Below are 72,089 nucleotides of genomic sequence, written 5' to 3'. Positions count from 1 at the left end.
GTGTGGACAATACACAGGCTTTAATCTTCTAAATATCCTCAGCAGCCCCTCCAGGGCTCTCACATCCCCCCTCATGTGTGGTGATCAGAGCTGGATGTATTAATCTAGCTGCGATCTAACCTGGGATTTATAATTGTTCAGAATAAGTTCCCCTGATTTTTCACTCAGTACCTGTAGTTTTGAGTGTCAGGTAATGACCATCCCCAACAAGAGAGAATCTAAGCATCGCCCCTTGACGTTCAATGGCATTACCATCACTGAATCGTCCACTATTAACATCCTGGTTGTTGCCATTGACCAGAAACTGAACTGGAGCAGCCATATAAACACTGTGGTTACAAGAGCTCGTCAGAGGCTGGGAATGCTGTGGAGAGTAACTCACCTCCTGAGTCCCCAAAAGCCTGTCCACCATCGACAAGGCACAAGTCAGGATTTTATTGGAATACTCCCCACGTTCCTGGATGAGTGCAGCTCCCACAACACTCAAGAAGCTCAACACCATCTGGGACAAAGCAGCCCCGCTTGATTGGCACCCCATCCAGTAACATTCACTCCCTCCACCATCGACGCACAGTAGCAGCAGTGTGTACCATCTACAAGATGCACTGCAGCAACTCACCAAGGCTCCTTCAATAGCGCTGCCCAAATCCATGACTTCTTCCATCTAGAAGGACAAGGGCATCAGACACATGGGAACACCATCACCTGGTAGTTACCCTCTTAGCGGCCCACAACCCTGACTTGGAAATATATCGGCCGTTCCTTCACTGTCGCTGGGTCAAAATCCTGGAACTCCCTCCCGAACAGCTCTATGGAATAACCTACACCACAGGGACTGCAGCGGCTCACCACCACCTTCTCAAGTGGCAATTTGGGAGGGGCAGTAAATGCTGGCCTAGTCAGCGATGCCCACATCCCATGAATGAATTTTAAGCAATGGAGCCCAATACCCTCCACGCTTCACTAACTGCTCTCTCATCCTGCCCTGCCCAATGTCAAAGATAAAATTTCGGAACACCCCATATCCATCTGTCTCTGAACGCTCTTTAAAATTGTGTCATGTAGCCCATAATGCCTCTCCCTATTCCTTCTGACAAAGTGCATCACCTCATACCCCTCTCTACAAAATTCCATCTGCCACTTTTCTGCCCATTCTGCCCTCCTATCTATGTCCTGTTTCCATCGATATCTATCGTCCTCACTGGTTGCCATGACTTCAAGTATTGTTTCATCGACAAGTTTTGGAAAGTCACCCTATTCCTGATGTCAGTAATTGGGGGAACAGCACTGTCTACATGCTCCAATCTGACAAACAGCCCTTTACTCCAAGAGCACTTGTGGTGGATCATCGGCTGAGGGAGGGCAGTAGACGAGAATCAGAAGGAGCCATTTTCTTGACCATGTTTGACCTGATGTCATGAGTCAATATTGAGGTGTCCAATGGAAACTCCCTCCCGCCTGCAGAGCACTGAGTCACTGCCGGTGGGACAGGGACATACCCAGGGATGGTGATGGACACGTCTGGGACAATGGCTCTGAGGCATGACTCTGTGAAAATGATTATGCTGGAGCTACAGGACCTGAATGTGGCCCTGCCATTGTCTGACCTCCCCCTTCCCTCCCTGTCAATGTGGAGACTCACCGATCCGAGTGAGAAATGAGACACGGACAAGAGGCGGTGACCAACGCAGCCAGTTTTATTCACATGATCCAGGAACCAGTGGGTCAGGGGGCACGGGCCCTACACAGTCCGTGGAGCCTCAAGGCGGTGCTGGGGTCACTGGCCTTGTAATTGGAGCTGGAGTCACTGGCCTTGGTTTCCCATCCCTGTTTCATCCGTATCTCCTATGCTTCAACACGCAGCATCTAGACGTTGAAAAGCACTTTCTGGTTACAAACATCTCGTTTCTGCGGCAGTTTCCCTTTCGACAGGTGGCCCCTGATACTCTGTCACATTCAGTGGACTTTCCTGAAATACAGAAAGGAATCCGCTGTTGATGCCACCAGTAAGGACCTCGACTCTCACTCAAACATTTATTATGTGTCACCCTAAATGGTTAACTCGCCCTTTCACTGCCACATCCCGATATTGCACTATCATCAGTTTGGTCTGTGAGGCCTAGACAAAGGACATGGAAAACAGAACAGCGCACAGGGCTCTATGGGATGTCTAACCAAGGGGTATGGAGAGCAGAACTGTACCCAGTGGATCAATTGTTGTCTCACCGAGGGATATGGTGTCCAGAACTGTGCACAGTGCTCCAGATGTGGTCTAACCAAGGGACATAGAGACCAGAACTGGGCACAGTGCTCCAGATGTGGTCCAACTGAGGGATAAGGAGACCATAAAAGTGCACAGTGCTCCAAGTGTGGCCTGACCAAGGGATATATAGGCCATAATTGTGCGCAGTGCTCTAAGTGTGGTCTAACCGAGGGGTATAAAGACCAGCACTGTGCACAGTGCTCCATATGCTGTCTAACCAAGGGATATGGAGACCAAAACTGTGCACAGTACTCCAGATGTGTTCTAACTGAATGATACAGAGAGCAGAACTGTGCGCAGTGCTCCAAGTGCGGTCTAACCGAATGATATAGAGATCAGTACTGTACACAGTGCTCCAAATGTGGTCTCGCTGAGGGACATGGAGACCTCAACTATAAATAAAACCTACAATGTCATAGAATTTTGTTGCAATTTTCAGATTCCGTGGGGTCAATTGTGGAGGTTGGAGCTCAAATAAACAAAAATATATATAATTTACAAACTTTTCAACCATTCCCACGCTGGGATTGAAGGGTTTTGGTACCAAGGTACGGTTCATGTTCCAGAACCAAGCTGCAGAAATGGATTTAAATACAGATCAACAATGATCCAATCGAATGGCAGCACATGTTTGAGTGGGTGAATGGCCTATTCCTGTTCCTGTGAATGGTTTCATAGATTGGCGACTGAGAGATTCACTGACCTGCGTAAATATAGTTTTCAGCGATGATGTGTCCCAGCACCAGGAGCACCAGCACCAAGAGCAGTGCTTTCCTCATCTTCCACTGAGCTCCTCAGAGCCACACTGAACTGCCTGGGCTACAGGAGCTCTTTATATGAACCCAGAGTATAATCTGTAGTTAATAATCACACACACACACCCACACAGACACGGTGAAGATTGGCTCCACCTGGGGCACGTTGAAGGGAAAGGTCACTCACTGAGAGCAACAGTAACTGGAATCAGTGATTCAATGTGTCTCGCTGGGCGATTATGTGTTAATCAACAGAGACGGCCCTGTGTAAGGATTGAACTGGGGAAGGTTTGTTGAAATATCTTTCTGCTATTAAGGGAAGAATAATAGAGCAGAGAAGAGGGCCATTCGGCCCATCGATCCCGTGTCGTCTCTCTGAAGCAACTATCCAATTATACCCACGCTGCTTTCCTCTGTCAATATCCCGGCTGTTTTGATTGGCCCTCATGATCCACCCAATAGCGTCAGGTGTCCCCACACCCGCCCCTTTCAGTTCCCCTTCACTTACACTGAATCTACTTTCCAATGTACAGGTCGCCAGAGAATAACTGGCAATGGCTTCTCTTTCTGTTCCCCCGCCCGAACCTCTGGTGTCCCCCAAGTGTCTACCCCTTCCTCCCCACCCCCGCACAGCCACACACCCACCCCCACCACCCCCACACCCCCACCCCCACACACACCCCCTACCACCCCCACACCGCCAGCACCCCCACCCCCACATCCCCACCCCCACACCCCCACCACAACCCAACCATCGCTTGGACCCCAGATTTACAATTCTTCACCAATGGGAGGAGAGCTTCTCCATCCCCCAACAACAAACTGAGCTTCAGGTAAAAGCTAAACACTGCCAATGCTGGGAATGCGAAATCAAAGCGGAAAATGCTGGAGAGAAACTCAGCAGCTGTGAGAGCGTCTGTGGAGAGAGAGACAGGGTTAACCTTTCCCGTCCCTATCACCCTTCTTCAAATGTTAGAAGCTTACTAACTCACCTTAGCTTGTCCCCGATATTTACAATTCTCTCCAGCACTGGAAGGCAATCGAGGACCCATTAAAGGGAGGCTCATAGAGTCATCACGGCTCAGGAAGCCATTCGGCCCATCCAGTCCATGCAGGTAGACGGCAGTGAGGGATAAACTAAGTCAGGGCCTCTGGGAAGAGGGACTAATGTCTCTCTCACACCAGCTTTCTTGCCCTGTCTCTCTCTCTCTCTCTCTCTCTCACCAGCTTTCTTGCCCTGTCTCTCTCTCTCTCTCACCAGCTTTCTTTGATCATTTAAACTTTGCAGTCTAACCAGCTCTAGTTTAGTTAGATTAGCCACACACCCAGAAAAATATATACACACACACACAGTCTCTCTCACCAGCTTTCTTGCCCTGTCTCTCTCTCTCTCTCTCTCACCAGCTTTCCTGCCCTGTCTCTCTCTCTCTCTCTCTCTCTCACTAGCTTTCTTGCCCTGTCTCTCTCTCTCTCTCACCATCTTTCTTGCCCTGTCTCGTTCTCTCTATCTCCCCAGCTTTCTTGCCCTGCCTCACTCTCTCTCTCACCAGCTTTCTTGCCCTGTCTCTCTCTCTCTCTCTCTCTCTGTCACCAGCTTTCTTGCCCTGTCTCTCTCTCTCTCTCTCTCACCAGCTTTCTTGCCCTTTCTCTCTCACTCTCTCTCTCTATCTCAGCATCTTTCTTGCCCTGTCTCGCTCTCTCTATCTCCCCAGCTTTCTTGCCCTGTCTCTCTCTCTCTCTCTCTCTCTCTCAGCAGCTTTCTTGCCCTGTCTCTCTCTCTCTCTCTCTCTCACCAGCTATAGTGTCCTGTCCCTCTCTCTCTCTCTCACCAGCTTCCTTGCCCTGTCTCTCTCTCTCTCTCAACAGCTTTCTTGCACTGTCTCTCTCTCTCTCACCATTTTTCTTGCCCTGCCTCTCTCTCTCTCTCTCACCATCTTTCTTGCCCTGTCTCTCACTCTCTCTCTCACGAGCTTTCTTGCCCTGTCTCTCTCTCTCTCTCTCACACCAGCTTGCTTGCCCTGTCTCGCTCTCACTTTCTCCCCAGGTTTCTTGCCCTGTCTCTCTCTCTCTCTCACCATCTTTCTAGCCCTGTCTCGCTCTCTCTATCTCCCCAGCTTTCTTGCCCTGTCTCTCTCTCTCTCTCACCATCTTTCTTGCCTTGTCTCGATCTCTCTATCTCCCCAGCTTTCTTGCCGTGTCTCTCTCTCCCTCTCACCAGCATTCTTGCCCAGTTTCTCTCTCTCTCTCACCATCTTTCTTGCCCTGTCTCGCTCTCTCTATTTCCCCAGCTTTCTTGCCCTGTCTCTCTCTCTCTCTCACCATCTTTCTTGCCCTGTCTCGCTCTCTCTATCTCCCCAGCTTTCTTGCCCTGCCTCACTCTTTCTCTCACCAGCTTTCTTGCCCTGTCTCTCTCTCCCTCTCTCTCTGTCACCAGCTTTCTTGCCCTGTCTCTCTCTCTCTCTCTCTCTCACCAGCTTTCTTGCCCTGTCTCTCTCACTCTCTCTCTCTATCTCGGCATCGTTCTTGCCCTGTCTCGCTCTCTCTTACTCCCCAGCTTTCTTGCCCAGTCTCTCTCTCTCTCTCTCTCTCTCATCAGCTTTCTTGCCCTGTCTCTCTCTCTCTCTCTCTCTCACCAGCTTTCTTGCCCTGTCTCTCTCCCTCTCTCTCACACCAGCATTCTTGCCCTGTCTCTCTCTCTCTCTCTCTCTCTCACCATCTTTCTTGCCCTGTCTCGCTCTCTCTATCTCCCCAGCTTTCTTGCCCTGTCTCTCTCTCTCACCAGCTTTCTTGCCCTGTCTCTCTCTCTCACAAGTTTTCTTGCCCTGTCTCTCTCTCTCTCTCACCAGCAATATTGCCCTGTCTCTCTCTCTCTATCTCTCTCTCACCAGCTTTCTTGCCATGTCTCTCTCTCTCACCAGCTTCCTTGACCTGTCTCTCTCTATCTCACCAGCGATACTGCCCTGTCTCGCTCTCTCTATCTCCCCAGCTTTATTGCCCTGTCTCTCTCTCTCACCAGCTTTCTTGCCCTGTCTCTCTCTCACCAGCTTTCTTGCCCTGTCTCTCTCTCTCTCTCTCACCAGCTTTCTTGCCCTGTCTCTCTCTCTCTCACCAGCTTTCTTGCCGTCTCTGTCTCACCAGCTATCTTGCGCTGTCTCGCGCTCTCTATCTCCCCAGCTTTCTTGACCTGTCTCGCTCTCTCTCTCACCAGCTTTCTTGCCCTGTCTCTCTCTCACACCAGTTTTCTTGCCCTGTCTCTCTCTCTCCCTCTCACCAGATTTCTTGCCCTGTCTCTCCCTGTCTCTCTCTCTCTCACCAGCTTGCTTGCCCTGTCTCTCTCTCTCTATCTCTCGCTCACCAGCTATATTGCCCTGTCTCTCTCTCTCTATCTCTCTCTCACCAGCTTACTTGCCCTGTCTCTCTCTCTCTCTCTCACCATCTTTCTTGCCCTGTCTCTCTCTCTCTCTCTCACCAGCTTTCTTGCCCTGTCTCTCTCTCTCTCTCTCACCAGCTTTCTTGCCCTGTCTCTCTCTCTCTCTCTCTCTCAACTGCTTTCTTCCCCTGTCTCTCTCTCTCTCTCTCACCAGCTCTCTTGCCCTCTCTCTCTCTCTCGCTCTCTCACCAGTTTTCTTGCCCTGTCTCTCTCTCACCAGCTTTCTTGCCCTGTCTCTCTCTCTCTCACCAGCTTTCTTGCCCTGTCTCTCTCTCTCTCTCTCTCTCACCAGCTTTCTTGCCCTGTCTCTCTCGCTCTCTCACCAGCTTTCTTGCCCTGTCTCTCTCTCTCTCGCTCTCTCTCCATCTCACAAGCTTTTTTGTCCAGACTTTCTCTCTCTCACCAGCTTTCTTGCCCTGTCTCTCTCTCTCACCAGCTTTTTTGCCCTGTCTCTCTCTCTCTCTCACCAGCTTTCTTGCACTGTCTCTCTCTCTCTCTCTCTCTCACCAGCTATATTGCCCTGTCTCTCTCCCTCTCTCTCTCTCTCACCAACTTCCTTGCCCTGTTTCTCTCTCTCTCACCTGCTTTCTTGCCCTGTCTCTCTCTCTCTCACCAGCTTTCTTGCCCTGTCTCTCTCTCTCTCTCAGCAGCTTTCTTGCCCTATCTCTCTCTCTCTCCCTCTCACCAGCTTTCTTGCCCTGTCTCTCTCTCTCTCTCTCTCTCACCATCTTTCTTGCCCTGTCTCTCTCTCTCTCTCTCTCATCACCACCTATCTTGCCCTGTCTCGCTCTCTCTATCTCCCCAGCTTTCTTGCCCTGTCTCTCTCTCTCTCTCACCAGCTTTCTTGCCCTGTCTCTCTCTCTCCCTCTCACCAGCTTTCTTGCCCTGTCTCTCTCTCTCTCTTTCTCTCTCTCTCTCTCATCAGCTTGCTTGCCCTGTCTCTCTCTCTCTATCTCTCTCTCACCAGCTATATTGCCCTGTCTCTCTCTCTCTATCTCTCTCTCACCAGCTATATTGCCCTCTCTCTCTCTCTCTCTCTCTCTCACCAGCTTTCTTGCACTGTCCCTCTCTCTCTCTCTCACCTGCTTTCTTGCCCTGTCTCTCTCTCTCTCTCACCTGCTTTCTTGCCCTGTCTCTCTCTCTCTCTCACCATCTTTCTTGCCCTGTCTCTCTCTCTCTCACCAGCTTTCTTGCCCTGTCTCTCTCTCTCTCTCTCTCACCAGCTTTCTTGCCCTGTCTCTCTCTCTCTCACCAGATTTTTGCCCTGTCTCTCGCACTCTCTCACCAGCTTTCTTGCCCTGTCCCTCTCGCTCTCTCTCACCAGCTTTCTTGCCCTGTCTCTCTCTCTCTCTCTCACCAGCTTCCTTACCCAGTCTCTCTCACTCTCTCTCTCACCAGCTTTCTTGCCATGTCTCTCTCTTCTCTCTCTCAACAGCTTTCTTGCCCTGTCTCTCTCTCTCACAAGTTTTCTTGCCCTGTCTCTCTCTCTCTCTCACCAGCAATATTGCCCTGTCTCTCTCTCTCTATCTCTCTCTCACCAGCTTTCTTGCCATGTCTCTCTCTCTCACCAGCTTCCTTGACCTGTCTCTCTCTATCTCACCAGCGATACTGCCCTGTCTCGCTCTCTCTATCTCCCCAGCTTTATTGCCCTGTCTCTCTCTCTCACCAGCTTTCTTGCCCTGTCTCTCTCTCACCAGCTTTCTTGCCCTGTCTCTCTCTCTCTCTCTCACCAGCTTTCTTGCCCTGTCTCTCTCTCTCTCACCAGCTTTCTTGCCGTCTCTGTCTCACCAGCTATCTTGCGCTGTCTCGCGCTCTCTATCTCCCCAGCTTTCTTGACCTGTCTCGCTCTCTCTCTCACCAGCTTTCTTGCCCTGTCTCTCTCTCACACCAGTTTTCTTGCCCTGTCTCTCTCTCTCCCTCTCACCAGATTTCTTGCCCTGTCTCTCCCTGTCTCTCTCTCTCTCACCAGCTTGCTTGCCCTGTCTCTCTCTCTCTATCTCTCGCTCACCAGCTATATTGCCCTGTCTCTCTCTCTCTATCTCTCTCTCACCAGCTTACTTGCCCTGTCTCTCTCTCTCTCTCTCACCATCTTTCTTGCCCTGTCTCTCTCTCTCTCTCTCACCAGCTTTCTTGCCCTGTCTCTCTCTCTCTCTCTCACCAGCTTTCTTGCCCTGTCTCTCTCTCTCTCTCTCTCTCAACTGCTTTCTTCCCCTGTCTCTCTCTCTCTCTCTCACCAGCTCTCTTGCCCTCTCTCTCTCTCTCGCTCTCTCACCAGTTTTCTTGCCCTGTCTCTCTCTCACCAGCTTTCTTGCCCTGTCTCTCTCTCTCTCACCAGCTTTCTTGCCCTGTCTCTCTCTCTCTCTCTCTCTCACCAGCTTTCTTGCCCTGTCTCTCTCGCTCTCTCACCAGCTTTCTTGCCCTGTCTCTCTCTCTCTCGCTCTCTCTCCATCTCACAAGCTTTTTTGTCCAGACTTTCTCTCTCTCACCAGCTTTCTTGCCCTGTCTCTCTCTCTCACCAGCTTTTTTGCCCTGTCTCTCTCTCTCTCTCACCAGCTTTCTTGCCCTGTCTCTCTCTCTCTCTCTCTCTCACCAGCTATATTGCCCAGTCTCTCTCCCTCTCTCTCTCTCTCACCAACTTCCTTGCCCTGTTTCTCTCTCTCTCACCTGCTTTCTTGCCCTGTCTCTCTCTCTCTCACCAGCTTTCTTGCCCTGTCTCTCTCTCTCTCTCAGCAGCTTTCTTGCCCTATCTCTCTCTCTCTCCCTCTCACCAGCTTTCTTGCCCTGTCTCTCTCTCTCTCTCTCTCTCACCATCTTTCTTGCCCTGTCTCTCTCTCTCTCTCTCTCATCACCACCTATCTTGCCCTGTCTCGCTCTCTCTATCTCCCCAGCTTTCTTGCCCTGTCTCTCTCTCTCTCTCACCAGCTTTCTTGCCCTGTCTCTCTCTCTCCCTCTCACCAGCTTTCTTGCCCTGTCTCTCTCTCTCTCTTTCTCTCTCTCTCTCTCATCAGCTTGCTTGCCCTGTCTCTCTCTCTCTATCTCTCTCTCACCAGCTATATTGCCCTGTCTCTCTCTCTCTATCTCTCTCTCACCAGCTATATTGCCCTCTCTCTCTCTCTCTCTCTCTCTCACCAGCTTTCTTGCACTGCCCCTCTCTCTCTCTCTCACCTGCTTTCTTGCCCTGTCTCTCTCTCTCTCTCACCTGCTTTCTTGCCCTGTCTCTCTCTCTCTCTCACCATCTTTCTTGCCCTGTCTCTCTCTCTCTCACCAGCTTTCTTGCCCTGTCTCTCTCTCTCTCTCTCTCACCAGCTTTCTTGCCCTGTCTCTCTCTCTCTCACCAGATTTTTGCCCTGTCTCTCGCACTCTCTCACCAGCTTTCTTGCCCTGTCCCTCTCGCTCTCTCTCACCAGCTTTCTTGCCCTGTCTCTCTCTCTCTCTCTCACCAGCTTCCTTACCCAGTCTCTCTCACTCTCTCTCTCACCAGCTTTCTTGCCATGTCTCTCTCTTCTCTCTCTCAACAGCTTTCTTGCCCTGACTCTCTCTCTCTCACCAGCTTTCTTGCCCTTTCTCTCTGTCTCTCTCTCTCTCTCCAGCATTCTTGCCCTGTCTCTCTCTCTATCTCTCTCAACAGCTTTCTTGCCCTGTCTCACTCTCTTTCTGATGGGCATTAGCTGGAGACTAAACTGCCCTCCGGGATCCAGGATTGGGATGAAAGGTTGGAGATGTCTGGAATGCAATGTGTGTATAAAGAGTTCCATGTCGGCCATCAGAGCTGAAGCGCAAATCAGTCACTTTGAGCAGTTTACCGGCCTGTTAAATATTTGCCTGGAACACGGAACTGACCGGACACCAGGTGCCATCCTGTCTGACAGCCTTGAACAAGGTGTGAGGATCTGACAGGAATGAATCAGCACAGGATAGGGTCCAGCAGCTCACTGCCCGTCTGTGTGGACAATACACAGGTTTTAATCTTCTAAATATCCTCAGCAGCCCCTCCAGGGCTCTCACATCCTCCCTCATGTGTGGTGATCAGAGCTGGATGTATTAATCTAGCTGCGGCCTAACAATTGCTCAGGACAACTTCTCCTGTTTTTTGTCCCAAATCTGTGTCTATGATTGTCAGGCAGTCACCATCACCAACAAGAGAGGATATAACAATCGCCCCTTGACATTCAATGCCATTACCATCACTGAATCCCTCACTATCAACATCCTGGGGGTTACCATTGACCAGAAACTGAACTGGACCAGCCATATAAATACTGTGGCTACAAAAGCAGGTCAGAGGCTGCGGAGACTAGCTCACCTCCTGACTCTGATTTACCTTGATGTACATTGATGTACCTGCACCACATAAACTATAGCGGCTCACTACCACATTCACAGGGTAGGGAAAGAAAGCTGGTGAGAGAATGAGAGAGAGAGAGAGACAGGGCAAGAAAGCTGGTGAGAGAGAGCGAGACAGGGCAAGAAATCTGGTGAGTGAGAGAGAGAGAGTGAGACAGGGGAAGAAAGCTGGTGAGAGAGAGAGAGAGAGAGACAGGGCAAGAAAGCTGGAGAGAGAGAGAGAGACAGGGCAAGAAAGCTGGTGAGAGAGAGAGAGAGAGAGAGAGACGGGGCAAGAAAGCTGGAGAGAGAGAGAGAGAGAGAGACAGGTCAGGAAAGGTGTTGAAAGAGAGAGAGAGAGAGACTGGTCAAGAAAGCTGGAGAGAGAGAGAGAGAGAGAGAGACAGGGCAAAAAAGCTGGTGAGAGAGAGAGAGAGAGAGACAGGGCAAGAAAGCTGGTGGGAGGTAGATGGAGAGAGCTAGGGCAAGAAAGCTGGTGAGAGAGAGAGAGAGAGAGACAGGGCAAGAAAGCTGGTGAGAGAGAGAGAGAGAGACAGGGCACGAAAGCTGGTGAGAGAGAGAGAGAGAGAGAGACAGGGCAAGAAAGCTGGTGAGAGAGAGAGAGAGAGAGACAGGGCAAGAAAGCTGGTGAGAGAGAGAGAGAGAGTCAGGGCAAGAAAGCTGGAGAGAGAGAGAGAGAGAGAGAGACAGGGCAAAAAAGCTGGTGAGAGAGAGAGACTGGGCAAGAAAGCTGGTGAGAGATAGAGAGAGAGACACGGCAAGAAAGGTGGTGAGAGAGAGAGTGAGACAGGGCAAGAAAGCTGGTGAGAGAGAGAGACAGGGCAAGAAAGCTGGTGAGAGAGAGAGACATGGCAAGAAAGCTGGTGAGAGAGAGAGAGAGACATGGCAAGAAAGCTGGTAAGAGAGAGAGAGAGGGCAAGAAAGCTGGTGAGAGAGAGAGAGAGATAGACATGGCAAGAAAGCTGGTGAGAGAGAGAGTGAGACCGGGCAAGAAAGCTGGACAGAGAGAGAGGGAGAGAGAGAGAGAGACAGGGCAACAAAGCTGGTGAGAGAGAGAGTGAGACAGGGCAAGAAAGCTGGTGAGAGAGAGAGAGAGAGAGACAGGGCAAGAAAGCTGGTGAGAGAGAGAGACATGGCAAGAAAGCTGGTGAGAGATAGAGAGAGAGACATGGCAAGAAAGCTGGTGAGAGAGAGAGAGAGAGAGGGCAAGAAAGCTGGTGAGAGATAGAGAGAGAGAGACATGGCAAGAAAGATGGTGAGAGAGAGAGAGAGAGACAGGGCAAGAAAGCTTTTGAGAGATAGAGAGAGAGAGACAGGGCAAGAAAGCTGGTGAGACAGAGAGAGAGAGAGACAGGGCAAGACAGCTGGTGAGAGAGAAATAGAGAGACAGGGCTAGACAGCTGGTGAGAGAGCAAGAGAGAGATAGGGCAAGAAAGCTGGTGAGACAGAGAGAGAGAGAGACAGGGCAAGAAAGCTGGTGAGAGAGAGAGACTGGGCAAGAAAGCTGGTGAGAGATAGAGAGAGAGACACGGCAAGAAAGCTGGTGAGAGAGAGAGAGAGACAGGGCAAGAAAGCTGGTGAGAGAAAGAGAGAGACATGGCAAGAAAGCTGGTGAGAGAGAGAGAGAGAGAGAGAGACAGGGCAAGAAATCTGGAGAGAGAGAGAGAGAGACAGGGCAAGATAGCTGCTGAGAGAGCGAGAGAGCGAGAGAAAGGTCAAGAAATCTGGTGAGAGAGAGAGAGGCAGGGCAAGAAAGCCCCTGTGAGAGAGAGAGAGAGGACAGGGAAGAAAGCTGGTGAGATAGAGAGAGAGAGAGAGACAGGGTAAGGAAGCTGGTGAGAGAGAGAGAGAGAGAGAGACAGGGTAAGGAAGCTGGTGAGAGAGAGAGAGAGAGAGAGAGACAGGGTAAGAAAGCTGGTGAGAGAGAGAGAGAGAGAGACAGGGTAAGGAAGCTGGTGAGAGAGAGAGAGAGAGGAGACAGGGTAAGGAAACTGGTGAGAGAGAGAGAGAGAGAGAGACAGGGTAAGGAAGCTGGTGAGAGAGAGAGAGAGAGAGAGACAGGGTAAGGAAGCTGGTGAGAGAGAGAGAGAGAGAGAGACAGGGTAAGGGAGATGAACATATACATAGAGAGAGAAGGAGGCAAAGAGAGAGAGGCAGACAGATAGTTTGGTAGACAGATAGAGTGATAGGTAGACAGGTAGAGTGATAGATAGTTAGACAGACAGACAGACAGACAGACAGACAGACAGACAGACAGATAGATAGATAGATAGACAGACAGACAGACAGACAGACAGACAGACAGACAGACAGACAGACAGACAGACAGACAGATGTCATGTGGAAAGGCATGGACTAAGTCAGGGATGGTCAGCATGGATTTGTTAAAGGAAGGTCTTGCCTCGCAAATGTGATTGAATTCTTTGAGCAAGTGACAGGAAGGGTTGATGAAGGTAGTGCAGTGGATGTTGTGTACATGGACTTTAGCAACGCTTTTTTGACAAGGTCCCACATGGCAGATTGGTCAGGAAGGTAAAAGCCCATGGGATTCAGGGTAACGTGGTAAACTGGATAAAAAGTTGGCTTTGTATCAGTGAACAAAGGGTAATGGTCGATGGGTGTCCTTGCGAATGGAAAGTTGTCTCAAGTGGTGTTCCACAGGGCTCGGTGTTGGGACCCTTGCTGTTTGCGTTATATATTAACAATTTGGATGTGAACGTGGGGGGAACGATTGGGAGATTTGCAGATGACACAAACATTGTCCGAGTGTTGGATAGTGTAGAGGATAGCCATAATCTCCAAAACGATATCGATGGGTTGGTGGAGTGGGCGGTAAAGCGGCAGATGGATTTTAACATAGAGAAGTGTGAGGTCATACATTTAGGGAGGTCAAACAGTTACAGGGATAACACAATAAATGGGGATATACTAAGAGGGGTAGATGAAGTGAGAGATCTTGGCATACAAGTACACAGGTCCCTGAAGGCAGCAGTTTAAGTAGACAAGGTTGTAAAGAAGGCATATGGAATGCTCTCCTTCATTGGCAGAGGTATAGATTATAAAAGTAAGGATATAATGTTGGAATGGTATAAAACACTGGAGAGGCCACAACTGGAGTATTGTGTGCAGCTCTGGTCACCACATTACAGGAAGGGCGGATTAGCTCTGGAGAGAGTGCAGAGGAGGTTTACAAGAACGTTGCCAGGGTTAGAGAAGTGTAGCTACGAGGAGAGATTGGAGAGGTTAGGGTTATTTTCCTCAGGATGAAGAAGGCTGAGACGATTGAGGTTTACAAAATGATGAGGGGAATAGATAGAGTGGACAGGATCAAATTGTTTCCCTTGGTGGAGAATTCTAGAACCAGGGGACATAGATTCAAGATAAGTGTCAGAAGGTGTAGGGAGGACATGAGGAAGAACTTTTTTACAAAGAGGGTAGTGGGTGTCTGGAATTCGTTGCCCAAGTTGGTGGTAAAGGCAGAAACTCTAAACTCTTTTAAAAAGTACCTGGATCTTCACCTTAAGTGCTGTAAACTGCAGGGCGATGGGCCGGGTGCAGGGAGGTGGGATTAGAAAGGGCACCTGGGTGTCCTCGGGCTGGCATTGGACAAGATGGGCCGAAGGGCCTCCTTCTGTGCTGTAACTTTTCTACGGTGACCAGACCTACACACGACACCCTTAAGCGTAGCCCAACCTAGGCCCCACACCACTTCGGCCTATCTTCCCTCCTTTATCAACTCGATCCCTCTTGTGGTCTGACTCACCTCCTGACCCAACTTCTGGTGATCGATTTATTGGCCCTCTGAGGTCCCCTCGCTCCTCTACCCTCTGCAAATTTGCCCCTTCCAAGGGAGAGAGAGAGAGAGAGACAGGAGAGGAAGGAGCTGAGAGGCAGCTGCAAGCGAGTGCGGGAGGTGCTGGAGAGGTTAAGTAGAGGGCGGAGGTCCGGTAGGGTCAGACACGGCACCAAGAGACTCCAACCTCCAGGAATCTCGCTTCCCTACTCCGAGCCCTTGTCTAATAGACACATATTTCCGTGTTCGTTCCCAGGATGTGGGCTGTCGCTGGCTGGGCCCAGCATTTATTGCCCATCCCTAATTGCCCCCTTGAGAAGGTGGTGGGTGAGCCGCTGCAGTCCCCGTGTAGTGTAGGTACACCCACGGCGCTGTTAGGGAGGGAGTTCCAGGATTTTGTCCGTGTGGTGTAGGTACACCCACGGCGCTGTTAGGGAGGGAGTTCCAGGATTTTGTCCCCGTGTGGTGTAGGTACACCCACGGCGCTGTTAGGGAGGGAGTTCCAGGATTTTGTCCCGTGTGTGGTGTAGGTACACCCACGGCGCTGTTAGGGAGGGAGTTCCAGGATTTTGTCCCGTGTGTGGTGTAGGTACACCCACGGCGCTGGTAGGGAGGGAGTTCCAGGATTTTGGCCCGTGTGGTGTAGGTACACCCACGGCGCTGTTAGGGAGGGAGTTCCAGGATTTTGTCCCGTGTGTGGTGTAGGTACACCCACGGCGCTGGTAGGGAGGGAGTTCCAGGATTTTGGCCCGTGTGGTGTAGGTACACCCACGGCGCTGTTAGGGAGGGAGTTCCAGGATTTTGTCCCGTGTGTGGTGTAGGTACACCCACAGCGCTGTTAGGGAGGGAGTTCCAGGATATTGTCCCCGTGTAGTGTAGGTACACCAATGGCGCTGTTGGGGAGGGAAGGACAAGGGCACCAGAGACATGGGAACAACACCACCTGGAAGTTCCCCACCAAATGTGGAGGGTATTGGGCTCCATTGTTTAAAATTCATTCGTGGAATGTGGGCATCGGTGGCTAGGCCAGCATTTAATGCCCCTCACAAATTGCCCCTTGAGAAGGTGGTGGTGAGCCGCTGCAGTCCCTGTGGTGTAGGTACATCCACAGCGCTGTTAGGGAGGGAGATCCAGGATTTTCACTCAGCGACATTGAAGGAACGGCCAATATATTTCCAAGTCAGAATGGTGAGTGGCTCAGAGGGGAACTTCCAGGTAGTGGTGTTCCCATGTGTCTGCTGCCCTTGTCTTTCTAGATGGCAGAGATCGTGGGTTTGCAAGATGTTGTCGAAGAGGCCTTGGTGAGTTACTGCAGTGCATCTTGTAGATGGTACACACTGCAGCTACTGTGCGTCGTTGGTGGAGGGAGTGAATGTTTGTGGATGGGGTGCTGGTCAACCGGGGCTGCTTTGTCCTGGATGGTGTCGAGCTTCTTGAGTGTTGTGGGAGCTGCACTCATCCAGGCAAGTGGAGAGTATTCCAACAAAAGCCTGACTTGTGCCTTGTAGATGTTCGACAGGCTTTGGAGAGTCAGGAGATGAGTTACTCACCACAGCATCCCCTGCCTCTGAACTGCTCTTGTAACCACAGTATTTATATGGCTGGTCCAGTTCAGTTTCTGGTGAATGGTAACCCCCAGGATGTTGATAGTGGAGGATTCAGTGATGGCAATGGCATTGAACGTGAAGGGGCGATGGATAGATTCTCTTTTGTTGGAAATGGTCATTGCCTGACACTCATAAGTACAGGTACTGAGTGCAAAATCAGGGGAACTGATTCTGAACAATTATAAAGCCCTGGTTAGGCCGCAGCTAGATTAATACATCCAGCTCTGATCACCACACATGAGGGAGGATGTGAGAGCCCTGGAGGGGCTGTTGAGGATATTTAGAAGATTAAAGCCAGTGTATTGTCCACACAGACGGGCAGTGAGCTGCTGGGCCCTATCCTGTGCTGATTCATTCTTGTCAGATCCTCACACCTTGTTCAAGGCTGTCAGACAGGATGGCACCTGGTGTCCGGTCAGTTCCGTGTTCCAGGGAAATATTTAACAGGCCGGACCACTGCTCAAAGTGACTGATTTGAGCTTCAACTCTGAAGGCCGACATGGAACTCTTTAAACACACATTGCATTCCCGACACCTCCAAACTTCCTTCCCACTCCTGGGTACAGGAGAGTAGTTTAGTCTCCAGCTAATGCCCATCACTGGGAGACAATTGAAGACCCATTAAAGGGAGGTTCATAGAGTCATCACAGCTCAGGAAGCCATTCAGCCCATCCAGTCCATGCAGATAGACGGCAGTGAGGGCTCAATGAGGTGAGCACACTTGGGAAGAGGGAATAGATAGAGGGTTGTGGGAATGAGGTAGTAGAGAGCAGATTTTCCAGGGTTGGAGGAACCGAGTGGGGAGAGAAATAAGATGTGAGGGGGTGGGTGGGAGAGGAGATAGGGGTTTTGGAATGAGGGGTGGAGACTGTATCTCTGGGTGAGCTCAGTCACACCAGAGAAGGATCAGGGTCTCATTGGGAGCAGTGAGTGATACACTGACCTACAAAGGATAGGCCACACTTGGTGCACTGTGCACAGTTCTGGTCTCCATAGCCATTAGCCTGGCCAAACCTGGAGCATTGTGCACTGTTCTGGTCTCCATAATCCTCCATTAAACCACACTTTGAACACTGTGCACAGTTCTGCTCTCCACATCCATTGGCCTGGCCACACTTGGTGCACTGTGCACAGAGCTGGTCTCCAAATCCCTCAATTAGACTACACTTGGAGCTCTGTGCACAGTTGTGGCCTCCACATCCCACAGTTGATAACACTGGGAGCACTGTGAAATAGATCTGGCCTCCATATCCTTCTGTTCGCCCACACTTGGAGCACTGAACTCAGTTTTGGACTCCATAACCCTCTGCTAGACCGCACTTGGTGCACTGGACACAGCTATGGTCTCAATATCGCTTGGCCTGGCCACACTTGGAGCACCGCGCACAGTTCAGTTTTCCATACCCATCGGGCAGACATCACTTGGAGCACTCTGCACAGTTGTCGTCTCCCAATCCCTCAGTTAGAACGTATTCCTCATCTTGGCCACACTTGGAGCAATATCAGGATGTGGCAGTGAAAGGGGGCCTTCAACATTTAGGGTGATACATAATAAATGTTTGAGCGAGAGTCGAGGGTCCTTACTGGTGGCATCAATAGCGAATTCCTTTCTGCATTTCAGGTGTTGTCTCTGCATGTGACAGAATTAAAGGGGGCACCTGTCAATGGGGACAGTGCTGCAGAAACGAGGGTTTGACACGCCACAAGTGCTATTGGTTGTATGAATGCTGCGTGGTGAAGCGAATCATAAAAGGAGGAATCACATTTGGGTCAGCAAGGCCCGTGACTCCAGCACCGTCTAGAGGCTCCACGGACTGTGTAGGGCCCGTGCCCCCTGACCCACTGGTTCCTGGATCATGTGAATAAAACTGGCTGCGTTGGTCACCGCCTCTTGTCCGTGTCTCATTTCTGACTCAGATCGGTGAGTCTCCACATTGACAGGGAGGGAAGGGGGAGGTCAGACAATGTCAGGGCCACATTCAGGTCCTGTAGCTCCAGCATAATCATTTTCACAGAGTCATGCCTCAGAGCCATTGTCCCAGACGTGTCCATCACCATCCCTGGGTATGTCCCTGTCCCACCGGCAGTGACTCAGTGCTATGCAGGCGGGAGGGAGTTTCCATTGGAGTCCTCAATATTGACTCATGACATCAGGTCAAACATGGGCAAGAAAATGGATCCTTCTGATTCTCGTCTACTGCCCTCCCTCAGACGATGATCCAGCACAAGTGCTCTTGGAGTAAAGGGCTGTTTGTCAGATTGGAGCATGTAGACAGTGCTGTTCCCCCAATTACTGACATCAGGAATACGGGGACATTCCAAAACTTGTCGATGAAACAATACTTGAAGTCATGGCAACCAGTGAGGACGATAGATATCGATGGAAACAGGACGTAGATAGGAGGGCAGAATGGGCAGAAAAGTGGCAGATGGAATTTTGTAGAGAGGGCTATGAGGTGATGCATTTAGACAGAAGGAATAGGGAGAGGCATTATGGGCTACATGACACAATTTTGAAGAGCGTTCCGAGATAGAGGGATATGGGGTGTTCCGAAATTTTATCTTTGACATTGGGCAGGGCAGGATGTGAGAGCAGTTAGTGAAGTGTGGTGGGTATTGGGCTCCATTGCTTAAAATTCATTCATGGAATGTGGGCATCGCTGTCTAGTCCAGCATTTAATGCCCCTCCAAAATTACCACTTGAGAAGGTGATGGTGAGCCGCTCCATTCCCTGTGGTGTAGGTACATCCACAGCGTTGTTAGAGAGGGAGTTCCAGGATTTTGACCCAGCGACAGTGAAGGAACGGCCAATATATTTCCAAGTCAGAATAGTGAGTGGCTCAGAGGGAACATCCAGGTGGCGGTGTTCCCATGTGTCTGCTGCCCTTGTCCGTCTAGATGTCAGAGGTCGTGGGTTTGCAAGATGTTGTCGAAGGAGCCTTAGTGAGTTCCTGCAGTGAATCTTGTTGGTGGTACACACTGCTGCTACTGTGCGACGGTGGTGGAGGGAGTGAATGTTTCTGGATGGGTTGCTGATCAAGTGGGGCTGCTTTGTCCTGGATGGTGTCGAGCTTCTTGAGTGTTGTGGGAGCTGCACTCATCCAGGAAAGTGGAGGGTATTCCAACAAAAGCCTGACTTGTGCCTTGTCGATGGTGGACAGGCTTTTGGGGAGCCAGGAGTTGAGTTACTCTCCACAGCATCCCCAGCCTCTGAACTGCTCTAGTAACCATAGTATTTATATGGCTGGTCCAGTTCAGTTTCTGGTCAATGGTAACCCCCAGGATGTTGATAGTGGGGGATTCAGTGATGGTAATGCCATTGAACGTCAAGGGGCGATGGATAGATTCTCTCTTGTCGGAGATGGTCATTGCCTGACACTCATAAGTACAGGGACTGAGTCAGGGGAACTTATTCTGAACAATTATAAAGCCCTGGTTAGGCCGCAGCTAGATTAATACATCCAGCTCTGATCACCACACATGAGGGAGGATGTGGGAGCCCTGGAGGTGCTGCTGAGGATATTTAGAAGATTAATGCCTGTGTATTGTCCGCACAGACGGGCAGTGAGCTGCTGGACCCTATCCTGTGCTGATTCATTCCTGTCAGATCCTCACACCTTGTTCAAGGCTGTCAGACAGGATGGCACCTGGTGTCCGGTCTGTTCCGTGTTCCAGGGAAATATTTAACAGGCCGGTAAACTGCTCAAAGTGACTGATTTGCGCTTCAACTCTGATGGCCGACATGGAACTCTTTATACACACATTGCATTCCCGACATCTCCAACCTTTCATCCCAATCCTGGATACAGGAGAGTAGTTTAGTCTCCAGCTAACACCCATCACTGGGAGACTATTAAATACCCAATAAAGGGAGGTTCATCTAGTCATCACAGCTCAGGAAGCCATTCGGCCCATCCAGTCCATGCAGATAGACGGCAGTGAGGGATAAATGAAGACAGGACCCCTGGGAAGAGGGAATGGATAGGGGATTGTGGGAATGAGCTAATCGAGATCAGAATTTCCAGGGTTGGAGGTGTCGAGTGGGGCAGCAATTAAGATGTGAGGGCGCGGTTGGGAGAGGAGCTAGTTACTCGAGAGGGGGAGGGTAGAGGCTGTACCTGTGGGTGAGCTCAGTCACACCAGAGAAGGATCATGGTTTCATTGGGAGAAGAGAGTGATACACTGGCCCTACAAAGGATAGACCACACTCGGGGCATTGTGTACAGTTCTGGTCTCCATAATCCTCAGTTAGACCAAACTTGGAACACTGTGGACAGTTCCGGCCTCCATAACCCTTGGCCTTACCCACTTGGTACACTGTGGACAGTTCTGGTCTCAATATCCCTCATTTGGACCACATCTGGAGCACAGTGCAGAGACATGATCTCCCTATTCCTCGGTTAGAGCGTGCTTGGAGCACTGTGCACAGTTCTGGCCGCCATATCCATTGTTCATATCAAACCTGGAGCACTGTGCACAGTTCTGGTTTTGTTTACCCTCGGGCAGACCATGCGTGGAGCACTGTGGACAGTCCTGGTCTTCATATCCGTCATTCAGACTCCACTCAGATCATTGTGCACAGTTTCCGTCTCCTTTTCACTTGGTCCACCAACACTCGAAGCACAGTGCACAATATTGGCCTCTATATCCCTCGGTTGACCGCACTTGGACACTGTTCACAGTTCTGGTCTCCAAACCCTCGATTGGACCACATCTGGGGCATTGTGCACAGTTCTCGTCTTCATATCCCATGGTTAGACCACACTTGCTGCACTGTGGACAGTTCGGTCTCCATATCCCGTGGCCTGGTTACACTTGGAGCACTGTGCACAGTTCTGGTTACCTTATTCCTCGAATGGATTACAGCTGGAGCAATGTGCACAAATCTGGTCTTCATATCCATTGGTTAGGCCAAGTTTGGTGCACTGTGTGCAGTTCTGCTCTCCATATCACTTGGCCTGGCCAAACTTGGAGCACTGTGCACAATTCCGGACTCCATAATCCATGGTTAGGCCACACTTGATGCACTGTGCACCGGTCTGGTCTCCATATCCCTCTGTCCGGCCAACCTGTAGAACTGTCCACAGTTTTGGACTCCATATCCCTCAGTTCAGCACACTCGGAGCACTTTGCACTGTTTTGTCCTCAGTATCACTCGGATGATGACACTTGAAGCACTTGCACAGTTCTGGACACCTATATCCCTCTGGCCAGCCACACCTGGAGCACTGTGCAAAGTTCTAGTCTCCATATCCCCCAGTTGGACCACACTTGGAGCACTGTGCACAGTTCTGCTCTCCATTATGCTTGGTTAGTCCACCCATCGAACGCTGTGAGTAGTCCTGTTCTCCATGTCCTTTGTCTAGGCCTCACAGACCAAACAGGCAATAGTGCAATATCGGGATGTGGTAGTTAAAGGGAGACTTCAATATTTAGGGTGATACATAATAAATGTTTGAGTGAGAGTCGAGGGTCCTTACTGGTGGCATCAACAGCGGATTCATTTCTGCATTTCAGGTTTTTTCTCTGCATGTGACAGAATTAAAGGGGGCACCTGTCAATGGGGACAGTGCTGCAGAAACGAGGGTTTGACACGCCACAAGTGCTATTGGTTGTATGAAAGCTGCGTGGTGAAGCGAATCATAAAAGGAGGAATCACGTTTGGGTCAGCAAGGCCCGTGACTCCAGCACCGTCTAGAGGCTCCACGGACTGTGTAGGGCCCGTGCCCCCTGACCCACTGGTTCCTGGATCATGTGAATAAAACTGGCTGCGTTGGTCACCGCCTCTTGTCCGTGTCTCATTTCTCACTCGGATCGGTGAGTCTACACATTGACAGGGAGGGAAGGGGGAGGTCAGACAATGGCAGGGCCACATTCAGGTCCTGTAGCTCCAGCATAATCATTTTCACAGAGTCATGCCTCAGAGCCATTGTCCCAGACGTGTCCATCACCATCCCTGGGTATGTCCCTGTCCCACCGGCAGTGACTCAGTGCTCTGCAGGCGGGAGGGAGTTTCCATTGGAGTCCTCAATATTGACTCATGACATCAGGTCAAACATGGGCAAGAAAATGGCTCCTTCTGATTCTCGTCTACTGCCCTCCCTCAGACGATGATCCAGCACAAGTGCTCTTGGAGTAAAGGGCTGTTTGTCAGATTGGAGCATGTAGACAGTGCTGTTCCCCCAATTACTGACATCAGGAATACGGGGACATTCCAAAACTTGTCGATGAAACAATACTTGAAGTCATGGCAACCAGTGAGGACGATAGATATCGATGGAAACAGGACGTAGATAGGAGGGCAGAATGGGCAGAAAAGGGACAGATGGAAATTTATTGAGAGGGGTATGAGGTGATGCATTTTGACAGAAGGAATAGGGAGAGGCATTATGGGCTACATGACACAATTTTAAAGAGCGTTCAGAGACAGAGGGATATGGGGTGTTCCGAAATGTTATCTTTGACATTGGGCAGGGCAGGATGAGAGAGCAGTTAGTGATGCGTGGAGGGTATTGGGCTTCATTGTTTAAAATTCATTCATGGAATGTGGGCATCACTAGCTAGGCCAGCATTTAATGCCCCTCACAAATTGCCCCTTGAGAAGGTGGTGGTGAGCCGCTGCAGTCCCTGTGGTGTAAGTAAACCCTCAGCGCTGTTAGAGTGTGAGTTCCATGAATTTGACCCAGCGACAGTGATGGAACGGCCGATATATTTCCAAGTCAGAATGGTGAGTGGCTCAGAGGGCAACTTCCAGGTGGTGGTGTTCCCATGTGTCTGCTGCCCTTGTCCTTCTAGATGGTAGTGGTGGTGGGTTTGCAAAATGTTGTCGAAGGAGCTTGGTGAGTTGCTGCAGTGCATCTTGTAGATGGTACACACTGCAGCCACTGTGCGTCCTTGGTGGAGGGAGTGAATGTTTCTGGATTGGGTGATGATCAAGCGAGGCTGCTTTGTCCCCAATGCTGTCGAGCTTCTTGAGTGTTTTGGGAGCTGCACTCATCCAGGCAAGTGGATAATACTGAAACAAAATACTGACTGGTGCCTTGTCGATGGTGGACAGGTATTTGGGGAGTCAGGAGGTGAGTTACTCGCCACAGCATCCCCAGCCTCTGACCTGCTCTTGTAACTGATGGTTAGATTCCCTCTTGTTGGAGATGCTCATTGTCTGACACTCAAGAGTACAGGTACTGAGTGCAAAATCAGGGGAACTTATTCAAACAATTATAAAGCCCTGTTTCGGCGGTAGCTAGATTAATACATCCAGCTCTGATCACCACACATGAGGGGGGATGTGAGAGCCCTGGAGGGGCTGCTGAGGATATTTAGAAGATTAAAGCCTGTGTATTGTCCACACTGACGGGCAGTGAGCTGCTGGACCCTATCCTGTGCTGATTCATTCCTGTCAGATCCTCACACCTTGTTCAAGGCTGTCAGACAGGATGGCACCTGGTGTCCGGTCAGTTCCGTGTTCCAGGGAAATATTTAACAGGCCGGTAAACTGCTCAAAGTCACTGATGTGCGCTTCAACTCTGATGGCCGACATGGAACTCTTTATACACACATTGCTTTCCAGACATCTCCAACCTTTCATCCCAATCCTGGATACAGGAGAGTAGTTTAGTCTCCAGCTAATGCCCATCAAAGGGAGGCAATTGAAGACCCATTAAAGGGAGGATCACAGAGTCATCACGGATCAGGAAGCCATTCAGCCCATCCAGTCCAGTTAGATAGACGGCAGTGAGGGATAAACGAAGACAGGACCCCTGGGAAGATGGAATGGATATGGGCTTGTGGGAATGAGGTAATTGAGAGCAGAATTTCCAAGGTTGGAGGTACTGAGTGGGGCGGCAATAAAGATGTGAGTGGGTGGGTTGTAGAGGAACTAAGTTCTCTAGAAGGGGAGGGTAGAGGCTGTACCTGTGGGTGAGCTCAGTCACACCAGAGAAGGAACACAGCCTCATTGGGAGAAGAGAGTGATACACTGCCCCTACAAAGGATAGATCACACTCGGAGAACTGTGTACAGTTCTGGTCTCCATATCCATTGGCCTGGACACACCTGGAGCTCTGTGCACAGTTCTGGTTTCGTTTACCCTCGGGTAGACCACGCGTGGAGCACTGTGGACAGTCCTGGTCTCCATATCCGTCATTCAGACTCCACTCAGATCATTGTGCTCAGTTTCTGTCTCCATATCACTCGGTTCACCAACACTCGGAGCACAGTGCACAATATTGGCCTCTATATCCCTCGGTTGACCACACTTGGACACTGTTCACAGTTCTGGTCTCCAAACCCTCGATTGGACCACATCAGGGGCATTGCGCACAGTTCTCGTCTTCATATCCCATGGTTAGACCTCACTTGCTGCGCTGTGGACAGTTCTGGTCTCCATATCCCATGGCCTGGCTACACTTGGAGCACTGTGCACAGTTCTGGTTTCCTTATTCCTCGAATGGATTACAGCTGGAGCACTGTGCACAAATCTGGTCTTCATATCCATTGGTTAGACCACATTTGGTGCACTGTGTGCAGTTCTGCTCTCCATATCCCTAGGCCTGGCCACACTTGGAGCACTGTGCACAATTCCGGACTCAATAATCCATGGTTAGGTCACACTTGATACACTGTGCACCGGTCTGGTCTCCATATCCCTCTGTCCGGCCAACCTGTCGAACTGACCACAGTTTTGGACTCCATATCCCTCAGTTCAGCACACTCGGAGCACTTTGCACTGTTTTGTCCTCAGTATCCCTCGGATGATGACGCTTGAAGCACTTGCACAATTTTGGACACCTATATCCCTCCTGCCGGCCACACCTGGAGCACTGTGCACAGTTCTGGTCTCCATATCCCCCGGTTGGACCACACTTGGAGCACTGTGCACAGTTCTGGTCTCCATATCACCCAGTTGGAACACACTTGGAGCCCTGTGCACAGTTCTGCTCTCCATTATGGTTGGTTAGTCCACCCATCGAGCGCTGTGAGTAGTCCTGTTCTCCATGTCCTTTGTCTAGGCCTCACAGACCAAACAGGCAATAGTGCAATATCGGTATGTGGTAGTTAAAGTGGGACTTCAACATTTATAGTGATACATAATAAATGTTTGAGTGAGAGTCGAGATCCTTACTGGTGGCATCAACAGCGGATCCCTTTCTGCATTTCAGGTGTTGTCTCTGCATGTGACAGAATTAAACGGGGCACCTGTCAATGGGGACTGAGTGCAAAATCAGGGGAACTTATTCTGAACAATTATAAATCCCTGGTTAGGCCGCAGCTAGATTAATACATCCAGCTCTGATCACCACACATGAGGGGAGATGTGAGAGCCCTGGAGGGGCTGCTGAGGATATTTCGAAGATTAAAGCCTGTGTATTGTCCACACAGACGGGCAGTGAGCTGCTGGACCCTATCCTATGCTGATTCATTCCTGTCAGATCCTCACACCTTGTTCAAGGCTGTCAGACAGGATGGCACCTGGTTTCCGGTCAGTTCCGTCTTCCAGGGAAATATTTAACAGGCCGGTAAACTGCTCAAAGTGACTGATGTGCGCTTCAACTCTGATGGCCGACATGGAACTGTTTATACACACATTGCATTCCCAACATCTCCAACCATCCATCCCACTCCTGGATACAGGAGAGTAGTTTAGTCTCCAGTTAATGCCCATCACTGGGAGACCATAGAAGACCCATTAAAGGGAGGTTCATAGAGTCATCACGGCTCAGGAAGCCATTCGGCCCATCCAGTCCATGGAGATAGACGGCAGTGAGGGGAAAACAAAGACAGGACCATTGGGAAGTGGGAATGGATAGAAGGTTGTGGGAATGAGGTAAAAGGGAGGGAATCTTGCAGGGCTGGAGTTGCCAAGTGGGGAGACAATTGAGATGTGGGGTGTTGGGGTGTAGGGGTGTTTGGGGGATAGGAGGGGGTGGGAGAGATGATAGTGGCTCTAGAAGGAGGGGTGGAGGCTGTATCTCTGGGTGAGCTCAGTCACACCGGAGAAGGACCATGGTCTCACTGGGCACAGTGAGTGATATACACTGACCCTACACAGGATAGAGTTCACGATGCTGAACACAGCCCCCGGAAATGCCGACTGGATGAGTGTCCGGGCCCCTGACTGCAGAATCACTGTAGGGTGTGGGGTTGGGGAAATTATAGTCCCGGATTTAAAATAAAACACAAATAGCGGTGATGGTGAGAGTGAAACTAGTGGATTGTGGTGAAGACCCAACTGGTTGACTCATGTCCCTTAGGGAAGGGAATCTGCCATCTCAGGAATCCATTCAGCCCATCTAGTCCATGCTGATAGACGGCAGTCAGGGACCAATGAGGTGAGCACACTTGGGAAGAGGGAATAGATAGAGGGTTGTGGGAATGAGGTAGTAGAGAGCAGATTTTCCAGGGTTGGAGGAACCGAGTGGGGAGAGAAATAAGATGTGAGGGGGCGGGTGGGAGAGGAGATAGGGGTTTTGGAATGAGGGATGGAGACTTTATCTCTGGGTGAGCTCAGTCACACAAGAGAAGGATCAGGGTCTCATTGGGAGCAGTGAGTGATACACTGACCCTACAAAGGATAGGCCACACGTGGAGCACTGTGCACAGTTCTTGTCTCTGTATCGCTCGGTTAGACCACACTTAGAGCACTGTGCACCGTTCGGGCCTCTATATCCCTTGGCCTGACACACCTGGAGCACTGTGCACAGTTCTGCTCTCCATATCCCTCGTTTGGACCACATCTGCAGCACTGGGCACAGTTTTGTCCTCCATATCCCTCGGTTGTCCACACTCAGAGCATTTTGCAAAGTTTTGGCCACCATATGGATCGCTTGATGACACTTGGAGTCCTGTGCACAGTTCTGGTCTCCATATCCGTCTGTTAGACCACACTTGAAGCACTGTGCTCAGTTCTGTTCTCCATTTCGCTTGTTTAGGCCACCGACCGAACGCTGTGAGTAGTCCTGTTCTCCATGTCCTTTGTCTAGGCCTCACAGACCAAACTGATGATAGTGCAATATCGGGATGTGGTAGTTAAGTGAGAGATGGAATTTTGTAGAGAGTGGTAAGAGGTGGTGCATTTTGACAGAAGGAATAGGGAGAGGCATGATCGGCTACATGACACAATTTTAAAGAGCGTTCAGAGACAGAGGGATATGGGGTGTTCCAAAATTTTATCTTTGACATTTGGCTGGGCAGGATGAGAGAGCAGTTAGTGAAGCGTGGAGGGTATTGGGCTCCATTGTTTAAAATTCATTCACGGAATGTGGGAATCGCTGGCTAGACCAGCAATTAATGCCCCTCCCAAATTGCCCCTTGAGAAGGTGGTGGTGAGCCGCTGCAGTCCCTGTGGTGTAGGCACATCCATAGCGCTGTTAGGGAGGGAGTTCCAAGATTTTGACCCAGCGACAGTGAAGGAACGGCCGATATATTTCCAAGTCTATGATTGTGAGTCGCTTGGAGGAGAACTTCCAGGTGGTGGTGTTCCCATGTGTCTGCTGCCCTTGTCCCTCTAGATGGTTGAGGTTGTGGATTTGGGCAGCGCTATTGAAGGAGCCTTGATGAGTCGCTGCAGTGCATCTTGTAGATGGTACACACTGCTGCTACTGTGCGTCGGTGGTGGAGGGAGTGAATGTTTCTGGATGGGTTGCCGATCAAGCGGGGCTGCTTTCTCCCGGATGGTGTCGAGCTTCCTGAGAGTTGTGGGAGCTGCACTCATCCAGGCAAGAAGGGAGTATTGAATCATATTCCTGACTGGTGCCTTGTCGAAGGTCCACAGAGCTTGTGGAGTCAGGAGGTGAGTTACTCTCCGCAGGATTCCCAGCCTCTGACCTGCTCTTGTAACCACAGTATTTATATGGCTGGTCCAGTTCAGTTTATGGTCAATGGTAACCCCCAGGATGAAGTAAGTGGGGGATTCATGGATGGTAATGGCATTGAATGTCTAGGGGCGATGGTTAGGTTCTCCCTTGTTGCAGATGGTCATTACCTGACACTCAAAAATACAGGTATTGGGGACAAAATCAGGGGAAGATACTCTGAACAATTATAAAGCCATGGTTAGGCCGCAGCTAGATTAATACATCCAGCTCTGATCACCACACATGAGGGAGGATGTGAGAGCCCTGGAGGGGCTGCTGAGGATATTTAGAAGATTAAAGCCTGTGTATTGTCCACACAGACGGGCAGTGAGCTGCTGGACCCTATCCTGTGCTGATTCATTCCTTTCAGATCCTCACACCTTGTTCAAGGCTGTCAGACAGGATGGCACCTGGTGTCCGGTCAGTTCCGTGTTCCAGGGAAATATTTAACAGGCCGGTAAAATGTTCATAGTGACTGATGTGTGCTTCAACTCTGATTCTCGCATGGAACTCTTTATACACACATTGCATTCCAGACAACTCCAAACTTTCATCCCATTCCTGGATACAGGAGAGTAGTTTCATCTCCAGCTAATGCCCATCACTGGGAGACAATTGAAGACCCAATAAAGGGAGGTTCATAGAGTCATCACAGCTCAGGAAACCATTCAGCCCATCCAGTCCATGCAGACAGACGGCAGTGAGGGATAAACGAAGACAGGACTCCTGGGAAGAGGGAATGGATAGGGGTTTGTGGGAATTGGGTAATCGAGAGCAGATTTTCCAGGTTTTTAAGGTACCGAGTTGGGCAGTAATTAAGATGTGAGGGGGCGGGTGGGAGACGATCTAGGTACTCGAGAAGGGGAGTGATAATTTCAATGTCGGGAGATTAGAAACTAATTGGAAACAAATTAAAATGTTTAGCAGTCGAACGAGAAGGAAGATGAGGAGAAATCCTTTTGACACAAAGAGTTGTTGTGATCTGGAATGTGCTGCCCGAACGGATAATGGAAGCAGATTCAACAGCAACTTATCAAAGGGGAATTGTATCAATAATTGACTGGGAACAAAATGACGGGGCGGTGGGTGAAGAGAACAGGTTGTGGAGGCATAATTTAGTAGATCTATCAAAGAGCCAGCAGAGACTCGATGGGCCAAATGAACACCTACATTGCAAAAATATATTTACTTTAAACACAGTGAAGCATCCATTTAAACCTCCAACATTTCAATCATTACACAGATCTGTCTCTCTGAATACTAATGAAATAAAGGATGACTTGGGCGGCACATTTAGTCTTTCGCTCGAGAAACTGTTGGTCTCAGTTAATGAATAGCTCCATTAACAAGCTCAACTTGGAGCCAGTGCTCACCATGTGGTTGTGTGAATATTTACTACAGAATGCTCCATGCGTTGATATAAAGGGCAGCCGTAATCCAGTCACCTCATTGTGACTCTGAGAGGATCAGTGGAAGATGAGGAAAGCACTGCTCTTGCTGCTTGGACTCCTGGTGCTGTTACAGCCCATCGCTGATGGTGGAGTCGTGAGTGCAAGGGGAGGCCGTGAGTATACCTCTCCCAGGAGTGACACAGCAGAAACATTCAGAGAATGAAGAGGAGGCCATTCAGCCTCTTCATGCGACCAATCAATTGGCATCTTAACTTCTTCCGCCCATCTTTGTTCCACAGCCCTTAAGACTTTTCCCAAACAGAAAGTTGTCCATCTCAGTTTAGCACCCTTCCATATCCTGAGGGCCAATCAAAACAGCCGGCATATTGACAGAGGAAAGCAGCATGGGAATAATTGGATAGTTGCTTCAGAGAGACGACACAGGCTTGATGGGCCGAATGGCCCTCTTTTCTGCTCTATTATTCTTACCTTAATCGCAGAAAGATATTTCTACAAACCTTCCCCAGTTCAGTCCTTACACAGGACCGTCTCTGTTGATTAACACATAATCGCCCAGCGAGACACATTTAATCACTGATTCCAGTTACTGTTGCTCTCAGTGAGTGACCTTTCCCTTCAACGTGCCCAAGGTGGAGCCAATCCTCACCGTGTCTGTGTGGGTGTGTGTGTGTGATTATTAACTACAGATTATACTCTGAGTTCATATAAAGAGCTCCTGTAGCCCAGGCAGTTCAGTGTGGCTCTGAGGAGCTCAGTGGAAGATGAGGAAAGCACTGCTCTTGGTGCTGGTGCTCCTGGTGCTGGGACACATCATCGCTGCAAGGTATATTTACGCAGGTCGGTGAATCTCTCAGTCGCCAATCTATGAAACCGTTCACAGGAACAGGAATAGGCCATTCACCCACTCAAACATGTGCTGCCATTCGATTGGATCATTGCTGATCTATATTTAAATCCATTTCTGCAGCTTGGTTCTGGAACATGAACCGTACCTTGGGACCAAAACCCTTCAATCCCAGCGTGGGAATGCTTGAAAAGTTTGTAAATTATAGATATTTTTGTTTATTTGAGCTCCAACCTCAACAATTTACCCCACAGAATCTTAAAATTGCAACAAAATTCTAAGATATTGTAGTTTTTAATTACAGTTCAGTTCTGCATATCTCTCTGTGAGACCACATTTGGAGCACGGTGCACACTTCCAATCTCTATATCACCCGGTTAGACCGCACTTGGAGAACTGTGTACACTTCCGATCTCTATATCACTGGGTGAGACCACACTTGGAGCACTGTGCACATTTCTGGTCACCATATCACTCGGTTAGACCACACTTGGAGCACTGTGCACATTTCTGGTCTCCATATCACTCAGTTAGACCACACTTGGAGCACTGTGCACATTTCTGCTCTCCATATCCCTCGGTTAGACATCCCATAGAACCCTGTGCGTTGTTCTGTTTTCCATGTCCTTTGTCTAGACCTCACAGGCCAAACTGACGATAGTGCAATATCGGGATGTGATAACGAAAGGGGGTCATCAACATTTAGGGTGATACATACATGTTTGAGTGAGAGTCGAGGGTCTATACTGGTGGCATTAACAGCGGATTCCTTTCTGTATTTCAGGAAAGCCCACTGATTGTGACAGAATACCGGGGACCTTCTGTCGATGGGGACACTGCCTCAGAAACGAGGTTTGGATAACTAGCAAGTGCTTTTCGACATCTAAATGCTGCGCATTGAAGCATAACATGTACGGAGAAAGCAGGGATGGGAAACCAAGGCCATGACTCCAGCCCCAATTCAAAGGCCCGTGACCCCAGCACCGACTTGAGGCTCCACGGAATGTGTATGGCCCGTGCCCCCTGACCCACTGGTTCCTGGATCATGTGAATAAAACTGGCTGCGTTCATCACCGCCTCTTGTCCGTGTCTCATTTCTCACTCGGATCGGTGTGTCTCCACATTGACATGGAGGGAAGGGGGAGGTCAGATAATGGCAGGGTCACATTCAGGTCGTGTAGCTCCAGCATAATCATCTTCACAGAGTCATGCCTCAGAGCCATTGTCCCAGATGTGTCCATCACCATCCCTGGGTATGTCCCTGTCCCACCGGCAGTGACTCAGTGCTATGCAGGCGGGAGGGAGTTTCCATTGGAGTCCTCAATATTGACTCATGACATCAGGTCAAACATGGGCAAGAAAATGGCTCCTTCTGATTCTCGTCTACTGCCCTCCCTCAGCCGATGATCCAGCACAAGTGCTCTTGGAGTAAAGGGCTGTTTGTCAGATTGGAGCATGTAGACAGTGCTGTTCCCCCAATTACTGACATCAGGAATACGGTGACATTCCAAAACTTGTCGATGAAACATTACTTGAAGTCATGGCAACCAGTGAGGACGATAGATATCGATGGAAACAGGACGTAGATAGAAGGGCAGAATGGGCAGAATAGTGGCAGATGGAATTTTGCAGAGAGGGGTATGAGGTGATGCATTTTGACAGAAGGAATAGGGAGAGGCATTATGGGATACATGACACAATTTTAAAGAGCGTTCAGAGACAGAGGGATATGGGGTGTTCCGAAATTTTATCTTTGACATTTGGCAGGGCAGGATGAGAGAGCAGTTAGTGAAGCGTGGAGGGTATTGGGCTCCATTGTTTAAAATTCCTTCATGGAATGTGGGCATCGCTGGCTAGGCCAGTATTTAATGCCGCTCACAAATTGCCCCTTGAGAAGGTGGTGGTGAACCACTGCAGTCCCTGTGGTGTAGGTACATCCATAGCGCTGTTAGGGAGGGAGTCCCAAGGTTTTGACCCAGCGACCGTGAAGGAACGGCCGACATATTTCCAAATCAAAATGGTGAGTGGTTCAGAGAGGCACTTCCAGTTGGTGGTGTTCCCATGTGTCTGCTGCCCTTGTCCTTCTAGATGGTAGATGTCGTATATATGGACAGTGCTATCGAATGAGTCTTGGTGAATCGCTGCAGTGCATCTTGTTGATGGTACACACTGCTGCTACTGTGTGTTGGTGGTGGAGGGAGTGAACGTTTGTGGATGGGGTGCCAATCAAGCGGGGCTGCTTAGTCCTGAGTGGTGTCGAACATCTTGAGTGTTGTGGGCGCCGCACTAATCCAGGCAAGTGGGGAGTATTCCATCACACTCCTGATTGGTGCCTTGTAGATGGTGGACAGACTTTGGGGAGTCAGGAGATGAGTTACTCTCTGCAGGATTCCCAACCTCTGACCTGCTCTTGTAGCCACAGTGTTTCTCTGGCTGGTCCAGTTCAGATTCTGGTCAATGTTAACCCCCAGGATGAAGTTAGTGGGGGATTCAGTGATTACAATGGCATTGAATGTCAAGGAGCGATGGTTAGATTCTCCCTTCTTGCAGATACTAATGAAATAAAGGATGACTTGGGAGACACAATTAGTCTTTCACTCGAGAAACTGTTGGTCTCAGTTAATGAACAGCTCCTTTAACAAGCTCAAGTTGGAGCCAGTGTTCACCGTGTGGTTGTGTGAATATTAACTACAGAATGCTCCATGCGTTGATATAAAGGGCAACCCTAATCCAGTCACCTCATTGTGACTCTCAGAGGATCAGCGGAAGATGAGGAAAGCACTGCTCTTGCTGCTTGGACTCCTGGTGCTGCTACAGCCCATCGCTGAGGGTGGAGTCGTGAGTCCAAGGTGGCGCCATAAGTATAACTCTCCCAGGAGTGACACAGCAGAAACATTCAGGGAATGAAGAGGAGGCCATTCAGCCTCTTCAGCCTGTGCTACTAATCAATTGGTGTCTTAACTACATCCTCCCACCTTTGTTCCACAACCCTAAAGGCTTTTCCCAAACAGAAAGCTGTCCATCTCAGTTTAGCACCCTTCCATAAATCACCTTTAAAAGAAAAATAATCATCCTCCCCCATAAAAACCCAGGCAGCTTTCCTAGTCGCCTTGTGCTTCTCATCGACGTGCTGACCCTCGGTTAGATCCTCCATATCCCTCGGTTAGACCACACCTGGAGCTCTGTGCACAGTTCTGGTGGGGTTGAGGGTGTCGGGGTGGTGGGGTTGTGTTTCTGGGCAGATGTGGGTTTGTGGGTGTGTGGATGTGGGAGTGTGAGTGTGGGGGTGGTGGGTGTGTGGGTGTGGGGGTGGTGGGCGTGTGGGTTTGGGGGTGGTGGGGGTGTGGGTGTTGCGGTAATGGGAATGTGGGTGTGGGGGTGATGGGTGTGTGGGTGTGGGGGTGGTGGGGGTGTGGGTGTGGGGGTAGTGGGAGTGTGGGTGTGGGGGTGGTGGGGGTGGTGGGTATGTGGGTGTGGGTGTGGTGGGGGTGTGGGTGTGGGGGTAGTGGGAGTGTGGGTGTGGGAGGTGGTGGGTCTGTGGGTGTGGCGGTGGTGGGTCTGTGGGTGTGGGGGTGTTGGGGGTGTGTGTGTGGTGTTGGTGGGTCTGTGGGTGTGTGGGTTTGGGGGTGTGGGTGTGGGGGTGGTGGGTCTGTGGGTGTGTAGGTGTGGGGGTGTGGGTTTGGGGGTGTGGGGGTGGTGGGTGTGTGGGTGTGTGGGTGTGGGGGTGTGGGAGGTGGTGGGTGTGTGGGTGTGGGGGTGTGTGGGTCTGTGGGTGTGTCGGTGTGGGGGTGTGGGAGGTGGTGGGTGTGTGGGTGTGGGGATGTGTGGGTCTGTGGGTGGTGGGGGTGTGAGTCTGTGGGTGGTGGGTGTGTGTGTGTGTGGGGGTGTCTGAGGTGGTGGGTGTGTGGGTGTGGGGGTTTGTGGGTCTGTGGTTGGTGAGGGTGTGAGTCTGTGGGTGGTGGGTGTGTGAGTCTGTGGGTGGTGGGTGTGTGGGTATGGGGGTAGTGGGTGGTGGGTGTGTGGGTTTGGGGGTAGTGGGAGTGTGGGTGTGGGGGTTGGTCGGTGTGTGGGTGGTGGGGGTGTGGGTGTGGGGGTGTGGGTGTGGGGGTGTGGGGTTGTGGGTCAGTGAATCTCTCAGTCGCCAATCTATGAAACCATTCACAGGAACAGGAATAGGCCATTCACCCACTCAAACATGTGCTGCCATTCGATTGGATCATTGTTGAACTGTATTTAAATCCATTTCTGCAGCTTGGTTCGGGAACACGAACCATACCTTGGGACCAAAACCCTTCAATCCAAGCGTGGGAATGCTTGAAAAGTTTGTAAATTATAGATATTTTTGTTTATTTGAGCTCCAACCTCAACAATTTACCCCACAGAATCTTAAAATTGCAACAAAATTCTAAGATATTGTAGGTTTTATTTACAATTGAGTTCTCCAAATCTCTCGGTGAGACCACACTTGGAGCACTGTGCACACTTCCGATCTCCATATCACTCGGTTAGGCCACACTTGGAGCACTGTGCACAGTTCCAATCTCCAAATCCCTCAGTTAGACCACATCTGGAGCACTGTGCACAGTTCAGTTCTCCATATCCCTTATTTAGGCCACATCTCTAGCACTGAGCGCAGTTCTGGTCTCTATACCCCTCAGCTAGACCACACTTGGAGCACTGTGCACAGTTCAGCTCTCCTTATCCCTCAGTTGGACCACTTCTGGAGCATTGTTCACAGTTCTGGACTCCATATCCCTCGGTTAGACCACAGTTGTTCCACTGGGTACAGTTCTGCTCTCCATATCCCTTGGTTAGGCGTCTCATAGAGCCCTGTGCGCTGTTCTGATCTCCATGTCCTTTGTCTGGACTTCACAGACCAATCTGACGATTGTGCAATATCGGTGTGTGGTAGTGAAAGGGGGACTTCAACATTTAGGGTGACACATAATAAATATTTGAGCGAGAGTCGAGGGTGTTTACTGGTGGTAACAACAGCGGATTCCTTTCTGTATTTCAGGAATGTCCACTCAATGTGACAGAGTAACAGGGGCCACCTGTCGAATGGGACACTGCCGCAGAAACGAGGTTTTGATATTCCCCAAGTGCTATTGGATCTATAAATGCTGCGTGGTGAAGGGTAACAAATGTGGATGAAGCAGGGATGGGAAACCAAGGCCAGTGACAAAAGACCCAGATCAAAGGCCCGTGACTCCAGCACCGTCTAGAGGCTCCACGGACTGTGTAGGGCCCGTGCCCCCTGACCCACTGGTTCCTGGATCATGTGAATAAAACTGGCTGCGTTGGTCACCGCCTCTTGTCCGTGTCTCATTTCTCACTCGGATCGGTGAGTCTCCACATTGACAGGGAGGGAAGGGGGAGGTCAGACAATGGCAGGACCACATTCAGGTCCTGTAGCTCCAGCATAATCATTTTCACAGAGTCATGCCTCAGAGCCATTGTCCCAGACGTATCCATCACCATCCCTGCGTATGTCCCTGTCCCACCGGCAGTGACTCAGTGCTCTGCAGGCGGGAGGGAGTTTCCATTGGGTTCCTCAATATTGACTCATGACATCAGGTCAAACATGGGCAAGGGAATGGTTCCTGCTGATTCTCGTCTAATGCCCTCCCTCAGCCGATGATCCCGCACAAGTCCTCTTGGAGTAAAGGGCTGTTTGTCAGATTGGACAATTGGGCAGAGCAGGATGAGAGAGCAGTTAGTGAAGCGTGGAGAGTTTTGGGCTCCATTGCTTAAAATTCATTAAGGGAATGTGGGCATCGCTGTCTAGACCAGCATTTTATGCCCCTCCCAAATTGCCTCTTGATAAAGTGGTGGTGAGCCGCTGCAGTCCCTGTGGTGTAGGTACATCCATAGCGCTGTTAGGCAGGGCGTTCCAGGATTTTGACCCAGCGACAGTGAAGGAACGGCCGATATATTTCCAAGTCAGGATGGTAAGTGGCACAGAGGGGAAAATCCATGTGTCTGCTGCCCTTGTCCTTCTAGATGGCAGAGGTCATGGGTTTGTGTCGCGCTGTCGAAGGAGTCTTGGTGAGTCGCTGCAGTACATCTTGTAGATGGTACACACTGCAGCTACTGTGCGTGGTTGGTGGAGGGATTGAATATTTGTGAATGGGGTGCTGATCAAGCTTTGTCCTGTATGGTGTCGAGCTTCTGGAGTGTTGTGGGGGCCGCATTCAACCAGGCAAGTGGGGAGTATTCCATCAGATTTCTGAGTTGTTCCTTTTAATTGGTGGACAGGCTTTGGGGACTCAGGAGGTGAGTTACTCTCCGCAGGATCCCCAGCCTCTGACCTGCTCTTGTAGCCACAGTATTTATATGGCTGGTCCAGTTCAGTTTCTGGTCAATGGTAACCCCCAGGATGTTGATAGTGAGGGGGATTCAGCGATGGTAATGGCATTGAATGTCAAGGGGCGATGGTTAGATTCACCCTTGTTGCAGATGGTCATAACCTGACACTCAAAAATAAAGGTACTGTGGACATAATCAGGGGTAGATACACTTAATTGAAGAATTTATTATCCCTGCTTCTGCCGCAGCGAGATTAATACATCCAGCTCTGATCACCACACATGAGGGAGGATGTGAGAGCCCTGGAGGGGCTGCTGAGGATATTTAGAAGATTAAAGCCTGTGTATTGTCCACACAGACGAGCAGTGAGCTGCTGGACCCTATCCTGTGCTGATTCATTCCTGTCAGATCCTCACACCTTGTTCAAGGCTGTCAGACAGGATGGCACCTGGTGTCCGGTCAGTTCCGTGTTCAAGGGAAATATTTAACAGGCCGGTAAACTGCTCATAGTGACTGATTTGCGCTTCAACTCTGAAGGACGACATGGAACTCTTTATACACACATTGCATTCCAGACATCTCGAATCTTTCATCCCACTCCTGGATACAGGAGAGTAGTTTAGTCTCCAGCTAATGCCCATCACTGGGAGTCAATTAAACACCCAATTAAGGTAGATTCATTGGGACATCAGGGCTCAGGAAGCCATTCGGCCCATCCAGGCATTGCAAATAGACGGCAGTGAGGGATCAATGAGGACAGGGGCCCTGGGAAGAGGGAATGGATAGAGGGTTGTGGGAATGAGGTAAAAGGGAAGGAATCTTGCAGGGCTGGAGGTGCCGAGTGGGTAGACAATTGCGATGTGGGTTGTTGGGGGTGGGGGTGTTTGGGTCGATAGGAGGGGGTGGGAGAGATGATAGTGGCTCTAGAAGGAGGGGTGGAGGCTGTATCTCTGGGTGAGCTCAGTCACACCAGTGAAGGACCATGGTCTCACTGGGCACAGTGAGTGATATACACTGACCCTACACAGGATAGAGTTCACGATGCTGAACACAGCCCCCGGAAATGCCGACTGGAGGATTGTCCGGGCCCCTGACTGCAGACTCAATGTAGGGTGTGGGGTTGGAGAAATTATAGCCCGGATTTAAAATAAAACCCAAATAGCGGTGATGGTGAGAGTGAAACTAGTGGATTGTGGTGAAGCCCCACCTGGTTGACTCATGTCCCTTACGGAAGGGAATCTGCCATCTCAGGAATCCATTCAGCCCATCTAGTCCATGCTGATAGACGGCAGTGCGGGATCAATGAGGTGAGCACACTTGGGAAGAGGGAATAGATAGAGGCTTTTGGGAATGAGGTAGTAGAGAGCAGATTTTCCAGGGTTGGAGGAACCGAGTGGGGAGAGAAATAAGATGTGAGGGGGCGGGTGGGAGAGGAGATAGGGGTTTTGGAATGAGGGATGGAGACTTTATCTCTGAGTGAGCTCAGTCACACAAGAGACGGATCAGGGTCTCATTGGGAGCAGTGAGTGATACACTGACCCTACAAAGGATAGGCCACAAGTGGAGTACTGTACACAGTTCTTGTCTCTGTATCGCTCGGTTAGACCACACTTAGAGCACTGTGCACCGTTCGGGCCTCTATATCCCTTGGCCTGACACACCTGGAGCTCTGTGGACTGTTCTGCTCTCCATATCCCTCGTTTGGACCACACCCGGAGCACTGTGCACACTTTTGGCCTCCACTTCACACGGTTGAAGACACTTTGAGCTCTGTGCACAGTTCTGGCCTCCATATCCCTCTCTTCAGCCACATCTGGAGCACTGTACACAGTTATGGCCTCCATATCCCTCGGGTAGACCACACTTGGAGTACTTGACACAGTTATGGTCTCCATATCCCTTGGCCTGGCCACACTTGGAGCACTTTGCACAGTTCTGGTGTCTGAATCCCTCAGTTAGACAACATTTGGTTCACTGTGCACAGTTCTGTTCTCCATTTCCCTTGGCCTGGCCACACTTGGAGCACTGGGCACATTTCTGGTCTCCATATCCCTCGGTTAGACCTCGCTTGGAGCACTGGGCTAAGTTCTGGTCTCCAAATCCCTCAGTTAGACCACACTCGGAGCACTGTGCACAGTTTTGGCCTCCATGTCCCTCGCTTGACCACACTTGGAGCACTGTGCACAGTTTTGGCCTCCACATCACTCGGTTGGAGAAACTTTGAGGACTGTGTAAAGTTCTGGTGTCCATATCCCTCTGTTCGTCCACACTAGGAGCACTATACGCAGTTATGGCCTCCATATCCCTCGGTTAGACCACATTTGGAGTCCTTGACACAGTTAAGGTCTCCATATCCCTTGGCCTGGCCACACTTGGAGCACTGTGCACAGTTCTGTTCCCCATACCCATCGGGCAGACCACAGTTGGAGCTCTCTGCACAGTTCTGGTCTCCGTATCCCTCAGTTACAACACATTTGGACCCACCTGGTTGACTCATGTCCCTTAGGGAAGGGAATCTGCCATCTCAGGTATCCATTCAGCCCATCTAGTCCATGCTGATAGATAAACAGACAGACAGACAGACAAACAGAGAGATAGAGACGGTGAGCCAGGCAGGCAGACAGACAGGCAGATAGACAGGCATACAGTCAGACAGACAGGCAGATAGAGTGGCAGACAGACAGACTGTCAGAGAGACAGGCAGACAGACAGACAGTCAAAGGGACAAAGTGAAAGAAAAGGAGAGAGAAAAGGAAAAGCAGATAAAGAGAGAAATAATGAAATGAAGATTTGGGTTTATATGGAACCCTTCACCAGAGCAATGCAACATTCATCACAGTCAATTCCGTCACATTAAAGGACAGTCACTGCTTTAATCCACAATATGTGACAGCCAATTTGTGCACAGCAAGATCCCAGAAGCAATGCAATGCTGACTGGATAATGTGTGATCGTGGTGTTGGCCGATGGATAAACATTGGCCCCAGGACACCAGGTAGAGCTCCCCAACTCTTCTCCCAATAGAGATCGTGGGAGATTTCCGAGGGCGGGAGATTAGGGAACCAGTAGAAACAGATTTTATTTCATTGACAAAAGAACTAGATGGAGGATGATGAGAATTTCCGTTTATTAAAGGGGTTTTTGTGAACTGGAACTCGCTGCCTGAAGGGACATTCAGAGAAGATTGAACAGTAAACTTCAGAAGAGGAATTGGATGAATAATTGAGCGGGAAAATATTGCATAGCTAAGGACAAAGCACAGAGGAAACTGGGAATAATGAGATAACATGATCAAGGTGCTAGCATAGGCACCATGGGTCAAATGGCCTCCGTCTCTGTTGTATGATTCTGATTTAAAACACAGCTAACAATTCCTATGAACCTTTGTCAGCTCAATCATTATTCAGATCTGTCCCTCTTCTTATTAATAAAGAAACCTATTTGATTCCAGTTAATGTTGGACTCAGTTAGTGAACGTTCCCTTCAACGTGTCCATGTTAGAGTCTACCCGCGCCGCGTGTGAGTGATTATTAACTACAGAATGCTCTGTGTGGACATATAAAGAGCGTCAGTGCTCCAGCTATCTCATTGTGACTGGGCGGAGATCAGTGGAGAATGTGGAAAGCACTACATTTGCTGCTTGGGTTCCTGGTGCTGGTGCAGCCCATCACTGCCGATGGAGGAGTGAGTGCAACGTCTACATTGGAAAGTGAGTACATCCCTCAGTGCTCAATTTATAGAAACCCTGAGAAGGACCATGGGAGACCATTCAGCTCATCAGGACTGCGCTGGTATTCAGTTGTGTAAAATACATTGTAGCTTTCTGATTGAGAGCAGTTCTGGTCTGTTTATAACTTGCTTAGACAACACTTGGAGCACCGTGCACCATTCTGATCTTCATTATCCTTCGTATGACCACACTTGGATCACTGTGCACATCAGTTAGACTAAACTTGGGCCCTCGAGGGCCATGACTGTTGGCATCAATGAGGTCTTCATTTCTCTTTCCTAGGTCGAGGCTTGGGATATAATAAAAATGGAAGCACCTGTAGACTATTCGGGTGCAAGGCATATGAGGATGTTACGAAGGAGAAATGCTTCCTTTTTTTTAAGTGCTGCACGTCTAAGTGAGCAACAAGAAGGGGAAATGTCCCCCTGTGAGAGCCGCCTGAGGCTCAGATTGAAGCTATTCTGGTCTTCATTATTCTTCGTATGACCACACTTGGATCAATGTGCACAGTTCCAGTCTCCGTATCCCTCGCTTAGACAACACTAGGCTCACTGTGCACAGTTCAATTCTCCGTATCCCTCGGTTAGACAACACTAGGCTCACTCGGCACAGTTCGTGTCTCCATATCCCTTAGTTAGATCACTCCGGATGCAGTCTCTACAGGTTAGGTCTGAATGTACATCAGTTAGACTAAACTTGGGCCCTCGAGGGCCATGACTGTTGGCATCAATGAAGTCTTTCTTTCTCTTTCCTAGGTCAAGCCTTGGGATGTAGTAAAACAGGAGAGTCCTGTAGACCACTCGGGTGCAAGAAAGGTGAGACTGAGACGATGGAGAAATGCTTCCTCGTTTTTAAGTGCTGCAAGGCTCAGTGAGTAACAAGAAGGGGAAATGTCCCCCTGTGAGAGCCGCCTGAGGCTCTGATTGAAGCTATCTGTAATTCCTGTAATTCTGCTTCTGACACATTGTGTGGATCCAATGACCCCTTGCCCACTGCTTTCTGAATCATGTGAATAAAACTGGCTGCATCGATCACCGCCTCTTGTCCGTGTCTCATTTCTCACTCGGATCGGCGTGTCTCCGTATTGACAGGGAGGGAGGGGAGGTCAAACAATGGCAGGCCCACATTGACATCTGATAACTCCAATGTAGACACACTCACAGAAACATAACACAAAGACCATGAGATCTGAGGCAGGTGAACCAACAAGAGGGAAGATTCATCTCCACCCCATCCTCACCAATCTACCTGCTGCAGATACATCTGTCCCTGACGGTGTTGGTAGGAATGACCACCGCACAGTCCTTGTGACGATTGGCTCCTGTCTTCACACTGAGGACACTCTCCATTGTGTTGTGTGGCACTCATTGCTTTCAATGGAATATATTCAGAACAGGTCACACAACTCAAATCTCAACATCTACCAGGCACTATGGGTCATGATCAGCAGCAGAATTGAATTCAAACACAACCTGCAAGGTCATGGCCCAGCATATTCCTGACACGACCATAACTTTGAAGACAAGGGATCTAGCCTGATTACCTGAAGAATGCAGGAGAGAGCGTCAAGAACAGAGCCAGGCATATCAAAAAGAAAATGATGTTCTAACCTTGTTTGGAATCACCTCATTGAGACATTGGTGTAATTATTGTTACTTCCAAAATCAATTCTACTGTACATAATGTTAGTGATGAAATTCCTTGATATGTATGTATTATTGGAATATTGTTAAAGTGCCTTTGACTTGGCATCTCTTTAACAGTCAAACCGCTTTCATGTAGCTTTAAGGATATTAAAAAGAGGAGGTATGAACTGAGATTGCATTTGGCCATGTTTTGCATTTGGGCTCCAATGAGTCTAGCATCAGCATTGAGCAGGAGCCAAAAGGTGAATGCTGACTGTCTAGACGAATAGCCTGAGGAATCGATTTGTGAGGATAGGGCGCAGGTGATGGGTAGTTCGTTGCAGGACAGTCAGGAACCCTCTGCACTTGGAGAAGAATGAAAATATAGGGCACAAGCTAAGGTTAGATTGTTGTAGGGAAGCCAGAGGCACTGTTCCCATTGCTCAAGTATCTTAAATATTCGGGTAGAATCGAGTGAAGGTGGATATGTAGAAGATGTTCCCGCTGCTTGGTGAGTCTCGCAAAGGGACACACAGACACACAAAGGGAGGCAGAGGCCTGGAACTCTCTTCCACAAATGGCAATTAGTGTCGGTAAGTAGCTCACTTTAAAGCTGAGATGGAGAGATTTTCGCTCGGCCAATGTTTTGAGGGGAACGGGGCAAAGGCAGGTTTATGGAGTCAGGACATGGATCAGACACAATCTGCTCGGGGAACCATCCCACAGGATCCACCCTCTCCTTTTCCCTCAGGGCCTCTAAGACGTTCTGTGCTGACCACTGCCTGATGGACTTGTGGTCAAAGGTGTTTTTCTGCATAAATTTTCCCACGAGGGACAGGTGGTCCGGCACGGTCCAACTACTTGGAGCGTCCCGCGGCAGCGTGGCCAGACCCATCCTTCGCAACACCGGGGACAGGTAGAACCTCAGCACGTAGTGACACTTGGTGTTTGCGTACTGAGGGTCTACGCACCGCTTGATACAGCCGCACACAAAGGTGGCCAACAGTATGAGGGCGATGTTGGGCACGTTTTTTCCCCCTTTATCTAGAGGCTTGTACATTGCGTCCCTGCGGACACGATCCATTTCCGACCTCCAGATAAAGCGGAAGATGTCTCGGGTGATCGCCATCACGCAGGAGTCTGGAATGGGCAAGACCTGCGCCATGTACAGCAACAGCAAGAGTGCCTCACACCTGATGACCAGGTTCTTACCCGCAATGGAGAGGGAGCGTCGCTCCCACATGCCCAGTTTCCTTTTCACCATAGACACTCGCTCCTTCCAGTTTCTAACGCATGCCCCGGTCCCTCCTGAACCATATCCCCAGCACCTTCAGGCCGTCAAGCCCTGACGGTGAAGGGGACAAAGGATCGGTCAGTCCAGTTCCCAAAGAACATGGCCTCGCTCTTCCCACAATTTACCTTGGCTCCCGAGGCCAGTTGGAACTGGTCTGGCAGATGTGGATCAGTCTGCGCACCGACCGCGGGTCCGAGCAGAAGACGGCGACATCGTTCATGTACAGGGAGGCTTTGACCTGAGTGCCTCCACTGCCTGGGATCGTCACTCCTCTTATACCCGGATCCTTCCTGATGGACTCAGCAAAGGGTTCTATGCAACACACAAACAGGACAGGGGAGAGAGGGCAGCCCTGCCTGACTCCAGATTGAATCGGAAAGCTATCCGATTCCCACCCATTGATTGAGACGGCGCCACTGATCTTAGTGTAGAGCAGTTGGATCCAATTGCGAATTCCCTCCCCCAAACCCCCATTTTGGAGAGCACATCCACCGTGTGCGATATTCTGTCAAAGGCCCTTCTCCTGATCCAGGCTGATGAGGCAGGTATCCACACCCCTGTCCTGTACATAGGCAATCGTATCCCTGAGCAGCGCGAGGCTGTCAGAGATCTTCCTGCCCGGGCACAGCGCAGGTCTGGTCAGGGTGGATCACCAACTCCAGAGCGGACTTGACCCGATTGGCGATGACCTTGGACAGAATCTTATAGTCCACGTTCAACAGTGAATTGGGTCGCCAATTCCTAATTCCCTCCCTTTCCCACCTTGTGCTTGTAGTGAGGGTGATGGTACCTTTCCTCATGGATTCTGACATGCTGCCGGTACAGGAGCATAATCTCGTATACTTCTAGCAGGTCTGGGCCCATCCAGTCCCACAAAGCCCAATACAACTCCGCCGGTAAGCCCTCACTTCTGGGAGTTTTACTCTTCCCGAAGGACTCAAGGGCCTTACTCAGTGCGTCAGGAGATAGTGGTTTGTCCAGGCTCTCCCGCGTACTGTGGTCTAAGACCTCTCCGTGATAGAGGACAGGAGGGACTGGGAATCCGTGCTGTCTGTGGGCTTCACGTCATACAATCCGGCATCAAAAGGCTTTACTGATCCTCGAAATGTGGGACCGCGATGACTTTACTGAGCCGTCTTCTTCCTTCAGGCTGCTGATCACAGAGCTCTCTCTCTCTGTGTACCTTTTGGAAGAAGAAACGTGAGCGCGTCTCATCCTGCTCCACGGAGCGGACTCTGGATCGGAAGATGATCTCGGAGGCCTCCGAGGCAAAGAGCGAGGCTCTTGCTGGCTCTTCACCTCTTGGAGTTCCTCCTTGACATCGACCCTCATCGACTGCAGCGGGAGCAGGTCCTGCATGTTTTTCTGGAGTCGGGACATTTCCCTCTGTCCCTTTCTAGCTTTCCGGGTGCCTTTGAGGATGAGAAACCTCTTGATGTTTCCCTCGATCGCTTCCCACCCAGTGTGTCAGGGGCTCAAAGAGGGTGTTTCCCGCTTCTCCAACCTTTGTCATCCCTCTTGAGCTCCTCGATGTTTTCTGGGGTCAGCAGTTGCACGTTTAGCGTCCATGCTCCCCCCCCCGCCCACCCTCTGGTCTTCCTCTAAGTGACAGTCAGCCAGTAGGAGGCAGCAGTCAGAGAAGAACACCGGCTTGGCGTCGGTGGATCTGACTGCGAACGCGCGGGACACAAACAGGAAGTCTAGCCTGGAATGGATGGACCCGTATGGCCGCGACCAGGTGTATCTACGCTGCGCTCCGTCTGCAGGGTTGCTGAAGACATCGTGACGTTGGCTTTTCAGTTATGGTTCTGACAGTGTGATTATGTTGGCGCAGCCGGGTGTCAACGTGAACCCGCCATTGTCTGACCTCCCCTCCCTCCCTGTCAATATGGAGACTCACCGATCCGAAAGAGAAATGAGACACGGACAAGAGGCGGTGATCGATGCAGCCAGTTTTATTCACATGATTCAGAAAGCAGTGGGTCAGGGGTCATTGGATCCACACAATGTGTCAGAGCCGGAATGATGGAAATTCCAGTTGGTTCCAGTCGGATTCATGGAAGATGCGCACATTGGGACATGTTATGTTTAGGAAGTGATGTTAGTTACGCAGCAATGGAGCCATAACGTGCAGTGTCCCCTGATCCGCCTCTCATACCTGTAACATCGGAAAAACCTGCAGGCGCCTCTCAGATCCTCGCAATATTGGGGTGGTTCTGGGAAACAGAAAGGAAAAGTTCATTGGTACCAACTTTCAGAGCCCTGCCGCACCTCGGTGCCATGTACCCAAATACTCTGGAGACCAGAAAGGGGCACAGGGCTCCAAGGTTGGGCTAAAAGTGTGACATGGAGACCAGAATTGTACACAGTTATCCAGCTGTGGACTAACCGAGGGATATGGAAACCAGAACTGTGCACAGTGCTCCAAATGTGGTCTAACTGAGGGATATGGAGACCAGAACTGTGCACAGTGCTCAAGTGTGGACTAACTGAGGGATATGGAGACCAGAGCTGTGCACAGTGCTCCAGGTGTGATTTAACCGAGGGATATGGAGACCAGAACTGTGCACAGTGCTCCAGGAGTGGACTAACTGGGGGATATGGAGACCAGAACTGTGCACAGTGCTCCAGGTGTGGTGTAACCAAGGGATATGGAGATCGGAACTGTGCACAGTGCTCAAGTGTGGACTAACTGAGGGATATGGAGACCAGAACTGTGCACAATGCTCCAGGTGTGGTGCAACCGAGGGATTTGGAGTCCAGAACTGTGCACAGTGCTCCAAGTGTGCTCTAACCGAGGGATGTGGAGGGTGGAAATGTGCAGAGGGCTCCAAGTGTGGACTGACTGAGGTATAAGGAGACCAGAACTGTGCACAGTGCTCCAGGTGTGGACAAACCAAGGGATATGGAGACCAGAACTGTGCACAGTGCTCCAAGTGTGGTCTAACCGAGGGTTATGGAGGGTGGAACTGTGCACAAGGGAAATGCCGCAGATTCTATATGAAGGGGGTTGGGACAATGGAGGTATTTGGAAACACAGGCCAGGGGTCTAGGTGCCCTCCCGCCCGGCAGGACATTACAGTCCCAGCGGAGTGAACGGAGATTAAAATGTCTGACCACATCCACCAGGGGGAGACACACTGCGGCAGGGCCATAAAACACTGACCAAAGCTAATAGTTAACGTAGGATCTAACCGAGGGTCAGCACGTCGATGAGAAGCACAAGGCGACTAGGAAAGCTGCTTGGGTTTTTATCAGGGAGGGTGATTATTTTTCTTTTAAAGGTGATTTATGGAAGGGTGCTAAACTGAGATGGACAGCTTTCTGTTTGGGAAAAGTCTTAAGGGTTGTGGAACAAAGATGGGCGGATGAAGTTAAGATGCCAATTGATTGGTCGCATGAAGAGGCTGAATGGCCTCCTCTTCATTCCCTGAATGTTTCTGCTGTGTCACTCCTGGGAGAGTTATACTCACGCTGCCTCTTGGCACTCACGAGTCCACCCTCAGCGATGGGCTGTAGCAACACCAGGAGTCCAAGCAGCAAGAGCAGTGCTTTCCTCATCTTCCACTGATCCTCTCAGAGTCACAATGAGGTGACTGGATTACGGCTGCGCTTTATATCAACGCATGGAGCATTCTGTAGTTAATATTCACACAACCACACGGTCAGCACTGGCTCCAAATTGAGCTTGTTAAAGGAGCTGTTCATTAACTGAGACCAACAGTTTCTCGAGTGAAAGATTAAATGTGCCTCCCAAGTCTTCCTTTAATTCATTAGTATTCAGAGAGACAGATCTGTGTAATGATTGAAATGTTGGAGGTTTAAAGGGATGCTTCACTGTGTTTAAAGTAAATATATTTTTGCAATGTAGGGGTTCATTTGGCCCATCGAGTCTCTGCTGGCTCTTTGATCGATCTACTAAATTATGCCTCCTCAACCTGTTCTCTTCACCCACCGCCCCGCCATTATGTTCCCAGTCAATTACTGATACAATTCCCCTTTGATAAGTTGCTATTGAATCTGTTTCCATTATCTGTTCGGGCAGCGTATTCCAGATCACAACAACTCTTTGTGTCAAAAGGAATTCTCCTCATCTTCCTTCTCGTTCTACTGCTAAACATTTTAATTTGTTTCCAATTAGTTTCTAATCTCCCGACATTGAAATTATCACTCCCCTTCTCGAGTACCAAGCTCCTCTCCCACCCGCCCCCTCACATCTTAATTACCGCCCCACTCGGTACCTTCAACCCTGGAATTTCTGCTCTCGATTACCTCATTCCCACAAACCCCTATCCATTACCTCTTCCCAGGGGTCCTGTCTTCGTTTATCCCTCACTGCTGTCTATCTGCATGGACTGGATGGGCCGAATGGCTTCCTGAGCCGTGATGACTCGATGAACCTCCCTTTAATGGGTCTTCAATTGTCTCCCAGTAATGGGCATTAGCTGGAGACGAAACTACTCTCCTGTATCCAGGATTGGGATGAAAGTTTGGAGATGTCAGGAATGCAATGTGTGTATAAAGAGTTCAATGTCGGCCATCAGAGTTGAAGCGCAAATCAGTCACTAATAGCAGTTTACCGGCCTGTTAAATATTTCCCTGGAACACGGATCTGACCGGACACCAGGTGCCATCCTGTCTGACAGCCTTGAACAAGGTGTGAGGATCTGACAGGAATGAATCAGCACAGGATAGGGTCCAGCAGCTCACTGCCCGTCTGTGTGGACAATACACAGGCTTTAATCTTCTAAATATCCTCAGCAGCCCCTCCAGGGCTCTCACATTCTCCCTCATGTGTGGTGATCAGACCTGGATGTATTAATCTAGCTGCAGCCTAACCAGGGCTTTATAATTGTTCAGAGTATCTTCCCCTGATTTTGAACCCATTACCTGTATTTTTGAGTGTCAGGTAATGACCATCTGCAACAAGGGAGAATCTAACCATCGCCCCTTGACATTCAATGCCATTACCATCACTGAATCCCCCACTAACTTCATCCTGGGGGTTACCATTGATCAGAAACTGAAGTGGACCAGCCATATAAACACTGTGGCTACAAGAGCAGTTCAGAGGCTGGGGATGCTGCGGAGAGTAACTCACCTTCTGACTCCCGAAAAGCCTGTCCACCATCGACAAGGCACAAGTCAGGATTTTGTTGGAATACTCTCCACTTGCCTGGATGAGTGCAGCTCCCACAACACTCAAGAAGCTCAACATCATCCAGGACAAAGCAGCCCCGCTTGATCAGCACTCCATCCACAAACATTCACTCCCTCCACCACCGACACACATTGGCTGCAGTGTGTACCATCTACAAGATGCAATGCAGGAACACACCAAGGCTCCTTCGACATCATCTTACAAACCCATGACCTCTACCATCTAGAAGGACAAGGGCAGCAGACACATGGGAACACCACCACCTGGAAGTTCCCATCTGAGCCACTCACCATTCTCACTTGGAAATATATCGGCCATTCCTTCACTGTCGCTGGGTCAAAATCCTGGAACTCCCTCACTAACAGCGCTGTGGGTGTACCTACACCACAGGGACTGCAGCGGCTCACCACCACCTTCTCAATGGGCAATTTGGGAGGGGCATTAAATACTGGCCTAGCCAGCGATGCCCACATTCCCTGAATGAATTTTAAGCAATGGAGCCCAATACCCTGCACGCTTCACTAACTGCTCTCTCATCTTGCCCTGCCCAATGTCAAAGATAAAATTTCGGAACACCCCATATCCCTCTGTCTCTGAACGCTCTTTAAAATTGTGGCATGTAGCCCATAATGCCTCTCCCTATTCCTTCTGTCAAAATGCATCACCTCATACCCCTCTCTACAAAATTCCATCTGCCACTTTTCTGCCCATTCTGCCCTCCTATCTACGTCCTGTTTCCATCGATATCTATCGTCCTCACTGGTTGCCATGACTTCAAATATTGTTTCATTGACAAGTTTTGGAATGTCACCGTATTCCTGATATCAGTAATTGGGAGAAACACCGATCCGAGTGAGAAATGAGACACGGACAAGAGGCGGTGACCAAAGCAGCCACTTTTATTCACATGATCCAGGAACCAGTGGGTCAGGGGGCACGGGCCCTACACAGTCTGTGGAGCTGGATTCAATGGCCTTGGGATTGGGCCTCTAACCACTGGTCTTGGTCGCCATTCCCGGTTCCTCCTATTGTGATTCGCTTCACCACGCAGCCTCTATACAACCAAGAGCACTTGTTGCGTATCAAACCCTCGTTTTTGCGACAGTTTCCTCCTCGACAGGTGCCCCCTCGAATTCTTTCACATGCAAAGTGCAAACCTGAAATGCAAAAGGGAAACCGCTGTTGATGCCACCAGTAAGGACCCTCGACTCTCGCTCAAACATTTATTATGTATCACCCTAAATGTTGAAGTCCCCCTTTCACTGCCACATCCCGATATTGCACTATTGCCTGTTTGGTCTGTGAGGCCTAGACAAAGGACATGGGGAACAGGACTACGCAGAGGGCTCTATGGGTGGCCTAACTGAGGTATATGGAGAGCAGAACTGTGCACAGTGTCCAACGCATAGTCTAACCAAGGAGCATGTCGACCTAAACTGCAATTAAAAACTACAATATCTAAAAATGTTTTTGCAATTTTAAGATTCCGTGGGGTCAATTGTGGAGGTTGGAGCACAATTAAACAAAAATATATATAATTTGCAATCAACAGAGACGGCCCTGTGTAAGGATTGAACTGGGGAAGGTTTGTAGAAATATCTTTCTGCGATTAAGGTTAGAATTATACAGCAGAGAAGAGGGCCATTCGGCCCATCGAGCCCGTGTCGTCTCACCCCCACCACCCCCACACCCACAATTCCACCTCCCCCCACAGACACACCCCTGAACAAGGTGGACATGCTTTGGGGAGTCAGGAGGTGAGTTTCTCTCCGCAGGATTCCCAACCTCTGACCTGCTCTTGTAGCCACAGTATTTATATGGCTGGTCCAGTTCAGTTTCTGGTCAATGGTGACCCCCAGGATGAAGTTAGTGGGGGATTCAGCGATGGTAATGGCATTGAATGTCAAGGGGCGATGGTTAGATTCTCCCTTGTTGCAGATGGTCATTACCTGACACTCAAAAATACAGGTATTGGGGACAAAATCAGGGGAAGATACTCTGAACAATTAGAAAGCCCTGGTTAGGACGCAGCTAGATTAATACATCCAGTCCATGCAGATAGATGGCAGAGGGATAAAGGAAGACAGGGCCCCTGGGAAGAAGGAATGGATAGAGGGTTGTGGGAATGAGTTGATCGAGAGCAGAATTTCCAGGGTTGGATGTACTGAGGATAGACCACACTTGGAGCACTGTGCACAGTTCTGGTCTCCACATCCCTTGGTTAGACCACATCTGGGGCACTGTGCAAAGTTCTGGTCTCCATATCCCTCGGTTAGGCCACACTCAATGCACTGTGTACAGTTCTGATCTCCATAATCCTCGGTTAGACCACACCTGGAACATTGTGCACCGTTCTGCTCTCAATTTCCCTTGGCCTGGCCACACTTGAAGCACTCTGCACAGTTCTGGTTCCAAATCCCTCAGTTGGACCACACTTGGAGCACTGTGCACAGTTTTGGCCTCCACATCACTCGGTTGTTGACACTTGGAGGACTAGGCACAGTTCTGGTCTCCATATCCCTTTGCCAAACGACACTTGGAGCACTTTGGACAGTTCTGGTCTCCATTTCCCTCATTTGATGACACTTTGAGCTCTTTGCACATCCCTGGCCTCCATATCCCTCTGTTTGGCCACACTTGGGGAATGGTACACATTTATGGGCTCCATATCCTTCAGCAAGAACACACTTGGAGCACTGGACACAGTTATCATCTCCATATCCCTTGTCCTGACACACTTGGAGCGCTGTGGACTGTTCTGGTCTCCATATTCCTCGTTTGAAGACACTTGGAGCACAGTCCTGGCCTCCATATCCATTTGTTCAGGCACACTTGGAGCACTGTGTAAAGTTACAGGCTCCATATCCCTCGTCTAGGCCACACTTGGAGAACTGGACACAGTTATGGTCTCCATATCCTTCGGTTAGACCACACTCGTAGTACTGTGCACAGTTCTGGTCTCCATATCCCTCGGTTGACCACGCTTAGACACTGTTCAGAGTTCTGGCCTCCAGGCCCTCGATTGGACCACATCTGGGCCACTGTGTACAGTTCTCATCTTCGTATCCCACAGTTAGACAAAACCTACTGCATTGGGGACAGTTCTAGTCTCCAAATACCTCTGTCCGGCCACATCTGGAGTACTATACACAGCTTTGGCCTCCATATCCCTCAGGTAGACGACACTAGGAGCATTAGAAACAGTTATGGTCTCCATGTCCCTTGGCCTGGCTACAATAAGAGTACTGTGCACGTTTCTGCTCTCCATATACCTTGGTTCGAACACACTTGGGTCACTGTGTGCAGTTCTGCTCTCCATATCACTTGGTTAGTCCACCCATCGAACACTTTGAGTAGTCCTGTTCTCCATGTCCTTCTTCTAGGCCTCACAGACCAAACTGATGATAGTGCAATATCAGGATTTAGTAGTGAAAGAGGGCCTTTAACATTTAGGGTGATGCATAATAAACGTTTGAGCGAGATTCGAGGGTCAGGAGGTGAGTTACTCTCCGCAGGATTCACAGCCTCTAACCTGCTCTTGTAGCCACAGTATTTATATGGCTGGTCCAGTTCTGTTTCTGGTCAATGGTAACCCCCAGGATGAAGTAAGTGGGGGATTCAATGATGGCAATGGCATTGAATGTCAAGGGGCGATGGTTAGATACTCTCTTGTTGCAGATGGTCATTACCTGACACTCAAAAATACAGGTATTGGGGACAAAATCAGGGGAAGATACTCTGAACAATTATAAAGCCCTGGTTAGGCCACAGCTAGATTAATACATCCAGCTCTGATCACCACACATGAGGGAGGATGAGAGAGCCCTGGAGGGGCTGCTGAGGATATTTAGAAGATTAAAGCCTGTGTATTGTCCACACAGACGGGCAGTGAGCTGCTGGACCCTATCCTGTGCTGATTCATTCCTGTCAGATCCTCACACCTTGTTCAAGGCTGTCAGACAGGATGGCACCTGGTGTCCGGTCAGTTCCGTGTTCCAGGGAAATATTTAACAGGCCGGTAAACTGCTCAAAGTGACTGATTTGCGCTTCAGCTCTGATGGCCGACATGGAACTCTTTATCCACACATTGCATTCCAGACATCTCCAAACTTTCATCCCAATCCTGGATACAGGAGAGTATTTTTGTCTCCAGCTAATGCCCATCAGAGAGAGAGTGAGACAGGGCAAGAAAGCTGGTGAGAGAGAAAGAGAGAGAAACAGAGCAAGAAAGCTGGTGAGAGAGAGAGAGAGACAGGGCAAGAAAGCTGGTGAGAGAGAGAGAGAGAGAGACGGCAAGAAGGCTGGTGAGAGAGAGAGAGAGAGACAGGGAAAGAAAGCTGGTGAGAGAGAGAGAGAGACAGGGCAAGAAAGCTGGTGAGAGTGGGAGAGAGAGAGACAGGGCAAGAAAGCTGGTGAGAGAGAGAGAGAGAGAGACGGCAAGAAGGCTGGTGAGAGAGAGAGAGAGAGACAGGGCAAGAAAGCTGGTGAGAGAGAGAGAGAGACAGGGCAAGAAAGCTGGTGAGAGAGGGAGAGAGAGAGACAGGGCAAGAAAGCTGGTGAGAGAGAGAGAGGGAGACAGGGCAAGAAAGCTAGTGAGAGAGAGAGAGAGAGAGAGAGAGACAGGGCAAGAAAGCTGGTGAGAGAGAGAGAGAGACAGGGCAAGAAAGCTGGTGAGTGAGAGTGAGAGAGAGACAGGGCAAGGAAGCTGGAGAGAGAGAGGGAGAGAGACGGGGCAAGCAAGCTGGAAAGAGAGAGAATGAGAGAGAGAGACAGGACAATAAAGCTGGTGAGAGAGTAAGCGAGAGAGATAGGGCAAGAACGCTGGTGAGAGAGAGAGAGAGACAGGGCAAGAAAGCTGGTGAGAGAGAGAGAGTCAGGACAAAAAAGCTGGTGAGAGAGAGAGAGAGCGAGAGAGAGAGAGAGAGACAGGGTAATAAAGCTGGTGAGAGAGAGAGAGACAGGGCAAGAAAGCTGGTGAGAGAGAGAGAGAGACACAGCAAGAAAGCTGGTGAGAGAGAGAGAGAGACAGGGCAAGAAAGCTGGTGAGAGGGAGAGAGACAGGGCAAGAAAACTGGTGAGAGAGAGAGAGAGACAGGGCAAGAAAGCTGGTGAGAGAGAGAGAGCGAGACAGGGCAAGAAAGCTGGTGAGAGAGAGAGAGAGGGACAGGGCAAGAAAGCTGGTGAGAGAGAGAGAGAGAGACAGGGCAAGAAAGCTGGTGAGAGAGAGAGAGAGACAGGGCAAGAAAGCTGGTGAGAGAGAGAGAGAGACAGGGCAAGAAAGCTGGTGAGAGAGAGAGAGAGGGACAGGGTAAGAAAGCTGGTGAGAGAGAGAGAGAGACAGGGCAATAAAGCAGGTGAGAGAGAGAGAGAGAGAGACAAGGCAAGAAAACTGGTGAGAGAGAGAGAGAGAGACAGGGCAAGAAAGCTGGTGAGAAAGAGAGAGACAGGGCAATAAAGCTGGTGAGAGAGAGAGAGAGAGATAGACAGGGCAAGAATGCTGGTGAGAGAGAGAGAGAGAGAGATAGACAGGGCAAGAATGCTGGTGAGAGAGAGAGAGAGAGACAGGGCAAAAAAGCTGGTGAGAGAGAGAGAGACAGGGCAAGAAAGCTGGTGTGAGAGAATGAAAGACAGGGCAAGAAAGCTGGTGAGAGATAGAGATAGAGACAGGGCAATAAAGCTGGTGAGAGAGAGAGAGAGACAGAGACAGGGCAAGAAAGCTGGTGAGAAAGAGAGAGACAGGGCAAGAAAGCTGGTGAGAGAGAGAGATAGAGACAGGGCAAGAAATCTGGTTAGAGAGAGAGAGAGAGACAGGACAAATAAGATGATGAGAGAGAGAGAAAGGGAAAGAAAGTAGGTGAGAGAGAGAGAGAGAGAGACAGGGCAAGAAAGCTGGTGCAAGAGAGAGTGAGAGACAGAGCAAGAAAGCTGGTGAGAGAGAGAGAGGGAGAGAGAGAGACAGGGCATGAAAGCTGGTGTGAGAGAGACATTAGTCCCTCTTCCCAGTGGCCCTGACTTAGTTTATCCCTCACTGCCGTCTACCTGCATGGACTGGATGGGCCGAATGGCTTCCTGAGCCGTGATGACTCTATGAACCTCCCTTTAATGGGTCCTCGATTGCCTCCCAGTGCTGGAGAGAATTGTAAATATCGGGGACAAGCTAAGGTGAGTGTGTCAGCTTCTAACATTTGAAGAAGGGTGATAGGGACGGGAAAGGTTAACCCTGTCTCTCTCTCCACAGATGCTCTCACAGCTGCTGAGTTTCTCTCCAGCATTTTCCGCTTTGATTTCCCATTCCCAGCATTGGCAGTGTTTAGCTTTTACCTGAAGCTCAATTTGTTGTTGGGGGATGGAGAAGCTCTCCTCCCATTGGTGAAGAATTGTAAATCTGGGGTCCAAGCGATGGTTGGGTTGTGGTGGGGAAGGCAGGGAGACCCGTCCCATTGGTTAGAAATCACATTGATTCAGGCCGATTGGAGACCTGCTCGATATAGAGAACAAACCGGCGCGGCTTGGGGGTGGTGGGGGTGTGGGAGTGGCGGTATGGGGATGTGGGTGTGGGGGTGGGGGTGTGGCTGTGGAGAGGGTTGTGGAGGGTGTGGTGTAGATTCTTGAGGGACACCAGAGGTTCGGGCGGGGGAACAGAAAGAGAAGCCATTGCCAGTTATTCTCTGGCGACCTGTACATTGGAAAGTAGATTCAGTGTAAGTGAAGGGGAACTGAAAGGGGCGGGTGTGGGGACACCTGACGCTATTGGGTGGATCATGAGGGCCAATCAAAACAGCCGGGATATTGACAGAGGAAAGCAGCGTGGGAATAATTGGATAGTTGCTTCAGAGAGACGACACGGGCTCGATGGGCCGAATGGCCCTCTTCTCTGCTGTATTATACTTACCTTAATCGCAGAAAGATATTTCTACAAACCTTCCCCAGTTCAATCCTTACACAGGGCCGTCTCTGTTGATTAACACATAATCGCCCAGCGAGACACATTGAATCTCTGATTCCAGTTACTGTTGCTCTCAGTGAGTGACCTTTCCCTTCAACGTGCCCAAGGTGGAACCAATCCTCACCGTGTCTGTGTGTGTGTGTGTGTGTGTGATTATTAACTACAGATTATACTCTGGGTTCATATAAAGAGCTCCTGTAGCCCAGGCAGTTCAGTGTGGCTCTGATGAGCTCAGTGGAAGATGAGGAAAGCACTGCTCTTGGTGCTGGAGCTCCTGGTGCTGGGAAACATCATCGCTGAAAACTATATTTACGCAGGTCTGTGAATCTCTCAGTCGCCAATCTATGAAACCATTCACAGCAACAGGAATAGGCCATTCACCCACTCAATCATGTGCTGCCATTCGATTGGATCATTGTTGATCTGTATTTAAATCCATTTCTGCAGCTTGGTTCTGGAACATGAACCGTACCTTGGTACCAAAAACCTTCAATCCCAGCGTGGGAATGGTTGAAAAGTTTGTAAATTATATATATTTTTGTTTATTTGAGCTCCAACCTCCACAATTGACCCCACGGAATCTTAAAATTGCAACAAAATTCTATTATATAGTAGGTTTTATTTATAGTTGAGATCTGCATGTCCCTCAGCGACACCAGATTTGGAGCATTGAGCACACTTCTGAACTCTATATCACTCAGTTAGAACACATCTGGAGCACTGTTCACAGTTCTGCTCTCTATATCCCTTGGTTAGACTGCATATGGAGCTCTGTGCACAGTACTGGTCTCTATACCCCTCGGTTAGACCACACTTGGAGCATTGTGCACAATTCTGGTCTATATATCCCGTGGTCAGGCCACACTTGGAGCAATGTGCACATTTATGGTCTCCTTATCCCTCAGTTGGACCACATCTGGAGCACTGTGCCCGGTTCTGGTCTCTATGTCCCGTGGTTAGACCACATCTGGAGCGCTGTGCACAGCTCTGGACACCATATCCCTCGGTGAGACCACAATTGGTCCACTGGGTACAGTTCTACTCTCCATATCCCTTGGTTAGACGTCCCATAGAGCCCTGTGCGTTGTTCTGTTTTCCATGTCCTTTGTCTAGACCTCACAGACAAAACTGACGATTGTGCAATATCGGGATGTGGCAGTGAAAGGGGGACTTCACCATTTAGGGTGACACATAATAAATGTTTGAGCGAGAGTCGAGGGTCCTTACTGGTGGTAACAACAGCGGATTCCTTTCTGCATTTCAGGAATGTCCACTCAATGTGACAGAGTATCAGGGGCCACCTGTCGAATGGGAAACTGCCGCAGAAACGAGGTTTTGTTGTTCCCCAAGTGCATTTGGATCCATAAATGCTGCGTGTTGAAGAATAACAAAAGTGGATAAAGCAGGGATGGGAAACCAAGGCCAGAGACTCCAGGCCCAGTTCAAAGGCCCGTGACTCCAGCACCGTCTAGAGGCTACACGGACTGTGTAGGCCCCGTGCCCCCTGACCCACTGGTTCCTGGATCATGTGAATAAAACTGGCTGCGTTGGTCACCGCCTCTTGTCCGTGTCTCATTTCTCACTCGGATCGGTGTGTCTCCACATTGACAGGGAGGGAAGGGGGAGGTCGGACAATGTCAGGGTCACATTCAGGTCCTGTAGCTCCAGCATAATCATTTTCACAGAGTCATTCCTCAGAGCCATTGTCCCAGACGTGTCCATCACCATCCCTGGGTATGTCCCTGTCCCACCGGCAGTGACTCAGTGCTCTGCAGGCGGGAGGGAGTTTCCATTGGAGTCCTCAATATTGACTCATGACATCAGGTCAAACATGGTCAAGAAAATGGCTCCTTCTGATCCTGGTCTACTGCCCTCCCTCAGCCGATGATCCAGCACAAGTGCTCTTGGAGTAAAGGGCTGTTTGTCCACACAGAGAGCAGTTAGTGAAGCGTGGAGGGTATTGGATTCAATGTTTAAAATTTATTCATGGGTTGTGGGCATTACTGCCTAGGCCAACACTTAATGCCCCTCCCAAATTGCCCCTTCAGAAGATGGCGGTGAGCCGCTGCAGTCCCTGTGGTGTAGGTACACCCACAGCGCTGTTAGGGAGGGAGGTCCAGGATTTTGACCCAGCGACAGTGAAGGAACGGCCGATATATTTCCAAGTCAGGATGGTGAGTGGCTCAGAGGGGAACTTCCAGGTGATGGTGTTCCCATGTGTCTGCTGCCCTTGTCCTTCTAGATGGTCGAAGAGGTGGATTTGGGCAGCGCTATCGAAGGAGCCTTGGTGAGTTGCTGCAGTGCATCTTATAGATGGTACACACTGCTGCTACTGTGCGTCGGTGGTGGAGGGAGTGAATGTTTCTGCATGAGGTGCCAAACAAGTGGGGCTGCTTTGTGCTGGATAGTGTCGAGCTTCTTGAGTGTTGAGGGAGCCGCACTCATCCAGGCAAGTGGGGAGTATTCCAACATAGTCCTGACTGGTGCCTTGTCGATGGTGTAAAGGATTTGGGGAGGGGCTGTTGAGGATATTTAGAAGATTAAAGCCTGTGCATTGTCCACACAGATGGGCAGTGAGCTGCTGGACCCTATACTGTGCTGATTCATTCCTGTCAGATTCTCACACCTTGTTCAAGGCTGTCAGACAGGATGGTACCTGGTGTCCGGTCAGTTCCGTGTTCCAGGGAAATATTTAACAGGCCGGTAAACTGCTCAAAGTGACTGATTTGCGCTTCAGCTCTGATGGCCGACATGGAACTCTTTATACACACATTGCATTCCAGACATCTCCAAACTTTCATCCCAATCCTGGATACAGCAGAGTAGTTTAGTCTCCAGCTAATACCAATCACTGGGAGACAATTAAACACCCAATTAAGGTCAATTCATTGGGTCATCAGGTCTCAGGAAGCCATTCGGCCGATCCAGGCAATGCAGATAGACGGCAGTGAGGGATCAATGAGGACAGGGGCCCTGGGAAGAGGGAATGGATAGAGGGTTGTGGGAATGAGGTAATAGGGAGGAGATGTTGCACGGCTGGAGGTACTGAATGGGGAGACAATTGGGATGTGGTGCTGGGGGTGGGTGGGTGAAATGATAGTGGCTCTCGAAGGAGTGGGTGGAGGCTGTATCTCTGGGTGAGCTCAGTCACACCAGAGAAGGACCATGGTCTCACTGGGCACAGTGAGTGATATACACTGACCCTACACACGATACAGCTCACGATGCTGAATAAATCAAGATGTACAAAGTGCTCCAAGTGCCTTTAAATGAGGGAAATGGAGAACAGAACTGTGCACAGTGCTCCAGCTGTGGTCTAGCAAAGGGATATGGAGCCCATAACTGTGTACAGTTCTCCAGGTGTGGACAAACAGAGGGGTATGGAGGCCAAATCTGTGCGCTGTGCTCTGAGTGGGGTCTAACAGAGGGATTTGGAGACCAGAACAGTGCACTGTGCTCCATATGTGGCCTATCCTTTCTCGGGTCAGTGTATCTCTCACTGTTCCCAAGGAGACCCTGATCCTTCTCTGGTGTGACTGAGCTCACACAGAGATACATTCCCACCCCTCCTTCCAAAGCCCCGAACTCCTCTCCCAGCCGCACCCCACCTCATATTTTATTTCTCTCCCCACTCGGTTCCTCCAAACCTGGAAAATCTGCTCCTTCATTCCCACAACCCTCTACCCATTCCCTCTTCCCAAGGGTGCTCACCTCATTGATCCCTCACTGCAGTCTATCAGCATGGACTGGATGGGCCGAATGGATTCCTGAGCCGTGGTGACTCTATGAGCCTCAGGGACATGAATGAACCAGATGGGCCCTCACTACAATCCAGTAGATCCGTGCTCACCATCACCAACATTTGTCTTTTTGATTGCAGGGGCAGAATATCCACACCCCCAGCGCCCCACAGTGAGCTGGTAGCCAGGGGACTGTAAGATTCTCTGGGTGGGATCACTCTGGGCTGTGTTCAGTGTTGGGAACGATGCCCTTTGTAGGGTCAGTGTATCCTTCACTGCGCAGAGTGAGAGCATTATCTTTCTCCGGTGTGACTGAGCACAGCCAGAGGTACAGCCTCATCCACTACCGCATCACCAGCACCCATCTCCACAGGTCATTCCTACCAACACCGTCAGGGACAGATGTATCTGCAGCAGGTAGATTGGTGAGGATGGGGTGGAGTAGAATCTTCCCTCTTGTTGGTTCACCTGCCTCAGGCCTATTCTGCCTTTCAGGGCCCGGTCACCTGGGTCTGTAACGGTGACCCTGAGCCACTCTTGGTGAGGGACATGCAGGTCCCACAGCAGAGAACATTATGTGCCCTCGATACGCTCAGTGCTTCCTCCATGTGGTGTTTAACATGGAGGGGGAGAGATTGATCAGATTCGGGAGAGCGGTAGGTGGGAGTCAGCAGGAGGTTTCTCTTCCCCTGTTTGCCCTCATGTCTTGTGACATCAGAGAGACTGTGGTCTTGTTGAGGACTCCCAGGACCAGCCTCTCCCGACTGTATGTCACTGCTCTGTCACCTCTGGTGGGGACAGTCCTGTCAGAGGGACACGGGATACCCAGGGAATGTGGGGCACGCGATTAGCGCATTGTCTTTACGTTATGTTTCTGTGTGTGTGTCTACATTGGAGTTATAAGATGTCAATGTGACCCTGCCATTGTCTGACCTCCCCTCCCTCCCTGTCAATATGGAGACTCACCGATCCGAGTGAGAAATGAGACACGGACAAGAGGCGGTGATCGATGCAGCCAGTTTTATTCACATGATCCAGAAAGCAGTGGGCCAGGGGTCATTGGATCCACACAATGTGTCAGAAGCAGAATTACAGGAATTACAGATAGCTTCAATCAGAGCCTCAGGCGGCTCTCACAGGGGGACATTGCCCCTTCTTGATGCTCACTTAGACATGCAGCACTTAAAAAAGGGGAAGCATTTCTCCTTCGTCACTGTCTCACCTTCCCTGCACCCGAATGGTCTACAGGTGCCTCCAGTTTGACTGCATACCAAGCCTCGACCTGGGAAAGAGAAATGAAGACTTCATCGATGCCAAAAGTCATGGCCCTCGAGGGCCCAAATTAGTCTAACTGATGTACGTTCAGACCTAACCTGTAGAGAGTGCATCCGGAGTGATCTAACTAAGGGATACGGAGACATGAACTGAGCAGAGTGAGCCTAGTGTTGTCTAACCGAGGGATACGGAGACCGGAATTGTTCACAGTGATCCAAGTGTGGTCATACGAAGGATAATGAAGATCAGAATGGTGCACAGTGCTCCAAGTGTTGTCTAAGCAAGATATAAACAGACCAGAACTGCTCTCAATCAGAAAGCTACAATGTATTTTACATAACTGAAGACCAGCACTGTCCTGAGGGGCTGAATGGTCTCCCGTTGCCCGTCTCAGTGTTTCTATAAATTCAGCAGTGAGGGATATACTCACTTTCCAATGTAGACGTTGCACTCACTTCTCCATCAGCAGTGATGGGCTGCACAAGCACCAGGAACCCAAGAAGCAAAAGCAATGCTTTCCTCATTCTCCGCTGATCTCCTCCCAGTCACAATGAGATAGCTGGAGCACAGACGCTCTTTATATGTACACACAGAGCATTCTGTAGTTAATAATCACACACACGCGGCGCGGGTAGACTCTAACTTGGACACGTTGAAGGGAACGTTCACTAACTGAGTCCAACATTAACTGGAATCAAGTAGTTTTCTTTATTAATAAGAAGAGGGACAGATCTGAATAATGATTGAGCTGACAAAGGTTCATAGGAATTGTTAACTGTGTTTTAAATCAGAATCATACAACAGAGACGGAGGCCATTTGACCCATGGTGTCTATGCTAGCATCTTGATCATGTTATCTCATTATTCCCAGTTTCCTCTGTGCTTTGTCTTTAGCTATGCAACTTCTTCCCACTCAATTATTCATCCAATTCCTCTTCTGAAGTTTACTGTTCAATCTTCTCTGAATGTCCCTTCAGGCAGCGAGTTCCAGTTCACAAAAACTCCTTTAATAAATGGAAATTCTCATCATCCTCCATCTAGTTCTTTTGTCAATGAAATAAAATCTGTTTCTACTGGTTCCCTAATCTCCCGCACTCGGAAATCTCCCACGATCTCTATTGGGAGAAGAGTTGGGGAGCTCTACCTGGTGTCCTGGGGCCAATGATTATCCATCGGCCAACATCACTATCACATATTATCCAGTCAGCATTGCATTGCTGCTGGGATCTTGCTGTGCACAAATTGGCTGTCACATATTGTGGATTAAAACAGTGACTGTCCTTCAATGTGACGTAATTGACTGTGATGAATGTTGCATTGCTCTGGTGAAGGGTTCCATATATCCCAAATCTTTATTTTATTATTTCTCTCTTTAACTGCTTTTCCTTTTCTCTCACTTTGTCCCTTTGACTGTCTGTCTGTCTACCTGTCTCTCTGACAGTCTGTCTGTCTGTCACTCTGTCTGCCTGTCTGTCTGACCGTCTGCCTGTCTATCTGTCTGTCTGTCTGCCTGACTTTCGGTCTCTATCTCTCTGTTTGTCTGTCTGTCTGTCTGTCTGTGTGTCTGTCTGTCTCTCTCTCTCTCTCTCTCTGTTTGTCTTTCTGTCTGTCTGTCTATCTGCCTGTCTGCCTGTCTGGCACCTCATTTTCCCAGCACTCCTGCTGCTGCTCCTGACATCCTCTCCTGCTCTCGTCACTGAACCATGGTTGTTCACTTGGCTTGACGGGAATGGTAGAGTGGGGGATAGGCCGGGACAGAGGCTACAGATTGTGGTTGAACACAATTGTGCTGCTGGTGGCCCACAGAGCCTCATGGATGTTTTGAGCTGCTGGGCCTGGTCTGAATCTATCCCATTGAACACAATGGTAGCGCCACACGACACGATGGAGGGTGAGCACAGAGTGAAGACAGCTCCTTGTCTTCACAAGGACTGTGCGCTGGTCTCTCCTGTCAACGGAGACAGAGATATTCGCGAGGGGAGGTAAAGGCAGATGTTGCCCTATTGTTGTCTCCCTCTCCACCTGTTACAGGCCAAGTCTATCGGATATGACTTATACAGCTTGCCTGCCTCGGTCAGTTGTGGTCCTACTGAGACACTCTTGGTGATGGACAATGTTGTCTCCCAACCTGACTCTTTTGTGTGCACTCATTGCTTCTGTGAGTGGCTGTTTAACATGGAGGGGAACAGGTTGATCAGCTGAGGGAGGGTGGGTGGTGGGGATCAGTGAGACGTATCCCTCCCTGTTTTCCCCCTGATGCCATGAGACACAATGGAGCCTGGAGTCAATGTTGAGCATTGCCAGAGACAGTCCCTCCCCACTCTCTGCCTCTCTGCTGGGCACCTCTGCTTGGTGTGTCCTGCCAGTGGGACAGGACATGCCCCGGGGATGGTGATGGACGAGCCGGGGACATTGACCTTCTCTCTGTTACTGGGAGGATGACCACATCGGAGCTTCATGATGGTCCATGTGCTCCTGCCCTTCTCTGACCCACCCTCATTCCCTGTCAATATGGGGATGCACCGACCCCAATGAGAAATGAGGGGCAGTTAAGAGTTAACCACGTTGCTGTGGGTCTGGAGTCACATGTAGGTCAGACCGGGTAAAGACGGCAGATTCCCTTCCCTAAGGGACATGAGTCAACCAGGTGGGTCTTCACCACAATCCACTAGTTTCACTCTCACCATCACCTCTATTTGTGTTTTATTTTAAATCCGGGGGGGTAATTTCCCCAACCCCACACCCTACAGTGAGTCAGCACTCAGGGGCCCGGACAATCATCCAGTTGGCATTTCCGGGGGTTGTGTTCAGCATCGTGAACTCTATCCAGTGTAGGGTCAGTGTATATCACTCACTGTGCCCAGTGAGGCCATGGTCCTTCTCTGGTGTGCCTGAGCTCACCCAGAGATACAGCCTCCACCCCTCCTTCTAAAGCCACTATCATCTCTCCCACCCCCTCCTATCCCTCCAAACACCCCCACCCCCAACACCCCACATCTCAATTGTCTCCCCACTCGGCACCTCCAGCCCTGCAAGATTCCCTCCCTTTTACCTCATTCCCACAACCCTCTATCCATTCCCTCTTCCCAGGGCCCCTGTCCTCATTGATCCCTCACTGCCCTCTATCTGCATTGCCTGGATGGGCCGAATGGCTTCCTGAGACCTGATGACCCAATGAATCGACCTTAACTGGGTGTTTAATTGACTCCCAGTGATTGGTATTAGCTGGAGACTAAACTACTCTCCTGTATCCAGGATTGGGATGAAAGTTTGGAGATGTCTGCAATGCAATGTGTGGATAAAGAGTTCCACGTCGGCCATCAGAGTAGAAGCGCAAATCAGTCACTTTGAGCAGTTTACCGGCCTGTTAAATATTTCCCTGGAACACGGAACTGACCGGACACCAGGTGCCATCCTGTCTGACAGCCTTGAACAAGGTGTGAGGATCTGACAGGAATGAATCAGCACAGGATAGGGTCCAGCAGCTCACTGCCCTTCTGTGTGGACAATACACAGGCTTTAATCTTCTAACTGTCCTCAGCAGCCCCTCCAGGGCTCTCACATCCTCCCTCATGTGTGGTGATCAGAGCTGGATGTATTAATCTATAGGATCTTCCCCTGATTTTGTCCCCAATACCTGTATTTTTGAGTGTCAGGTAATGACCATCTGCAACAAGGGAGAATCTAACCATCGCCCCTTGACATTCAATGCCAATGCCATCGATGAATCCCCCACTAACTTCATCCTGGGGGTTACCATTGACCAGAAACTGAACTGGACCAGCCATATAAATACTGTGGCTACAAGAGAAGGTCAGAGGCTGGGAATCCTGCGGAGATTAACTCATCTCCTGACTCCCCAAATCCTGTCCACCATAGACAATGCACACATCAGGATTGTGATGGAAGAATCTCCACTTGCCTGGATCAGTGCGGGTCCCACACCACTCAAGAAGCTCTACACTATCCAGGACAAAGCAGCCCCGCTTGATCAGCACCCCATCCACAAGCATTCACTCCCACCACCACCGACGCACAGTAGCAGCAGTGTGTACCATCTACAAGATGCACTGTAGCGACTCACCAAGGCTCCTTCGATAGCGCTGCCCAAATCGACCTCCTGTGCCATCTAGAAGGGCAAGGGCAGCAGGCACATGGGAAAACCACCACCTGGACGTTCCCCTCTGAGCCACTCAACACCCTGAGTTGGATATATATCGGCCGTTCCTTCACTGTCACTGGGTCAAAATCCTGGATCTCCCTCCCTAAGAGCGCTATGGATGTACCTACACCACAGGGACTGCAGCGGCTCACCACCACCTTCTCAAGGGGCAATTTGGGAGGGGCATTAATTGCTGGCCTAGACAGTGATACCAACATTCCATGAATGAATTTTAAGCAATGGAGCCCCAATGCCCTCCACGCTTCACTAACTGCTCTCTCATCCTGCCCTGCCCAATGTCAAAGACAAAATTTCGGAATATCCCATATCCCTCTGTCTCTGAACGCTCTTGAAAATTGTGTCATGTAGCCCATAATGCCTCTCCCTATTCCTTCTGTCAAAATGCATCACCTCATACCCCTCTCTACATAATTCCATCTGCCACTTTTCTGCACATTCTGCCCTCCTATCTACATCCTCTTTCCATCGATATCTATCGTCCTCACTGGTTGCCATGACTTCAAGTATTGTTTCATCGACAAGTTTTGGAATGTCACCGTATTCCTGATGTCAGTAATTGGGGGAACAGCACTGTCTACATGCTCCAATCTGACAAACAGCCCTTTACTCCAAGAGCACTTGTGCTGGATCATCGGCTGAGGGAGGGCAGTAGACGAGAATCAGAAGGATCCATTTTCTTACCCATGTTTGACCTGATGTCATGAGTCAATATTGAGGACTCCAATGTAAACTCCCTCCTGCCTGCATAGCACTGTGTCACTGCCTGTGGGACAGGGACATACTCGAAGTGTGGTCTAACCAAGGGTTATGGAGACCAGAACTATGCACAGTGCTCCAAGTGTGGCCAGGCCAATGGATATGAAGAGCAGAACTGTGTGTAATGTTCCAAGTGTGGTCTTCCCGCGGGATATGGAGAGCAGAACTATGCACAGTTCTCCGAGTGTGATCTATCCTTTGCAGGGCCAGTGTATCACTCTCTTCTCCCAATGAGACTATGATCCTTCTCTGGTGTGACTGAGCTCACCCACAGGTACAGCCTCTACCCTCCCCTTCTAGAGAACTTAGTTCCTCTACCACCTGACCCCTCACATCTTTATTGCCGCACCACTCGATACCTCCAACCAAATTCTGCTCTCTATTACCTCATTCCCACAAGCCCGTATCCATTCCCTCTTCCCAGGGGTCCTGTCTTCATTTATCCCTCACTGCCGCCTATCTGCATGGACTGGATGGGCTGAATGGCTTCCTGAGCCGTGATGACTCTCTGATCCTCCCTTTAATGGGTTTTCAATTTCCCACCCTTCTCTCCCTGTCAATGTGGAGACACGCCGATCCGAGTGAGAAATGAGACACGGACAAGAGGCAGTGACCAACGCAGCCAGTTTTATTCACATGATCCAGGAACCAGTGGGTCAGGGGGCATGGGCCCTACTCAGTCTGTGGAGCCTCTAGACGTTGCTGGAGTCATGGGCCTTGCTGACCCAAATGTGATTCCTCCTTTTATGATAAGCTTCACCACGCAGCATTCATACAACCAATAGCACTTGTGGCGTGTCAAACCCTCGTTTCTGCAGCACTGTCCCCATTGACAGGTGCCCCCTTTAATTCTGTCACATGCAGAGACAACACCTGAAATACAGAAAGGAATCAGCTGTTGATGTCACCAGTAAGGACCCTCGACTCTCGCTCAAACATTTATTATGTATCACCCTAAATGTTAAAGGCCCCTTTTCACTACCAAATCCTGATTTTGCACTATCGTCAGTTTGGTCTGTGAGGCCTAGACAAAGGACATGGAGAACAGGACTACTCACAGCGTTCGATTGGTGGCCTAACCAAGCGAAATGGAGAGCAGAACTGAGCACAGTGCTTCAAGTGGGGTCCAACTGAGGGATATGGAGACCAGAACTGTGCACAGTGCTCAAAGTGTCATCAAGCGATGGATATGGAGGCCGAAACTTTGCACAATTGTCCGAGTGTGGTCTAACTGAGGGATTTGGACACCAGAACTCATCAGAGTTCTCCAAGCATGGTCTAACCGAGGGACATGGAGACCAGAACTGTGCACATTCCTACACGTGAGGCCACGCAATGGGATGTGGAGAGTAGATCTGTGCACATTGCTCCAAGTGCCATCAACCAAGGGAAATGGAGTCCAAAACTGTGCACAGTGCTCTGAGTATGGTGAACCGATGGATATGGAGGCTAAAACTATGCACAGTGCTCCGAGTGTGGTCTAACGGAAGGATTTGGGGACCAGACCTGTGCTCATTGCTACAAGTGTGGCCAGGCCAAGGGAAATGGAGACCAGAACTGTGCACAGTGCCCAGATGTAATCCTTCCGAGGGATAAGGAAGCCAAAACTGTGCACAGTGCTCCAAGTGTAACCAGGCCAAGGGATATGGAGACCAAAACTGACCAAAGGGCAGCAAGTTTGGTCTAACTGTGGGATATGAACACCAGAACTTTGCACAATGCCGAGATGTAGTCTAACCAAGGGTTTGGAGACCAGAATTGTGAACAGTGCACAAGAGTGGACAACCGAGGGATATGGAGGACAAAACTGTGCAGTGCTTTGAGTGTGGGCAAGCGAGGGATATGGAGGACAAAACTGTGCCCAGTGCTGCAGATGTGGTCCAAACGAGGGATATGGAGAGCAGAACTGTCCACAGTGCTCCAGGTGTGTCAGGCCGAGGGATATAGAGGCCCGAACGGTGCACAGTGCTCTAAGTGTGGTCTAACCGAGCGATACAGAGACAAGAACTGTGCACAGTTCTCCACGTGTGGCCTATCCTTTGTAGGGTCAGTGTATCACTCACTGTTCCCAATGAGACCCTGATCCTTCTCTTGTGTGACTGAGCACACCCAGAGATACAGCCTCCACCCCTCATTCCAAAACCCCTATGACCTCTCCCACCCACCCGCTCACATATTATTTCCCTCCCCACTCGGTTGATCCAACCCTGGAAAATCTGCTCTCTACAACCTCATTCCCACAACCCTCTATCCATTCCATCTTCCCAGTGCCCCTGTCCTCATTGATCCCTCACTGTCGTCTCTCTGCATTACCTGGATGGGCCGAATGGCTTCCTGTACCATGATGTCCCAATGAATCGACCTTAATTGGGTGTTTATTTGACTCCCAATGATTGGTATTAGCTGGAGACTAAACTACTCTCCGTTATCCAGGATTGGGATGAAAGGTTGGAGATGTCTGGAATGCAATGTGTGGATAAAGAGTTCCATGTCGGCCTTCAGAGCTGAAGTGCAATTCAGTCACTTTGAGCAGTTTACCGGCCTGTTAAATATTTCCCTGGAACACGGAACTGACCGGACACCAGGTGCCATCCTGTCTGACAGCCTTGAACAAGGTGTGAGGATCTGACAGGAATGAATCAGCACTGTAAATACAGGAACTGAGTGCAAAATCAGGGGAACTTATTCTGAACAATTATAAAGCCCTGGTTAGGCCGCAGCTAGATTAATACATCCAGCTCTGATCACCACACATGAGGGAGGATGTGAGAGCCCTGGAGGGACTGCTGAGGATATTTAGAAGATTATAGCCTGTGTATTGTCCACACAGACGGGCAGTGAGCTGCTGGACCCTATCCTGTGCTGATTCATTCCTATCAGATCCTCACACCCTGTTCAAGGCTGTCAGACAGGATGGCACCTGGTGTCCGGTCAGTTCCATGTTCCAGGGAAATATTTAACAGGCCGGTAAACTGCTCAAAGTGACTGATGTGCGCTTCAGCTCTGATGGCCGACATGGACTCTTTATACACACATTGCATTCCAGATATCTACAAACTTTTATCCCAATCCTGGATACCGGAGAGTAGTTTAGTCTCCAGCTAATGCCCATCACTGGGGGGCAATTGAAGACCCATTAAAGGGAGGATTATAGAGTCATCACGGCTCAGGAAGCCATTCGGCCCATCCAGTCCATGCAGATAGACGGCAGTGAGGGATAAACGAAGACAGGACATCTGGGAAGATGGAATTGATACGGGCTTGTCGGAATGAGGTAATAGAGAGCAGAATTTCTATTGGGTTGGAGGTACCGAGTGGGGCGGCAATAAATATGTGAGGGGGTGGGTTGTAGTGGAACTAAGTTCTCTAGAAGGGGAGGGTAGAGGCTGTACCTGTGGGTGAGCTCAGTCACACCAGAGAAGGATCATGGTCTCATTGGGAGAAGAGAGTGATACAATGGCCCGACAAAGGATAGACCACACTCGGAGGACTGTGGACAGTCCTGGTCTCCATATCCGTCATTCAGACTCCACTCAGATCATTGTGCACAGTTTCCGTTTCCATATCACTCGGTTCACCAAAATTCGGAGCATATTGGCCTCTATATCCCTCAGTTGACCTCACTTGGACACTGTTCACAGTTCTGGTCTCCAAACCCTCGATTGGACCACACCTGGGGCATTGTGCACAGTTCTTGTCTTCATATCCCATGGTTAGACCACACTTGCTGCGCTGTGGACAGTTCTGGTCTCCATATCCCATAGCCTGGTTACACTTGGAGCACTCTGCACAGTTCTGGTTTCCTTATTCCTCGAATGGATTACCGCTGGAGCGCTGTGCACAAATCTGGTCTTCATATCCATTGGTTAGACCACATTTGGTGCACTGTGTGCAGTTCTGCTCTCCATATCCCTTGGCCTGGCCACACTTGGAGCACTGTGCACAATTCCGGACTCCATAATCCATGGTTAGGCCACTCTTGAGGCACTGTGCACCGGTCTGGTCTCCATATCCCTCTGTCCGGCCAACCTGTAGAACTGTCCACAGTTTTGGACTCCATATCCCTCTGTTCAGCACACTCGGAGCACTTTGCACTGTTTTGTCCTCAGTATCCCTCGGATGATGACACTTGAAGCACTTGCACAGTTTTGGACACCTATATCCCTCTGGCCGGCCACACCTGGAGCACTGTGCACAGTTCTGTTCTCCATATCCCCCAGTTGGGCCACACCTGGAACACTGTGCACAGCTCTGTTCTCCATATCCCCCAGTTGGACCACACTTGGAACCCTGTGCATAGTTCTGCTCTCCATTATGCTTGGTTAGTCCACCCATCGAACGCTGTGAGTAGTTCTGTTCTCCATGTCCTTTGTCTAGGCCTCACAGACCAAACAGGCAATAGTGCAATATCGGGATGTGGTAATTAAAGGGGGATTTCAACATTTAGGGTGATACATAATAAATGTTTGAGTGAGAGTCGAGGGTCCTTACTGGTGGCATCAACAGCGGATTCCTTTCTGCATTTCAGGTGTTGTCTCTGCATGTGACAGAATTAAAGGGGGCACCTGTCAATGGGGACAGTGCTGCAGAAACGAGGGTTTGACACGCCACAAGTGCTATTGGTTGTATGAATGCTGCGAGGTGAAGCGTATCATAAAAGGAGGAATCACGTTTGGGTCAGCAAGGCCCGTGACTCCAGCACCGTCTAGAGGCTCCACGTACAGTGTAGGGCCCGTGCCCACTGACCCACTAGTTCCTGGATCATGTGAATAAAACTGGCTGCGTTGGTCACCGCCTCTTGTCCGTGTCTCATTTCTCACTCGGATCGGTGAGTCTCCACATTGACAGGGAGGGAAGGGGGAGGTCAGACAATGGCAGGGCCACATTCAGGTCCTGTAGCTCCAGCATAATCATTTTCACAGAGTCATGCCTCAGAGCCATTGTCCCAGACGTGTCCATCACCATCCCTGGGTATGTCCCTGTCCCACCGGCAGTGACTCAGTGCTCTGCAGGCGGTAGGGAGTTTCCATTGGAGTCCTCAATATTGACTCATGACATCAGGTCAAACATGGGCAAGAAAATGGCTCCTTCTGATTCTCGTCTACTGCCCTCCCTCAGCCGATGATCCAGCACAAGTGCTCTTGGAGTAAAGGGCTGTTTGTCAGATTGGAGCATGTAGACAGTGCTGTTCCCCCAACTACTGACATCAGGAATACGGTGACATTCCAAAACTTGTCGATGAAACAACATTTGAAGTCATGGCAACCAGTGAGGACGATAGATATCGATGGAAACAGGTCGTAGATAGGAGGGCAGAATGGACAAAAAAATGGCAGATGGAATTTTGTAGAGAGGGGTATGAGGTGATGCATTTTGACAGAAGGAATAGGGAGAGGCATTATGGGCTACATGACACAATTTTAAAGAGCGTACAGAGACAGAGGGATATGGGGTGTTCCGAAATTTTATCTTTGACATTTGGCAGGGCAGGATGAGAGAGCAGTTAGTGAAGCGTGGAGGGTATTGGGCTTCATTGCTTAAAATTCATTCATGGAATGTGGGCATCGCTGGCTAGGCCAGCATTTAATGCCCCTCACAAATTGCCCCTTGAGAAGGTGGTGGTGAGCCGCTGCAGTCCCTGTGGTGTAGGTACATCCACAGCGCTGTTAGGGAGGGAGTTCCAGGAATTTGACCCAGCGACACTGATGGAACGGCCGATATATTTCCAAGTCAGGATGGTGAGTGGCTCAGAGGGGAAATTCCAGGTGGTGGTGTTCCCATGTGTCTGCTGCCCTTGTCCTTCTAGATGGAAGAGATCGTGGGTTTGCAAAATGTTGTCGAAGGAGCCTTGTTGAGTTCCTGCACTGCATCTTGTAGAAGGTACACACTGCAACCACTGTGTGTCGGTGGTGGATGGAGTGAATGTTTGTGGATGGGGTGCTGATCAAGTGGGGCTGCTTTGTCCTGGATGGTGTCGAGCTTCTTGAGTGTTGTGGGAGCCGCACTCATCCAGGCAAGTGGATAATACTCAAACAAAATCCTGACTGGTGCCTTGTCGGTGGTGGACAGTCTTTTGGGGAGTCAGGAGGTGAGTTACTCGCCACAGCATCCCCAGCCTCTGACCTGCTCTTGTAAACGATGGTTAGATTCTTTCTTGTTGGAGATTCTCATTGCCTGACACTCAAAAGTACAGGAACTGAGTGCAAAATCAGGGGAACTTATTCTAAACAATTATAAAGCCCTGGTTAGGCCGCAGCTAGATTAATACATCCAGCTCTGATCACCACACATGAGGGAGGATGTGAGAGCCCTGGAGGGTTTGCTGAGGATATTTAGAAGATTAAAGCCTGTGTATTGTCCACACAGACAGCAGTGAGCTGCTGGACCCTATCCTGTGCTGATTCATTCCTGTCAGATCCTCACACCTTGTTCAAGGCTGTCAGACAGGATGGCACCTGGTGTCCGGTCAGTTCCGTGTTCCAGGGAAATATTTAACAGGCCGGTAAACTGCTCAAAGTGACTGATTTGCGCTTCAGCTCTGATGGCCGACATGGAACTCTTTATACACACATTGCATTCCAGACATCTCCAAACTTTAACCCAATCCTGGATACCGGAGAGTTGTTTAGTCTCCAGCTAATGCCAATCACTGGGAGTCAATTAAAAACCCAATTAAGGTCGATTGAATGGGTCATCACAACTCAGGAAGCCATTCGGCCCATCCAGTCCATGCAGATAGACGGCAGTGAGGGATCAATGAGGACAGG

Source organism: Cetorhinus maximus, unplaced genomic scaffold (assembly GCF_964194155.1).
Source record: "Cetorhinus maximus unplaced genomic scaffold, sCetMax3.hap1.1 HAP1_SCAFFOLD_96, whole genome shotgun sequence".
NCBI classification, from domain to species: Eukaryota; Metazoa; Chordata; class Chondrichthyes; order Lamniformes; family Cetorhinidae; genus Cetorhinus; species Cetorhinus maximus.
This window is presented reverse-complemented; position numbering follows the sequence as displayed.